Consider the following 69,825-nt stretch of genomic DNA (forward strand, 5'->3'; position numbering starts at 1 on the left):
AGTCTGGTAGTTTAATTGTAGATGATGGAGATCCTGTAGTGAAAGTTGGATAATATCACTATGGATTTCATTGATGGATTGCCTAAGTCGACTAGGAATAGTGATGCTATTTGAGTTGTGGTTGACAGATTGACCAAGTGTGCACATTTCTTGCCTATCAATATCAAGTGATCTTTGGAGAAGTTGACACAGTTGTATGTGAAGGGAATTGTATGGTTGCATGGGGTGCCTTCCAGTATTATTTTAGATAGGGATCCGAGGTTCACTTCTAGATTTTTGGCAGAGTCTACACCAAGCCTTAGGCACGAGGTTAAGGTTGAGTTCTGCTTATCATCCACAGACGGATGGTCAGTCAGAGAGGACAATTCAGTCCTTGGAGGTTTTGCTGAGAGCTTGTGTGCTAGACCACTTGGAGAGAGTTGGGAGGAAGTCCTACTACTGGTGGAGTTCATGTACAATAATAGCTTTCATGCAAGTATTGGGATTTGAAGCATTGCATGGTAGGAAGTGTAGGACTCCTCTGTGCTGGTATCAAAGATGGTGAGTCGGTAGTCGCAGGGCTAGAGTTACTTTATAAACTATTGAGGAGGTGAAGTTGATTCAAGAAAGGATGAGGTTGCTTAGAGTAGGCAGAAATCATAAGTTGATAGAAGGCACACTACAAGAAAATGATGATTTTGCGACGGTTATGTGGCCTACATTGCGACGGTTACAACTGCCGCAAAGACAACACTGCGACGGTTTGGGAACCGTCGCAGAGTTGTCCGTCACCAGCCAATTTTGCGACGGTTATTAAAATCGTTGCACAAACCGTCGCAAAATTTGAATTGCGACCCTTTCATCAACTGTCGCACGAAATGCCTCGAAATTAATATTACGACCCTTGATGTACTTGTCGCACGAACTGCCTCTAAATTAATATTACGACCCTTTTTCTACCTGTCGCACGAAATGCCTCTAAATTAATATTACGACCCTTGATATACTCGTCGCACGAACTGCCTCTACATTAACATTGCGACCCCTCACTTAACCATCGCACAAACTGCCTCTGTATTATCATTGCGACAGTTATTTAGATGACATGATATTTAATATTTATTTTTTAAAAATAAATTTTATATAATTTTTTAAAATTAATTTATTCTTTAACTATTGCAATTATTTTCTAAAAATTAATTTATACTTTTAAATAAATTTCATATCACTTTTTAAAAATACATCAGTCGTTATTTATTTTATTTTATAAATATTTTGTATCACAATTTAATAGAGGTTAATGCATACTTATATTAATATTATATATTTCAATACAAGTAAACATTAATTAAATTACAATTTAGGAATTATTATAATAATATATACAACAATCATTTTATATATTTTTTGTTATAATACTTGTCTAACTATTATTTTTATTTAAACTGTAATACTAAACAAAAATAAATAACATAAGCTAATAATAAAATAAAATAAAATTCATAAACATATAGAGTATTAAATTATGCTTCTCATACAACATTAAACAAATTCAAATAAAACACAGAAGTATGTATTTAAATTTCTTAATTAGAGTGCATAAATTAAAAACAAAAAAATAAACTAAACAGTGCTAGGTGAATCTAAGTCATGGCCTTCAGGAATATGACTCCCTTTAGAGGAAGACTTTCCATTTCCGGGTGATTCCAAGTCAGGTTCCTGGAACAAAATAAAAAATTAATAAAAATAAGTAAAAATCAAAAGCATACTAGTGTCAACATTTATCAAGTATATTCAATTTTTCCACCTCTCACTGTGAGTACAAAATAAGCAGCAACATACACTACAATTCATCAAGCATTATAACAATACCATCAACCATTATAATTCCAAAGCCTTCAATCACACCATAAACCTCCCCAGAATGCAATACCACTAATAACCCATTAAACATAAGAATACTCAAAATTCTTATAAATATAAGTTACCCATTTTAATGTAGACAAAATTACAATCATACACCACATCTCTACAATGCCACTTCTTGAAACAACATCGTTTACAAGGGCAAATAAGTTTGCCATTAGCAAAGTTATGCTCAAGGGCAAAATCAATGAATTCCCTAACCCCTTTCTCATATTCACTAGAGTTTTGTGGCTTCATAATCCATGACTTGTCCATTACTTTAGCATTTCAATTCTCTACACAATAATGAAGGGATATTTAACTAAGAAAAATTCTCATTACACAAAATAAAAGACAATGAATTTATCTACCTTACACACATCACTAATTTAATGAGATAATTGTTTGCATACCATTGTTAGATGAGAAATTATAACAACACAAATTGAAAAAGTCAAGTTAGAGATGAACAACAAAATGATATTTACATGATTCTTATATTGCCTCATGAATTTTTTTAATTTCTAAAATTCAAGTTAGAATCTTTTTGAGGCACTAAAAGATGAAAGTCAAAGAAAATTATGTTTAGAGGTTGAAATAGATGGAGTGAATGAATTCAAATCCAATACTATAATTAATGTTTCTCAAACTAATGGTAAACAAAATTGTTGTTAATATGTTCGGTGGGTACCTTCCATTACATCCCATTCATGCATGTAAAACAATATTGGGGAGAAATTCATATATAGTTTCATAGCATACATTAATTATAATGTCTAAACCTTAAAATAAAGATGTTGTACAGCTAACAAAAATTGGAATAAGATCTAGTATTCATAAATATAATAAACTAACATAGAATTGAATGTGTAAAATGTTGGTAGCCTGACCTCTTAATAACTGCAAGTTATGTTGGCGATAAAATGTGTTGAGAGTGAGTTCTTGTTGTTGATTAAGAGAGAGCAAATGAATGAATTGAGTTGCCTATCCTTTTCAGTCAATCTAACTTGCCTAATAGAAGGGGGAAAGAAAGAAATGTGTAAGTAAATTTCAAATTGATATTACAGACTAGGGATAAATGAAAGAATAGAGAATTTCCCGTCTATGCTTCCATTTAGTTATGCCTCTTAGATTTGTCTGTAGCAATAAAAATGACAAATATCTCAAACTGTTAATCACAAAGAGACAAGTCATCATTTAGTTGACTATTTTTGTTACTTGTCAAGTATAATTACACTATAGTATTACAATATAAAGCATGCACGATATTTCAGCAACAAAACAAATATTTATAAATTTATCAACACTTTGATCAATCCCTTAGGTGTATATGTCAAGGTAGGGATGGATGTATGTGTTCTATTAGGGAGCCATAAGCCCCCTGAATTTTTTTAATTTATAAAATTGTTAAAACTTGCACATTTCAACTAATAAAAACTATCAACAAACACAAATATAAAAAATTGTTGAAATTTTTAATATTTATTTAATCATAGATGACTTTCGTGATATAAAAGATAAACATTTTGTATTTTGATGAACTCTGTTAATGTACTTAGCATTTTGAAACAATTAAATATAAATATTTTTGTTTAAATTTAATGTGCATATATTTGATAAAAAAAATTCTTTTTAAAGTTGTTTTGAAATCTGGCTTCGTCCTAGTATCAAACTATTTTTAATCTAAAACCAATGTGAACACAAGAAAAAATATTCATTTGTTAATTAATGTAAGTAGCATTATATAATCATATTGCACAATAGCATCACGTAATCACACTATATCAAGATAAAGAAAAAAACATATATTACTATATCTAAACCTTAAAGTTAGAATTTGAATATTACCACCATTTACAGAAACTAAAAATTCAATTATGGAAAATATTGAAATTAGAAGGATGTGATGCACGTGACTCACAATGCATTCAAATGTTGAATCAATATCCAATGTTTCCAATACTATAGCACACGGGTGATTTGAGGGGATAGAAATATTTAGTAGATACATTAGGATAAAATACTCATCACAAATTACACTATGTATGAATCACAAAAAATATATGTTCAAGATATAATCAAGTGGTTACAAGTTGAATAACTTTTTCAATTCATCATGAAACCACCCAAAACAAGTCAAATCACTTAAGACACCTCAAAACAAAAAGAAAGAAGAAAAAAATCCACAATTCAACAATATCAACTATGACTTTATTAAGATTTTATCCATATTTATTACAATAATAAGGTAGTTTCATATTGAAGGTGTGAACTTGTAAAATATGAATTCAATATTTTATTTCAAAACTAGAAGCTAAGCATCTGTTAAAACCTCAATAAACAATGAAATAATAAATGGTAAAACACAAATGATGCAGTAAAAAAAGGAATAATAGTATAAATTTCATCAGAATATTGTGTTTGATTATTAATCCAAAATAAACTAGTATAACCACATATTTGTTAAAACTTGGATTAACTGAATGCCAAAATACGACAATATTTATTGGGTTAGCAAATCTTATCTCTTATGTTATTGGAAATTTAAGTATTTTAATTAGATTCTTCTCTGGCATCTACAAGTACAATGCCAGTTGCACCTTTTTCTTACCTAGAGTCCACCTATTACAAAGGTAATAATAATGCCAGATAGCATAACAGAGTGGCCACTGGGCAATACAACCAAGTGTGGCATTTTTAGCTGTCATAGTCATTTTCACCCACCCTCACTAAAGACAACCTACAAAGATACAAAATGTCTAACTGAACAGTCAGACAAAGACCAAAGAGAAAAATAGGCTTAATTAGCAAAATTAAATTTTGTTGCATTATTCACAGCCAAATTTTCCAGCACCAACCAGAATCTAACAATGTATAGCCAACCAGAATCTAAAAATGTATATACTTCAAACAAACTCATGCTTATCAAATCTTGAATTTTACTAGCATTTATTAATAAGTAAAAAAACTAAAATTTAAAGGAAAAAGAATAAAACCTTGTGAACGGTGATTTAGTTGGGGCGAATAAGGGTTAATGAACGGGACCAAGATCGAGTTCAAAGAGTGAACCGTACAATGAAGCCACTTGTTTGAGTTGACTCGAGGTTTTTTCTACGCTTGTCCAAGGAAAGACGTGCAAAGGATTGAACCTTAATCTTGAAATAAAGCGAAAATCAATCACAGATACAACCCAAAATCAAAATGTGCGCATGAGTGAATGCGGAGGGAAATAAAGCGAAGAAAGAGAGAAACAAAAGTGAAAACTCATGAATATTTGAAATGTTGATGAACCCTTGCAGCAATTCCTTCAAGGAGAATGAAATTTACGAGCCCTTGTAATGGGGTTGAGAGTTAGGTTAGAATGAAATTGGGGAAAAGAAAGAATAGCGGTAAAAAAGACTATCTAACCCGCGCAACCTCTTTTTCCATGGGTAAATTAATTTTAAAATTATATTTTTATTTTGTAAATTACGACGGTTTACCCTAAACTGTCGCAATATAGGAAAATTTTGCGACAGTTGGCAGAAACCGTCGCATGAAGGGTCGCAATATCAAAGCAACGACGGTTTTACGAAAACCGTCACAATCTGTCCGTCGCAATTCATCATCTTCCTTGTAGTGGCAAAGGCCTTTGGAGTTTTCTGAGAGGGGCATGTGTTTCATGTTTCTCAGTTAAGGAAGTATGTCCATGACCCAAGTCATGTAGTTGAGATGGGTGAGATTCAGGTCAAGGAGAACCTGACTTAGGAGAAGAGACCGGTAGTTGTGATTGAGTACAAGTTGAAGGAGTTAAGTGGCAAGTCCACTGGATTGGTGAAGATCTTGTGGGATGCAATTACTGGTGAGACTACTTGGGAGATTGAGCAACTGTGTAGAAAGTAATATTTTTTCTTTATTTCCAAGTAAGTTTATTTTCGGGGATGAAAATTCCTTTTTGTTGGGAGGTATTGTAACGTAGTAAATTATTTTAGAAGGCTCAGTATGGGTGATTCAGTAGTCCAGAACGGGCCGTTCCCAAACTGGAACGGGTCGTTCCAAACTACTGAATTGACCTATAAAACGTAGTTAAGAACGGACCGTTCTGGAGGGAGAACGGGCTGTTCCAAACCCCAAAACGAACCGTTCCGGAGGGAGTACGGGCCGTTCTGGATGGAGAACGGGCCGTTCTGGATGAGTCCCAGAACGGGCCATTCTGATTTCAAAACGGGCCGTTCTACATGTAAATTTTGTACTTGGTGAAAGAGTGCAGAACGGGCCGTTCCAGATTCAGAACAGGCCGTTCTGGCCACTCTGGAACTTCTATAAATAGGGGTTGGTGGTTGAGGAGAAAGGGAGGTTTTTAGAGAGAAGTTTTAGAGAGAAGTTTTAGCGAGAAGGACTTTGGACTAAGAAGCTTGCTTTGGGTGGATTGAAGTTCCGGGTTGAGCTTCGGAAAGGGAATTCCGCTTCTTGGCTATCCTGAGCCAATCTTCAGGTAAGGGAAGCTAGATTGTAAAGTTGTTGGTTGTATGTGAGTTGGGAACTCCTTTGGGTACTTAGGTTGATTAGTATGAGTTATTTTAGGTGATGAAAATATTGTGTGTTGCTAATATATGATTAAATATTTATTAATGATGTTGTTGGAGATGCATGTTGTAGTTAAGTTGTGAAGTTGTTTACAAGTTGTGTGTTGATCTATGATATTGTTGAAATTAGTTGAAATTAAGTTGAAAAGGTTGTTATATGTGTGAACATGTTTACGTTGTGAAGTATGATGAGATGTTATTATTAGACTGTGTTGTCAAGTTGTTAGAGGAGAGTTGTATGTTGCTAAAAAGTTGCTATGTTGTTTAAAGTTGTTAAAGTTGAGATTGATGACTATAGTTGTTTATTGCTGTAAAGTTGTTAAGTTTCTTATTGTTGTGAAGTTGTTAAGTTCCTATTGCTGTAAAGTTGTTAAGTTGTTTATTGTTGTAAAGTTGTTAAGGTGCCTATTGCTGTAAAGTTGTGCCTATTGCTGTAAAGTTGTTAAGTTGTTTATTGTTGTAAAGTTGTTAAGTTGCCTATTGCTGTAAAGTTGTTAAGATGCCTATTGCTGTAAAGCTGTGTTGTTGAGTTGTAAGTTGATTAAGCTATGATGATAAGTTGTTGATCACTAGGACTAGGGGAGATGTTTTCGAAGTTGCTCATCCCATTGTGTGGATTGAGATAGTTGTGGTGCTCTGAGAGCCCAATTTGTTGAAAAACCCTCCTTGGAGTAGTCGTTGTGTTGTTCTCCTCTAGGACTTAGTTGATCCCGTGTGTGGGCAAGGTCGAGGCACACGTGTAGAAAGTGACCACAGTATAGGGGCAAGGTCGAGCTATACCGATTATAAAGCGACCACGATATAGGGGCAAGGTCGAGCTATACTGATTACAAAGCGACTACGGTATAGGGGTCAGGTCGACCTATACTGATTACAAGTGGCCAATTTGAGTAAATTACGAAGTCGGGAACTTAGTTCCTAACCGAGTACTATACTTCCTTGTTTAAGTGGAAAAGTGTAAGAAACCATTATCGTGTTGTGGATTGATATCCAAATTTGTTGTGTTGTCAGTTCGGTAGGACCTAGCCACTTAGACTACTTACCATGTTGTAGGAGATCTCCGAGTCGAAATGCGTGACGACGCATAAGTTGTTGATGAGTTGATTTGTTGTTGATATGAGTTGTATATTTGTTGTTATGTTGTTAAGCTGTGATTGTGTTGTATGTTGACCTTATTGAGAATGAAGATAGTGTTGTTATGTTGTAAGTTGAAATGAATGTTAAGATGTATAGTATATACATATGTTGTTTGTCTCAAGTGTCGAATGCGAAGATGATTATATAGTTGTTATGTTGAATATTAAATTATTATGAGTTGTTTATTGTCTCTAGCTTACCCTTGCATGTCTCCATGTGGTTTGGACTGCTATGATCATACGTGGTATGGGAGCAGGGCAGGGATAGGCTGGGAGGTAGCTGCTAGAGGCCACAGGAGGTGCCTGAAGATGGATATTATTTTTTTGTAGGCTACCTTATAGTAGCAGATTTTCTTGTATATAACTAATTGTTTGTTGCTTGATTAGCAACTTGTGTTGTAAATATTTATTATACTATTTTAGTATATTTTCGAGCAGTATGTAGTGTTGTTCCGTAGTGTGACAACCACGGCGGGTCGTTACAGTTTTCGCTAATGTAGCTTTTTGTGTTTTTATGATTGTATATATATTGTTCATTCTCATTCAATAAAGCTTAGCAAATTGTTTTCTTTCTATCCGATTGCTATATTTCCTGATGGTATTAGAGCCTAGTTCCAATCCAAGGACATGTGGGTTATAGACCCACCACGTTTCTACTTCAATGAACTATTGCACCTATCTTCATTCTACTTCTGGAACACCTCTCAATGATACTTATGTATTTCGTCACTTGATTGGCCATCTCATATACCTCACTACAATGCATCTTGATATCATGCATGCGGTGTAACATTTGATTCAGTTTGTATCTCATCATACTTCAGCTCATTATCAAGTTGCTTTTAGGATTCTACATTATTTGAAAGGTACTCCACGTCAGGCATTTTCTTAGAAACTAATAGTACACTTCACTTCAAAGCTTTCAGTGATTTCGATTGGACAAGGTTCATTGGTTCTCAATGTTCTATAACCAATTTTTTGGTTTATTTGGGCTCGTCTTTAATATCATGATGTTCGAAGAAACAATCAACATTCTTTTGGAGTCCTTCTAAAGCTGAGTATCGTGATTTGGCTTCAACGATGTGCGATATTCAGTGGCTTACTTACTTGCTCAAAGATTTTTGTGTTCCCTTCATTCGTTTGGCTTTGCTTTATTGTGACAATCAATCAGCATTACAAATAACATCTAATCAAGTTTTCCATGAAAGAACGAAGCATATTCAAATTGACTATCATATTGTGCATGACAAAATTCATGTTGGTCTTATTAAACTCTTACCCATTTCTTCTTCTCTCCAACTCATAGATACAAAGCCCTATTCCTAACAGTTTTTTGTGGGTTTTGTTCCAAGCTGGGAATGCTTAATATGCATTCCCAACTTGAGGAGGGATCTGATAAGTGTCTAACTAATCTGATTAAATATGAATTTGAGACACTTATCTAGCACAAATTTTGTACATATTGATATAATTTTGGTTTATAAATACTTAGAATCAAATAGGGACTTTTGATTTATGTTAGTACATGAAGCGATGAATCTTTTGATCAAATTTTGTGTTATTTTGTAGGTTTTGAAATCTGGAGGCAAACGGCTGAGCGCCTTGAAACGGCTGAGCGCCTTCAAGCCAGAGAGCTCAACAAATGCAGCAAAAGAGAGGCGCTCAGCCACTATAAGGCGCTGAGCGGATTTGGCCCTGGAAGAAGGAGTGCTCTCTGCCTCCTAGGCGCTGAGCGGATATGAAGCGCCCAGCCCCTTGTGCTTGCTTAACAATGAAGAATCTCTCAGGCGCTCAGCGGATTTGAATGGCTCAGCCATTCAGATTACTTCATGGTGAAGAATTCTTCAAACCGCTCAGCCGTTTCAAGGCGCTGAGCGGATTCTTCTCTTTCCTGCCTACTCTGTTTTAATTCTAGCAATTATAAAAGGGCAGGGGAGAGAGAAAAGGGGGAACGGAGACGAAAACAAAGAGAAAAACAAGAGCGGGGAGCACAGGAGGAAGAAAGAACAGAGTGGGAACGAAGATTTGGAGGCTGGATCACTTGGGAACGAGGATCAACTCCTTTTTCTTCATCTCTTCCTTTGTAATTTCTTCTTCCACTCCTTTGATCTTGTAAATGGCCATGAGGGGCTAAATCTTTGAGGATTGGTCTAGATGTAACTACTAACTCTTCTTCTTCTTAAATATATATATGCATTTCATTTTCATTACTTGTGTTTGATTCTTCTCTTAATGCTTATATCGGCTTGATCACCCGTTGTATGATTTTTGGTTTTTGAATCCGGTTGGAAAACGTTTTTGAAAACCCGAACTGAATCTTGCACCTAAACATCTCTTGCTCTAGGAATAGACTTGATTTGTTTAGTCACCTTGTTCAAGTCATTGCTCTTAATGCAAAGTGTTAATCATAAAACATAGAGGAATCATGTTTTAGATTAATTACTTTAGGATTCAATTTTGAGGGATCTTGTTGAATTACTAAATGAACGTGGAAGTCATGAAGATGAAATCATATTTATTTTAAGGAAATTTAGGAGTTAGCAAGTGCTCTAGGGTCCAATCCTTGTTTCATATAATTGTTCTTATAACTTTTACATTATCGTTTTAATTTTGCCTCACATTAGCTCACTTCCAATCATATCAACATCTCTATATTAATCATTAGAGTAAGAATTACTAAATTCTCAAATCCCTGAGGACGATACTTAAATACTACATCGAAACTTGGTCCGCTTGCCAAGTGGAGAGATTGCGAAAATCTTCATCAGGATCTTAGTGATAGGTTGTTAGTTTATTTTCAGTTTGTTATTGTTGAGTTGTATCATAACAACTTTATGTTATTTTGTTTCCGATACTGCAACTTTACATGTTTTTATGATTGTATATATACTGTTCATTCTCATTCAATAAAGCTTAGCCAATTTCTTTCTTTCTATCTAATTGCTATATTTTGCGATGGTATCAAAGCCTAGTTCTGACTAATGGACTAGTGGGTTATGGGCCCTGTTGCAACCCGAAAATTTCTGATTTGCGACCTTTGGTTTAGACATCTTTTCGAAAATCTCATCAATTAAGGAATACCCCGACACCAGACTAATCCTTAATTAATGGTTTTGAAAAATGGTTCATGGAGTCGCCACCAATGTTTTACTCAAAACATTGGAAAAAGAAAAAGGTTTTAAAAGTCCAATAATGGCCTTGATAACCAGAATTGGGTTCGGGGGTCAGTAACGTGTAGGGAAGGTATTAAGCACCCCTACAATGCCTGTTATCGGTACCCTTATGATGAAGTTAGCATAGTAAAAATAATAATATAAATACTTAATCCCCTTTATGAATGGTTATTTACATGCCTAAATTTAAATTAAGCGATTGACCCTAAAATGTCTACATATTTGCTTTTATTATAAAAAAAATTTAAAATAAAAGAAGTGAAAGATGGAGCAAGAGATTGATGGGAAATACCTTGTAGCAAGATTTATTAGATCTTCAACTATGGAGACTTTTAAGCGCTTTTTGGCTATCTTTCACACTACAATATGTCTCACAAAACTCAAGAAATACAATAGGAGGGAGAAAGAGAAATTTTGAGCTCTAAGGAGTCATGGATGAAATTTTTGTGGCCTTGAGAACTGTGCCCGTGTCTGCTATTTATAGGCATCAAAAAGTGGCCAAAACGGCCCGTTCCAAAATTAGAACTGCTTATTCTAGATCTAACCGTTTTGTGTTAATTTTGTAACTGGAACGGCCCAGTCCTAAAACCAGAACGACCCGTTCCAGAGGTGAGTTTAACACATAACCGTCTATGCTGGAACGACCCGTTTCAATTTAGGAACGACCCATTCCAAACTTAGGTTTTAGCCTTTTGTAGGAGTTTGGAATGACCCGTTCCAGTTTGGGAATGACCCATTCCAAACTAGGGTTTTAGGCCCTTTTTGTTACTTGGAACGACCCGTTTCAGTTTGGGAACGGCTCGTTCTAGTTTTGGAACAACCCGTTCCGAGCTACTAAAACCAGCTTATTTGGGCTTTAAGCTTTTTGATGTCATGTCCTGTTGTTTCCATGCTTCGGGAGCTCCTTTCCTTGATAATAGACGTCCATTTCATTGCTTTTATTGGTCCGGACGAAATTGGGTGTCTACAGCTGCCCCTCTTTTCTTGTCCTTTGGAATAGCTATGTGTTATTTTTCCAAAGGCAAGTAAAGACGTAGACATTTCGTCTTGGTCTTCTCTCCGTCTCTTTGTGCTGGGGCTTCTGCGTTGCTTCCTTTGGATAGGTGTATTTGCTTGTATCCTCGCCCTTTATAACAGCTGAGTGTTGGGTTGTGTACTCTATTGGGTAACAAGGGTGAAAAACTATAAACTTGATCTTCAGTCTTCGAGTAGATGCTCCATGACATGGCTCTAATTGCTTTTCTTGTGATAGTGAGGTAGAGATCCGAGTCTTCGCTCTTGTTTTGACATTAGATGCCTCCACGTCGTTTCCTTCGGGTAGATGTTGTTTACTGGTATCCTTGCCCCTTAGAGCAACTGAGTGTTGGGTTATATGTCCCGTTGGGTGTTCAAGGATGGTGAACCAAAACATCTAGGCTTTCGGTCTTGATATAGATGCTTCCTATTGCTTCTGCTTGTCTCATGGTAGCATGTTCCTTTATTTGTAGCTTTTTGAAAAGGGAGTATTTTCGTAGCTCAGCTTCCCTCACGACTTTGTCCTATACCAGATTGGGAGGTGACTACAGTCTCTCTAGACTTTTTCCTCACGACTCTGTCGTATACCGATTTGGGAGGTGAGTACAGTCTCTCCAGACCTTTCCCTCACGGCTTTGTCGTATATCGGATTAGGATATAAGTATAGTCTCTCCAGACCTTTCTCTCACGACTTTGTCGTATACCAGATTGGGAGGTGAGTACAGTCTCTCTAGACCTTTCCCTCACGGCTCTATTGTATACCAGATTGGGAGGTGAGAACCGTCTCTCCAGACCTTTCCCTCACGATTTTGTCGTATACCAGATTGGGAGGTGAGTAGAGTCTCTCCAGACCTTTCTCTCATGGCTTTGTCGTATACTGGATTGGGAGGTGAGTACAGTCTCTCCAGACCTTTCCCTCACGGCTTTGTCGTATACCAGATTGGGAGGTGAGTACAGTCTCTCCAGACCTTTCCCTCACGGCTTTGTCGTATACCGGATTGGGAGGTGAGTACTGTCTCTCCAGACCTTTCCCTCACGGCTTTTTCGTATACCAGATTGGGATATGAGTACAGTCTCTCCAAACCTTTCCTTCACGGCTTTGTCGTATACCGGATTGGGATGTGAGTACCGTCTCTCTAGACCTTTCCCCCATGGCCTTGTCGTATACCGGATTAGGAGGTGAGTACTGTCTCTCCAGACCTTTCCCTCACGGCTTTTTCGTATACCAGATTGGGATATGAGTACAGTCTCTCCAAACCTTTCCTTCACGGCTTTGTCGTATACCGGATTGGGATGTGAGTACCGTCTCTCTAGACCTTTCCCCCATGGCTTTGTCGTATACCGGATTGGGATGTGAGTACAGTCTCTTCAGACCTTTCCCTCACGGCTTTGTCGTATACCGGATTGGGATGTGACTAAAGTCTCTCTAGACCTTTGTTGTATTTTGAGGAAACTGTCGGTGCCCTCATTGGTTTGCTTGATTTTTGGTAAATGCATCCCTAAGGATGTTGGGCAGGAAATGCTTGATGTGCCCTTGTGTTGATGGGTAGAGAAGTAGATGACTAACAAGGATTCTAATGTTATCCACTGCCATGTGAGTATTATGATGACTGTCTTTTATTGATGGTCGAGTGTGAACTCGTTCGGCCTTGCTGAAGTGTCTAAACAGATCTTTGTTGTGAGGGGGTCCTGCCCCCTTGTTTTGTGATGGGTCCCCAGATTGGGGATTTTCTAGCATTCTTTATTATTTTGTTAGCTAGGGCTCTTGCTTGGTTGTTGAGCTGGTTACAAGTGTTTTGACTTCTATGACTCCCTTTGATTCATAGCAAGTAGAATGCATGGATGCATGGATGCATGGATGCAATGAAAATGCAAGACAGGAATGATTTTATTATTTATCCTTTTTTTTGTGTAACGTTCTTCCATATGCCCCTACCTCTTATGCATGCGATGTAGTTTATGCTCATGCGTTTGTCCCTAAACATGCAATTCATTTTTTTATGTCGGGAAATTTACCTGTACGTGTTAAGGTTAATGTTGATGATTCATTTCTATCCATGCCATTTTTTATTATTGCCGAGATATGTTCCTTTGAACTCAATGTTTAAGTGGCTCCTTGATTATCTAGTCAATGTGTAGTCAAGCATCTCCAAACTCGGTTCTGGGACATCTCAGCCTTCCCTCTGTGAGTATTCACTGTGCATTTTCCATGTATCTTTTCAATACCATTTTAATGCCATAAGGGTCAAGAGAAAAGAAAGAAGGGATGTTTGTATTTTTTAAAAAAGGTTGTTTGAAGGAATTTTTTTTTTCAAAAGGGGTTTTTAGAAGAATGGCTAGCAAAGGCGGGCTTTGGTGTTTAGGGTTATTAAACAAAACATATTTGCTACAAAAAAGTTATCGTTGTATTTAAATCTTTTTTTTTTTTTGAAAGTGGAGTGATGACTTAGGGTTGTGCTTTGTTTAGATGATCCTCCTGAGTCGCCTTTCAGTTTTCAACTCAGGTCGCTGCTTTGACGTCCTAACTTTTGCCTAGATTACTTGAGATGTCTTCCCTAGCGGACAATTTTCTTTTGATCTTTTCTTTTGCCTAGGTTACCCATTTTTACTTGTGGGTTGCCAAGCAGATCTTGCCCTAACTTTTGTGCAACCCCTTTAGTGGGTTTCCTGCCGAGCCTTCATTTTTTGCAGCGCTCGTGAGGTATGGGATGTCTTTATTTTATCAAACCCTAGTCATGTTTGAATTCACGTTATTACTTCTCTCCTACCCTTTCCATGCTATTGTCCGAATAAAATTTCTATTGCAAATAAGCTTTGTTTATTTGGGGTTAGTGGATGAGGCCTAGAGTGAATATTGAAAGGGAGAAAAGAAATGAAGGAGTGTTATGGCCTTTAAAACAGTACTTCCAATTTACAAGTTCCCCTTTAGCAAAGCTTGGAGGCCCGGGCATGCCCCGAGTTTGTGATTCATACACAGAGAGATAGACAGAGGTTGCCCCATGGAGGGTCATGGTTGATGATTGGTCGGACTACTTTAGGAACACATTCCCACTTGCTTGAACGCCGATGTTTTGAATTTGGAGTGAAACCTTTATGAATCCTTGCTTTCTAAAGGGAATACTCGAGCTGCCTTTCGATTTTCAACTTAGACAAAAAAAAATTATTTTTATACATCCCTACCTTTTGCATAGGACATATCCTATCGGGATTTTGATTCTTTTTTCTTTGCCCTAGTTTTTACCTAGAATGCCCCATGCGGGTTTTCGTCCTAGCAGGTCCTCATCATGTAATGCCTGTATTCTTTAATTGGGTTTTGTCTTGTAATTCCCTAGAAGCAAGGATTCGCCCATTCTAGATCATTCCTCCTATCCCAACAATTTTTGTTTTCGCATGGGAAAGTCTCAGTGTTTGAATCGTCGATTTGGGCGTGTGATGCCCCCAATTACTAATAAGTGTTCCCCGATTTGATGTGTCGGGTTCGCATTTGATTACAATAATATCCATTAGCTGGCTAACACGCATAGATTAGATTTCCCTTTTTATTCTTATTTATTATTTACAAGGAAGGCGTGTTATCTATATGAAACATAAAATAGAATGCAAAGACACTTGAGAAATTCAACGAATATCATTCTCATTGATTCTTGTTTAGAGAACATCTTTGCATACTATTATATGTGCCTCCCATTTCTAATGAATGTATGCTAATGTACTATCCTACGAGATGCATGATGTTTGTTTTTTGCCTAAATTTTATCATTTTTTTTACTAAAGGTTATGATGCATGATTTTTGCTATATATATATATATTTTTTTTTTGAAACAAACTATCCTATATGATGCTTTAGAGCTAGGGTATACAGAAGAGTGTTAGCTTTTTTTTTTATTGATATCTGTTTGTTTGTCTATAATTACTTTCTATTTGAAATGAACATAAAGAGAACACAATAAATGCAACACGCATATGCTCAAACAAATGTACACCCGCGGACAGTCACATTCAAATGCTTGGTTTGTGGTCCTTGTAAGAAAAATGTGTTTTATAGGATAGTTCTAATCTCACTGGTCTTAAGGCCCCCAAGGTGCCCCCATTATAGGGACCCAGTATCTCTATCATCATCACCTGGCAAACTCTAAGGTTTGTCGTAGTATTTCGGGCTAGAGTAACCGGTTATCACCTTGAGTGTGATTTTTGACAAGGCTCGCAGGCTCCAAGGCCAAACTTGGGCCAGTCGTGCATCAACCACTCCCTATGTTTAATACCATCATGCCCCCGGGTGTAGGGGGAACTGCTGTGTGCAAAGGTTTGTGTACATTTGTTATCTCAACAGGTGCAAAATTTAAACAGACAAACAGATATTAAAGCCAAACAAATAAAAAAAAAAACAAAGTAAAGGGGAAAAATATTTAAATTATTATTCTTATTTTATTAACTTCATCATTTATATGGGCCTAACAATCTTTAAACTTCCCTAGTAGAGTCGCCATCTGTCGCAACCTGAAAATTTTTGATCTTGCGACCTTTGGTTTAGACATCCTTTCGAAAATCTCATCAATTAAGGAATGTCCGGACACCAGACTAATCCTTAATTAATGGTTTTGAAAAATGGTTCATGGAGTCGCCACCAATGTTTTACTCAAAATATTGGAAAAAGAAAAGGTTTTAAAAGTCCAATAATGACCTTGATAATCAGAATTGGATTCGGGGGTCGGTTACGTGTAGGGAAGGTATTAAGCACCCCTACAACGCCCTTTATTGGTACCCTTATGATGAAGTTATAATAGTAAAAATAATAATATAAATACTTAATCCCCTTTATGAATGGTTATTTACATGCCTAAATTTAAATTAAGAGATTCACCCTAAAATGTCTACATATTTGCTTTTATTATAATAATATTTAAAATAAAAGAAGTGAAAGATGGAGCAAGAGATTGATGAGAAATACCTCGTAGTAAGCTTTATTAGATCTTCAACTATGGAGACTTTTAAGCATTTTTTGGCTACCTTTCACATTACAATATGCCTCACAAAACTCAAGAAATACAATAGGAGGGAGAGAGAGAGAAATTTCGAGCTCTAAGGAGTCTTGGACGAAATTTTTGTGGTTCTGAGAACTGTGCCCGAGTCTGCTATTTATAGGCATCAAAAAGTGGCCAGAACGGCCCGCTCCAAAATCAGAACGGTCCGTTCTAGAGGTGAGTTTAATACATAACTGCCTATGCTGGAATGACCCGTTCCAAGCTAAGGTTTTAGGCCTTTTTTGTAACTTGGAACGGCCCGTTCCAAATTTAGGTTTTAGCCTTTTTTAGGAGCTTGGAACGGCCCGTTCCAGTTTGGGAACGACCCGTTCCAAACTAGGGTTTTAGGCCCTTTTTGTAACTTGGAACGGCGCGTTCCAATTTAGGAACGACCCGTTCCAGTTTGGGAACGGCTCGTTCCAGTTTTGGAACAGCCCGTTCTGAGCTACTAAAACCAGCTTATTTAGGCTTTAAGCTTTATGATGTCATGTCTTGTTGTTTCCATGCTTCAGGAGCTCCTTTCCTTGATAATAGACGTCCATTTCATTGCTTTTGTGGGTCCGGACGAAATTGGGTATCTACAGGCCCACCATGTTTCTACTCCAATGGATTATTGCACCATTCTTCATTCTAATCCTAGAATCTTAGTGATCCTTCTGTGTATCATTGCTTGATTGACCATCTCATATACCTCACTACAACGCGTCCTGATATCATGCATGCGGTGCAACATTTAAGTCAGTTTGTATCTAATCCTACTTCATCTCATCATCAAGTTCTTTTTAAGATTCTACGTTATTTGAAAGGTACTCCAGGTTTTGGAATTTTCTTAATAACACCTAATATTACACTTAACTTCAAAGCTATCAATGATTTCGATTGGGCAAGGTGCATTGATTCTCAATGTTTTATAACTGGTTTTTCAATTTTTTTAGGCTCGTCTTTAATATCATGGCGTTCAAAAAAACAATAATTAATCTCTTGGAGTTCTTCTCACTAGTGCAAAATATAGAATTTACATATGTTATTTGAGGCTTTTTACGTCATAAAATAGTTTGACATCAATGTGGGAGATGTAAATTTACGTCAGTTGAGTTAACCGACATAAATTTACGTCAGACATCGCCAAAGAGCGACGTAAAATTGTTTCCAGCAAGACAATCTCCACCTCCACCTCCACCTTCACCTCCACCTCCACCTCCTCCAAAACTCATTCACATATATACTAACCTCAAGTAGTCCAAAACCTAGAAAACGCCCAATCCAATCGATCAAAAAGATCTGGAATCACCCACGGATGTCAAGAAGCCCTTCACCAAAAATTGCCGTGACTGAAAACGCCCACACACGTACTCGAGGAACCCTTCACCGAAAATCATCGTGACTGAAACTCATACAATAGTTGTTGGTTAGCCCAGTAAGATTCATACACAATGGAAGGAAGCCAAAACTCATTCATATATATACTAACCTCAAATAGTCCAAAACCTAGAAAATGCCCTTCACCAGAATCCAATCGGTCAGAAAGATCCGGAATCACCCACGGATGACGAGAAGCCCTTCGCTAGAACTCGCCGTCACTCAAAATGCCCCCATGTACTCGAGCAACCCTTCGCTGTAAATCGCCTGAAAACGCCCAAATAGATGTAATTAACCTCGTGCAAGCGAAGAAGACAAAGGCGCCTAGGAAAATATAAAAAGCTTTTTTACTTCGGACTACATAGGGGTTCGACGTAAAATTTTAAATCTACATCGGAGTACATAGGGGTCCGACGTAAAAAAGTTGGACTTATTTTCAAAATTGCTATCACGCCTTTTTTACGTCGGATATTTTAATGTCCGATGAAAAAACCCTTACGTAAATTCTATATTTTGCACTAGTGTCTAAAGTTGAGTATCGCTCTTTGGCTTCAACAATGTACGAGATTCAATGGCTTACTTACTTGCTCGAAGATTTTCGTGTTCCCTTAATCTGCCTGACTTTGCTTTATTGTGACAATCAATCAACATTACAAATAGATTCTAATCAAGTTTTCCATGAAAGAATGAAGCATATATTGAGATTGACTGTCATATTGTGTGTGACAAACTTCATGTTGGTCTTATTAAACTCTTACCTACTTCTTCTTCTCTTCAACTCACAGATATCTACACCAAATCCCTATCTCTAGTAGTTTTTTTGTGGGTTTTGTTCCAAGCTAGGAATGCTTAATATTCATTCCCAGCTTGAGGGGGGCTCTTAGTGATAGGTTGTTAGTTTCTTTTTATTTTGTTATCGTTGAGTTGTATCAGAACAACTTTCTTTTATTCTATTTTTGCTATTGCAGTTTTACATGGTTTTATGATTGTATATATTCATTCTCATTCAATAAAGCTCAACCAATTATTTTCTTTCTATCGGATTGCTATATTTTGTGATAAGGATATAGAGAATTCTCATAGACAATGTTAAAATCATTTGTCTCATTACAACCCTTTGGAGTAGATGTAGAATCTTTGAACATCTTCAACTACGATGCTTCCCCACAAATCTCAACCAATTCCATGATGCAACCAAAACAAAATTAGTTATTACAACAGAAATATAACTAATCCAATAAATAAATAAATAAAAGTAATAACTTCACCACCTCTTTTTATAAACATATTTTTCGCAACATTCAATAAGGGATGCATACTCCTCAAAAATCATCAACTATAATACACCACTCTCAACATCCATTTGCTCATGCACTTCTACAACATACTGCACGTCCACCCTTGTAAGCTCCGAAGGACAGAAAGCCTTCCACACTTCAATCCAAAGCCATTCAAGAGCATGTGCACTGGAAACCACCGCACCTGTGTCTAACATCATCATCTTTCTCCTCTACTTTGTAGATTTTGTGCTTAGCCTTCACATTCATTAAGAATTTTCATAAGCAACTGTAAGTTTTTTAGATTGTTGCCCATGGATGCTTAGAATACAAACAAATTTGAACTTTTAAGACATGCAATGAACTATTCTAAAGGACTTATCCACCATAGACTTCCAAGAAAGTCCCCCAATACTAGACTGAGCATACAGAACTAACAAGTTCTTAACCCATAAAAGAGAATAAAGAAGCAAGCAATGTCTTTTTGACTCGTACTGAATCTCAATATTTGTAGGAAGGGGACATCGTTAGTTGTGAGTTTAATTAATTACGATAATTAAAACTCTAAAGTCAAATTATTATATCTCTTTAAAACTGATATTATTTAAGATTTAATACAAATAATTAATAAAATAATTATTTTAAATTTAAAATAATTTTACAAATTAATCAACCTTTTAAAATATCTCAAAAAATACAAAAATATCATATATTATTCATAATTTTATATAAAAAAAATTTAAAATTTTGTTGTAGCATTTTTTAAAAAATCTTATGCTTGAATAAAAAATATGAATATTTTTAGAATTTCAAGATATTAAATATATTTATTATTTTATTAAGTACTTGTTTATGAAATATTAATAAGATTAATAAAATGACATTAAAGGTATTAAATTAATGGGTGATATAAATTAATCTTATGAAGCCAAATCAGATTATGGATTAATCACGTGAAATAAAGACGAAAGACAGGTTTGACATTGTACTAAGCGTTGTATCGAACCGTTTACAACTTTGATTTTTTCTTTATTAGAATTAAAGTTGCATAATAAAGGCTGTGTTTAAGTTAAACAAATTTAAATCGACCAGGTACTTAAAAACGCAGCAGAAGAATGCACAAAGTATTCTGATGAGTATCTGCTTCATCATATCGTGGGAGATGAAAATGCATTGATTATAAAGTTGACATTTCACACTTTGCGACAAATATAGACTCGTGGAATGTTTGAAGAAGAAAAATATAGATTAACACGTGTGTCACGAGAAGATTTATTTGATTACAGTATTATAATCACTAAAGTATATATAATTTCTCCCGAAATGCTCCTTCAGTCTCAAATCTTTATTATAGGGAAGTGACTTATACAATTAAAGATGATTTTGTTCTTACATACAAGATCAGTGTAGGTAGAATAAAAAATTATTTCTAAATATAAATATAGGTAGCACTCATACTTGTATTTAGAGAATTCTAGTATATATTTTAGGTAAAACTTATAAAATCGTTGTTATATACAAATCACATAATATAATAGATAAGTAATTTGTTTGCGAATCTATCTATAAATTTTAATTTTCAGTAATAATTTTTTATTATTATTAAAAGTCAATTTTCTTGTAATGCTTTAGTTATTTAAGGTTAATTTACATGATTAAAAATATTTAATAGATATAAATGTTAAAGAAAAAGTCTTTATTAATTTAAGATTTTAATATTTCAACTCAATCGTGTCATTTTTGTAAAATATAAGTGAATAGTTGATCAAGAAACTGCTTATTAAGATTGAGTATAATTGAGAAAATTAAATATTAATTAAACTTTGAAATTGTAAACGAACATTTGTCTTGGAAAAAAAACTAAAAAGACTAAAATTTTTGGATGGAGGAAGTAATATTTTTCATATAAATAGTTACAAATTAATTAAATCACTTATCTTTTCTTATTTTTGCCAAGTTGTCTCTCCTCAAAGGGTGTCTATGAATTATTTCCTAAGCATATATATTTGACATCATTAAATAAAGACATTAATATTTTCAATATTTTAAATTTATGATAATTTAATTAACACAAAAAAATTTATTGAAAAAACTAGCTTATTAAAACCATGTTAAGTCATACTAAAAGTCAAACACTAATCTTATCCTAATCCTAACATGGCTTTTAATGTTTAATTTTTCTCTATCTATTTATTTAGTAATATATTAAAGAGGCTTTGGCTGGATGACATTCTATTTAATTTAGATGCATAGAGGACTTAAACAGTGAAAATATTCATTTATACCTTGCTGGAAAATCAGTGAGCAAAGAAAAAAATGGATCATTTGAAGAGACTGGTAATGGTTTTTGTTTTGGTTTTCTTTGCCATGAGGGTTCCCAAAACATCAGCTGTTAAAAATGGACGAGTTCCGGCCTTGTTTTCATTTGGAGACTCAATTCTTGATACAGGAAATAATAACCTCCTTCTCACATTAAGTAAGTGCAATTATCCTCCCTATGGAATGGATTTCTATGGAGGAATACCTACAGGAAGATTCTGTGATGGAAGAAACCCCTCAGATTTGATAGGTAACTATTTCTCAGAGTATATACATTTTCTACCCTTTACTCCTTTAACAAGATTTTTATAAATGCCTGTTTTTTGCATATGCTTTGACACAGTTGGGGGACCAAACATATAAATGTACCACAGCTTTTCTGAAACACGTTTCTTTCTGGCTTTAAAATGCATTCAAGAGAATACAGTGGCTTTCAAGTATATATGATTGCTTTTAGTAAAATGCATGTGGTTTCAGAAAAAAAAAAAAAAAAAATTAACCCATCTATATTTATATACAAATAAAAAATCTCATATCAAAATATAAATAAATTTTAATTAAGTCAACTTCATTTAATACTGTTAATTTTAAATTATTTTTAGACAATAAATAAAAACACTTATTATCGGTGTGATTATAGATTATTTAAAGAAGAAAATGTAGAGTATATTTTATGTAAAATTTGTAAAAATTAAATACGTTTAATTAACTATTTTAAGCCGTGTGAAATTAGTCTCTTTTTATACATAAGTTGAGAAAGGCCTCCATTGAAGCACCATTTTGGTCTTCAAAATTTTTGGTGGAATGTTTAAGTTTTTAACACCGATTCTGCATATTTTCCATTACCAACATAATCGAGAAATAATCCTTTATATGATATGATTGGAATGTGAATATACATATATTGTACGTAGCGGAGGCTTTGGGAATCAAAGCAACGTTACCAGCATACCTGAGCGGTACCTTGAGGACTCAAGACCTCCCCACCGGAGTATGCTTTGCTTCAGGTGGTTCAGGGATTGATGATGTCACCTCTGCCATACAGGTAATTAATCGATCTCAGGCCAATACCTAAATATTAGTGTTGTTCTATAATAAATATTGAAGTAAAAGGATCTCTTTTTATATATAAATAAATAAATTTGTGTTTAAATATATATTATCGAAATAAAATTTCATTTCTAATCGAAGACAATGTCAACTATATTTAAAGAGTTATGTTTAAACTTTGTTCTTAATATTATAGGTTTATGTAGTAAGTACAAAAAGATTATATTATCGATCAACAAAAAATTATTATAATAATTATAATGATAGTCAATATATTTATTACACATGATAATTTTTCAATCAATTCTAATTAATTATAATAATTTATGCTGCTAGGGTGTTTTATCACTATCAGCTCAACTGCGACTGTTCGAAGATTACATAGGAAGGTTGAGAGCACTTGTTGGACAACAACGTGCTTCTTACATCATATCCAATGCCTTGATCCTCATTTCCGCAGGCAACAATGACATTGCCATTACCTACTATGACACCTTAGTACACTTGCAACCTTTCCCTATGTACGCCGATCGTTTAGTTTTGGGAGCTTCTAATTTCGTCAAGGTTCGTCATGACACCCTTCCATTATTCTTTAATTAGTATTAAAGTTTTACTTCGATAATTTGTACACTAAAAAACCTATTAATGGTTAATAATTATTATCAGATAAAACTTTAATTTTCATTAAAGAATGATGTTATCTATATAATGACACATTATTAGTCTTAATTATGTATTTAATTACTACTTGAAGAGTCTATATGCACTTGGGGTACGACGAGTGTGGGTACTAAGTACTTTGCCACTTGGATGTTTGCCTGGAGGAAGAACCATAGCGGGAGGACCTTTAAGGATTTGTGCGCCCATAGTGAATTTACAAGCACAGTTATTCAATGGCAAGTTAGCATCAGCAGTGTATTCTACCAGAGCAAGCTTTCCCAATTATGATATTAGGTTCATCGATGTCTATACTCCTCTCTATAATCTCGTGCAGAACCCTCTAAGTGCAGGTCATTTTCTGTAATGAATAACTTTTGCATTGAAGTTTAAAACATCTTTTGAAAGTTTTTTATTATAAGAAAACTCTCTAATTTTAAAAGAAACTCTTTCATTTTTTTTAAACTTAATTATAAACACACAAGTTATTAATTAACATTGTTGAGTAAATTAATTTGTTACTTTATAATAATTTCAGGGTTTTCAGACTCCTCAGAGGGTTGTTGTGGGACTGCAATATTTGGAGTTTCAGGACTATGTAACCTTCTCAGTGTGTGTCCATTTCCTTCCACATACATTTTCTGGGATTTTGCACATCCAACAGAAAGAGCTTATCGGTTTATTGTCTCTTCTATACTACGGAGGCAGGGTATCAATAATGTTTCAACCTCTTTTTCTTTTTCTCATGTCAATTCTTCTCTCGTACATTAATGTATGCTTGGAGTATTCCTTGTAATCTTATGATCAATAAAATGTTGTTTGTTAAAAATACAAAAAAAAAAAAAAAAAAATTCTCTCGCATTAACAACGCCTAAGCCTGTCTTAAAATGAAGAGAGAAGCTTATAATATTAATTACCATTAAAGGTCCTCTAGTATCTCTAGATAGAAATTTTATTAAAATTATTTTAGGTAAATTAATTTTAAGGGACTTTGTTATTGTTTGAACACATCTTAAATTAGTTTGTTGTACGTTATAGTTATAGAAATTTTATATGCTCACGCAAGAATTGTTCTTAATTGGACAGATATATTTTTTAAAAATGAATTCGACCTTAATGTTAGAGCAACTAATAGCACCAATTAGAACTGCAAATACTACCAAAGAAAAGCTATCAAGATATAAAAGGAAATTCATCGAGACAATTAAAACTTTTCTCATTTACGTTCACTCTGAATAATGTGTAAAAGAGTTTCCTTATTTATTAATCCTTGGGGAGTTTGCAAGGAAAATGAACAAAAATCTTAAAGGATATATACCTTTTGCACCTCAATCGGTAAAATGAAACCTCGTTCCAGCTAGTTTCATCTTTTCCTTTATTTAAAAACTTAAAAACGACTTTTACGTACGTAAATGTAACTTTGAATCCTTCGGCAGTGACAAATTTAATAAATAAATAAACGGAAAAAACTGACCTTATTTTGTTACTAATACGGTGCCTCTATATATTTAATTTTTAAGAGTTTAGAGAAAAAATTATTGTAACAATTTTTTTTTATTAAGATTTAAAATTAAGTAACTGTAATGGGTGATTTTCTTTTATTTTTGGAGAGTGGCTAGTTTAAAAATTATAAATATATGTATTGTTTAGATGACCTTTTATAATAATTAAATTAAATTTATATAACCTTTTCTCATTATCATCTATGTGGTGACAAAAGTCTTCGATTTTAATCAATGATATTGTGAAATTAAATATTTAATCAAACAATAAATATGATAAATAAAATAAAAAAACAATATTTTACTAACGTTAAAATTGATTACATGAAAAATTAGATAGGTTGACGTGCATATGTATCTCCAACAATTTTCCGACTTGCAAGATTTGTAAATTAAAAATTTCCAATCTTTTTGGTTGTTCAACTCGGTGTCACGGTGGGACCACGAAAACAAAATAATGTTAAAAAAAAAAAGGACATTAATCGGTTTGAGTCGGTTAATAGATCGGAGGTGCTTTTAACTCGATAGGATTCGGTTTGACTTGATGGATTTGATCTAAAATTGGTGATTCGACAAGTTTGGATGACTTGGTTGGGTCAATGCAATTTTTTTTAGCAATAGGACGTTCATGACTCTCTTCTATTCATTTGTCACCTCTTTTCATTGCTCTTCCCTATCGCACAACTTTGATCATACTGCACAATACTTGTGCGTCTCTGCTCTCTCATAGTCGCGCACTCTAACAACATGATGTGACCCTGCCTGTGCGGTATGTTCACCATTTTCTTATCGTACAATGACACAATCTTCATCGTTTGTCATTTGTTTTCACCGTACAATTAGGCATGGTGACGGGATGGGATGGGGACGGGTTTTATGTTCTCCACTCCCGTTCCCGCAAATTTAAATTGCCCCGCCTCTATACCGTCGAGGGTAAAATCTAGGTCCTCATCTTCATCTTTGGCAGGGTTCGGGTTTTCCCGTCCCGGTTCCGGCCCCGCTCCTATTTTTTTTTTCTTTTAAATAAATATGAACAATTTTAAAAAAATAAAAGAAAAGAAAAATAATATAAATTTTTACATATAAATATTTCTAATTTTGGTTTATATATATATAAAAAAAAAATTTAATTATATTATTAAGCGGGACGGGGGCGGGGCGGGGTAGGTATTAACATCCTCATCACTGCTCCCTAGGGGTGTTCACAAAACTATTTTAAACTAAACTTTTTAAATAACTAAACTAAACTAAACTAAAATAAACTAAATTATTTTTTAATAGTTTAAACCAAACTATTACTTTTAGTATAGTTTGTAAAGCTAAACTATTAAAATTAATAGTTCAGTTCACTAAAGAAAACCAAATACAAACATTGAAGCACATTGGCGAAGACTACTAGTACCAAACTATCACGATAGGACTCGCGGAGACGGGATTTCATTTTACCCCTAATAGTCTGGCTAATAGTTTTGTTTTCATCATTAGTGGGCCTTTCATTTATTTTTCCAATAGAGATGGGATTTTGGGCTTAAACAATATAAATAGAGGTTTTGGATTTAACCCATGCATGCATAGCTTGTATATTATTAGGCTGTTTATGATAATTTAAAATTTGGCACTGTATATTTTAAATTTAATTTATAATTAATATTAATGATTTATTGGTAGCTCAATTTAAAAATATTGATTTTAAATTTATTTTTTAATGTAGTTCAATTTAGTTTATAAATAATAATAATTTAATTTAGTTGATATTATAGTTTAGTTCAAACTCCTAGAACTATAGTGCACTAATCTAGATAATAGTTTAGTTTAGTTTAGTCAATATTTATTTTAGTTCAATTTAGTTTAGTGAACTATTTATTATAGTTTAATTTAGTTTTCTTCTAGTTTAGTTTAGTTTAGCAATTTGAACACCCCTACTGCTCCCGCCCCCTATCAATCAGGGAAAACCCGAACCCGAACCCGATAAACACGGGTTTTCCCCGTCCAAATCAGGGCGAGTTCAAGCGGGTACCCAAGGGGGCAAGTTAGATTGTCATGCCTACGTACAATAGCACATTCATCATCTGCTTATCACATGAGAAATGCAACTTTGCTCTAGTGCACGAGTCATTAGCTAAGTTTTTTTTTTGTCTATTGTTTACTAGTTAAACTGGGTGGAGGTTGCTTCGTCCCCATGATACAATAAGATTTTTCCAATACTAGACTGAGGATGTAAAATTAGCAAGTTTATAATCTAAAAAAGAGAAAACAAAACTTAGTGCATCAGACTCCTACTAAATCTCAATTATAAGAGAGGGACATTGACGCATTGTAGCTATAATTAATCACAATAACTAGGACCAATTAATTTTACAATGTTTGATCATTAAAATTAATTAAAATCACAATGGTCAAATTATTGTATCTCATTAAAACTGATATTAATTATGCTTTAATATCAATAATTAATAATAAAATAATTATTTTGAATTTAAAATGAATTTAAATTTAAATTCAAAATAACTTAATGAATTAATTAATCTTTTAAAATAGGCTAAAAACCTATTTTGGTCCCTTATAATAATTGTTTGTTTCAATTTAGTCCCTCTTTTATTTTTTTGTCTCAATTTGGTCCCTAATTAATTAATTGGTTTCAATGTGGGACTTCCGTCGAAATTTCTTTAACGTCGTTTGGCCATTTTCCACGTGGAAAAAAATTTAAATGTCATAATTGTAATTAATGCTGACGTGGATTTCCAACGTGGAAGGAGTATTTTTTGTCTCAAAATCGTGAGAGAGAGAAGAGATAAGAGAGATGAGAGAAGTCTGATTCATTAGGTTGTTTCGAGATAAAGTTTTTGTTAGGGTTTTGAAGAAGAAGAAGAAGGCGCATGCATTGGTGATTGATTTGAAGAAGAAGAAGCGACGTTTGTGTGTTGTTCTAATCGGGTAAGTACATTGTTTAGGGTTTTTTTGATTAAAGGGGCTTGTTGGGGTCACTTTAGGGCTACGGGTAAGAGTGGGCCTGGGTTATGAGTTGCGTTTTGATGTTTATTGGATAGAGTTTGCTTTTGGTGTGGTCCCAAACACTGGGTTCGTTGGTTTTGGTGTGGTCCCAAAGAATGGGTTGGTGGCAATTTGTGGTTTATTTTGGTTACTGTATGAATAAATCTTCTTGGATTGGTTTCATGTTGTTGTGTGGCCCCGAAAAATGTTGTTGTGTGTTGTGCATATATTGGCCCCACTAAGTTGTACATTGTTGAGCCGTATAAATGCATATGTTGGGCCAATGACACATCAAACCCTAATTTATTTGCATATGTTGGCCCAATAATGTTCCTTTTTTGCATATGTTGGCCCAATAATGTTCCTTTTTTGACTATGTTGGGCCACAAAAGTGTTGGTTGTTATGTAGGCATATTTATGTTATGAATTTGTTTTGAATATTTCATTGTTTCTATTAATTAAATATGTTTGTCTTAATTTTTAAATAAATAAATTTATATAATTGGAAAAAATTTATTACTACAATAGGTTAATATTAAAATGTGTGTGTTCTGAATTTTTATAGGAGTTTCTTGATATGGATTCATATTTTGAAGTAGTCGACATGGTCCTGTGACCCTGATAAATGGTCTTACTTTGAAATATTGGGTATTTTAAAGGAAATGGGATATATTATAGTGGATAAGATATGATATTTTGTGGGTGGGGCAGATTTTGAGAATGGGCTTAAATTGTTGTCTGATGATAATGGGGCCATGGAAATGATAAGGATAGCAAGAAAGTTTGGAAATGTTAGATTATATGTTGAACAACCAACATCTCAACCTGAAATTATACAAAATTTACCATCAGTTGTTGTTGTAAGAAATGATGGGCCTGTGCCTACTAAAAGTGGGGTTGGAAATCATGGGCCTGTGGCTGTTGACAATGGGCTTGGGTCTTTTGTTGATGATGAGACTGAGGTAGGGGGTGGTGTTGCTGATGAGAGTGTGGTAGAGGGTGGTGTTGCTGATGAGAGTGTGCCAAATGGTGGTGTTGTTGATGAGTCTGGGGGTAGGGTTGAGAGTTTGCATGATACTGTTGTTTCTGACAAACAAACTGAAGAAAGTTATTGCAGTTATCCATCAGTACATTTGGGTGATACTGATGAAGAAGAAATTTTAGATATTGAATTATTTGAGGTACCTGTTAAAGGTAGACAGAATTGTTCAGTTGATAGGTTTGAAGGACCTTTAGAAGTAAGACAGGTTAGTAATAGTGGTGACTTAGATATATTGAATCAATTTGAAATACCTGTCCCTGAACCAGTACCTGAACAACCTAGTTGTAGCAGTAAGAAGAGAGGTAGGCCTAAGAAGACTGTTGAGGCTACTATAGACCCTACAGATGATGATACTGATGGGTTTGGTAATGATGATTCAGATGATGATTCAGATGATGACTTGTTCCAACTTGACAACTGTGGAGTAGATAAAAAACTCATTCCATGGGTAGGGGTATTTCAGAAGAAGAATATGAATCGGAAGAATTAGTAAGTGGCTCGGATGACAGTAGTGATGAAGAGTATACTATTGGTTCAAGTAAGTATCCATGTTTTAATATGCCTAGAAATATAGAAGATTATAAGTGGGAACTGGGCTTGTATTTTGTTAGTAGAGAACAGTTTAAAGAGGCAATTACAACATATGCTGTTCATTCGGGGAGAAATTTAAAATATACAAAAAATGATAAAAGAAGGATAAGGGTGATATGCAAACAAGGATGTCTATGGTTAGCATATTGTGCCAAGCTAGCTTATGAAGAAAGTTGGCAACTAAGAAAGATTGTTGATAGACATACATGTAGTAGGGAGCACAAGGTGACTTTGTTGAGTTCTAAGTGGTTAAGTGACAAACTTAAAACAACTATGAAGGAGAATCCAAAACTAAAATTGAATGATATCAGAGAAAGAGTGCAGAGAAAATGGAATGCTACCATCTCTAAGGCCATGGCATGTAGGGCTAGGAAGGTTACAAAGAGTTATGTTCAAGGGTCTTTCAAAGAACAATTCAAGAGGATTTATGACTACAGTCATGAGCTAATCAGATCTAATCCAGGTTCAACAGTGAAGGTGAAGGTTGATGGCAATGAAGATTGTGAGAATAATGTTGGGAATAATGTTGAAGGGCCTAGTAGAGTACTTCCAACCTTTCAAAGAATGTATATCTGTTTTCAAGGTTGCAAAGAAAGTTTCTTAAAGTGTAGACCCATAATAGGGTTAGATGGATGTTTTCTAAAGGGTTATTATGGTGGCCAAATATTGGTAGCAGTTGGAAGAGATCCAAATGAGCAAATGCTGCCAATATGTTTTGCAGTTGTTGAAGGCGAGACTAAAGAGTCGTGGGAGTGGTTTTTACGCCTCCTAATTTATGATCTTGGAGGATTTTCAGCTTGTGTCAATTACACATTCATTTTTGATCAACAAAAGGTAAAATTTAAAATTTTTAAAATTTATAGTTCAGAATGACTATATTGATTGATTGTGTGTGTAATATTGATTTTGCAGGGGTTGCTGCCAGCAATCAATGAATTGTTGCCCGGTGTAGATCAAAGGTTTTTTGTTAGACACCTTTACAATAATTTTAGGAAGAGTTTCCTGGGGAAAAATTAAAGGATTTGATGTGGAAGACAGCTACAGCCACATATCCTGTAGCATGGGAAAGAGAAATGCATGAGATTAAAAAAATGGATGTTGAAGCATTCAAACATTTAATTCAAATTCTCCCTAGGTATGGTTTGTTTCATAACTTGTAGTTTATGCCTTTATTCAAATAATTGTTTATATTTTATTGCTTTCAGGTATTGGAGCAAGTCAAGGTTCAAGCCAAATCCTAAATGTGATGTTTTGGTTAACAACATGAGTGAGGCATTTAACTTGGTCATTGTTGATGCTAGAGAAAAACCTTTTGTTACCATGTTAGAAGACATGCGATTGTACTTGATGAACAGATGGGCTAAAAATAGGAAAAACATCACATTACATCAAGGAGATATGCTTCCTAAAATATTTAAGAAGATTGAAAAGGAAAATAATTTGAGAAAATGGTGGATACCAAGGTATATTTCACATGGTTTGAATTGTTTAAATTAACCCATTATTGGTTTATAATGAGTTAACATATTATTTTCAGTTGGGCTGGAGAGCAAGTTTTTGAGGTCAAAAATGTCAACTTGATAGGAGATAATATACTATCAACTTGCAAGTGCAGGAATGCAGCTGTAGAAAATGGATGTTGACTAGGTTGCCCTGCTGCCATGCTATATCATGTATGAGGTATATGAATTTGGATCCAAAGGATTTTGTGCCATAATATTACAAGAGGGCAACATATGAAGCTGTATATCAATCAATGATATATCCAGTAAATGGTCAGCAACTCTGGACCAAGACATGGTGCCCTAATGTTCTTCCACCACCATGTAAGAAAATGCTAGGACGCCTTAAGAAAAGAAAGAATTTGGAGCCATGGGAATTGAAGAAGGATGACACTCAATTGAGAAGGAGGGGATATAGGAGAAAGTGCAGTAGGTGCAAGAGTTTTGGCCATAACAAATCAACCTGTAAGGAAAACCCAAATGAAACACATCACCCCACCCAACCATCTGAGCCCACCCAGGTATCTCAGCCACCCAACCATCTGAGCCCACCCAGGTACCTCAACCCACACAACCATCTGAGCCCACCCAGGTATCTTAGCCCACCCAACCATCTGAGCCCACCCAGGTATCTCAACCCACACAACCATCTGAGCCCACCCAGGTATCTCAACCCACACAAGCATCTGAGCCCGCTCAACCATTTGAACCGATCAGGGAGAAGTTGAAGCCTAGGAAAACACGACCACACTGGAAACCATGACAAAGTTGAAGATTGTTTTTTGTTTCTTTTAGTGTTTAGGGTTTAAAATTGTTTGTGTTTAGACTGTATTGGTGATTTATGATGTAGAAGAATTTTGAGATTATGTTTTGCATGACAATATTAACTGCTAATCATATGGCAATACTTAATGTAGGAGGCTATTATTATTGTGATTTACAACACATGGCTACTTATATTTCAACAAATGCAATACACTATTATTATGATCATTTTTTGATTTATATAGTTTTTACAAATGCAAGAATAAGAGAATCGCAAAGAATGTGACAAAGTGTGGTAAATGAGACTATTAACTAAGTCTGGTAAATGACACTATTAACTAAGTGTGGTAATTGACACTATTAACTAAGTCCAAGCCGTTATAAAGAAACATTTTAAGTCCAACCTGTCATAATCACAAACATATTAAGTCCAACCCATCAGAATCAGATTTACGTTAAGTCCTACCAGTGAGAATCACGGCTGTGATTTACAATCACGCCGGTTATTCCCTCTGTTATTAGTCAGAATCACAACCCACCCAAACCAAAACCCGTCAGAATCACATTTACGTAAAGTTCTACTAGTGAGAGTCACGACTGTGATTCACAATCACGCCCGCGATTGCCTCTGTTATAAGTCACAATAAAAACATGTTAAGTTCAACCCGCCAAACCCGTGAGAATCACGACCGTGATTCACAATCACGCCCGTGATTGCCTCTGTTATAAGTCACAATAAAAACATGTTAAGTTCAAACCGCCAAACCCGTGAGAATCACGGCCGTTATTCACAATCACGCCCGTGATTGCCTCTATTATAAGTCATAATAAAAACATGTTAAGTTCAACCCGCCAAACCCGTGAGAATCACGGCCGTGATTCACAATCACGCCTGTGATTGACACGGCGTCAGTGACCTAAATCCTATAAATACCCATGCCCATCACGCATCCCACCCACCCAAAACCCTACCTTCCTCCTATAAAAACCCACGATCGTGATTCGTCCCACCCACCCAAAACCCTACCTTCCTCCTATAAAAACCCACGACCATGATTCGTCTCACCCACCCAAAACCCTACCTTCCTCCTATAAAAACCCAGCCCGTGATTCGTCCCACCCATAAAAAACCCAGCCCGTGATTCATCCCACCCACCCAAAACCCACTGAAACCAAGACCCTTGCAATGGCCCCAAAACGAACTCGTGCATCTCATGGCTCATCTTCTAACAATCCCACACCTGAGTTGGAAGACATGGAAGTACCAGCTCTTCCGCCTCTACAATTTTGAGACAGTCAGCAACACGATAGGTATCAGACTCTCAGTACTCGTACAATCACTGCAACAAGGTATCTTGATTTTTAATTTTTGCGCCAATTAGGGTTACGTGCTGACATCAATTTTATGTTGTCAAACATTGGGTGGACTAATTTTGCGATGATCCATGTCGAAAAGGTTTATCCAAGGCTTGTTCTTGAGTTCTCTCCACACTGAAATATTGAGTGGCCCAAATTGTGGACCAGGATTGATTTCGTTTAGACTTTTTAATATAGAACATCATCTCAATTTGGAGCAATTCAATGCTATCTTTGGATTTCAATATAGGGGGGGAGAGAAACCCAATATCATTTAATCCATACATCTTTTGGGGGGCTCTAACAGGTCATAGACAATGGTTGGCTGGTAAATGCAATTCATCTACATTTCGCCACCCGGCCATTATAATTATGCATAAATTTATTGTATCTACTGTTCTAGGTCATGGCGATTCAGAGGGAAAGGTATGCCTAACGGATTTACTATTTATATGGGCAATGATGAAAAATAGGGATGAAAAGATCAACTCTGGTGCATATCTGGCTAGGCAATTGCAAAGCATTTCAAACACTGAATTTGGTAATATTGTCAATGGGGGCTTGATAACTACAATTGCAAAAAATTTGGGCTATAGGGAATTTCTGGACAATTTACAGGATATCGGACCTCCTAGAAGGATTAATTTTAATACTTGTTATGCAATGCACTGTATTACTAAGGACAATGATGGCAGGTTTTATTTCATTGTTAGCCAGACAGGAGTGAACCACTTACTACCAAACCGACAGTATACAGTGAAGGATGAAACCACATGGTGTTTCCCTTTGCAGTCATTGACTGATGTACCCCAACAACAACCTGTTCTTCAGGACGTAGCACTTGAAGAAGAGGAAGAGGAGACAGAGGACCAACATTTCACCACACAACTGCATGTACAAGTAGACAATGCTGATATTCTATCTGCCATTCAATCTATGGATCGTCGACTACAAGAGATGGATGAACGTCAACAACACTATAATTATATGGTTGATAGGATGTATAATTGGCACCTTCAGCGTTATCCAGATGATTTTTCTCCTCAGTAATTTCTCTCAATCATATTGCTTCACCACAAGCAATTTATGTTATGATTTTCTCTTGTTTAGTCTTTGAACTTCCTTAGCATATATATTTAACTCCTTCAAATTTCATACCATATGTATTCAAGTATTTAAAAACTTAGACCTTAATATATGTATGTTTATGAATTTTGGTATGCTTTGACGTTCATACTTGGTGCACTGATGGTTTTAATCTTAAAAACCAACCATTAAATTTAAACTTCAGGCAATGCTACAATACTATCATTACTAATTCTTGATAATTCCATTGCAATTAAACCAACATTACAAAAATAACCATCAACAATATCCCAAAAGGTGTCTTTAAATACAAAACACCATATTTCACTACTTCAAATAAAACACCCTTCCAAATTGAACCAAGTTGTTACAAATTACATACATTAAAACCAAATTCAACAACAACAAAAAAACAACAACAATTATCAACAACTTCATCCACCATTTTATTGACTTCAAAGAACTCTGGAGATTGTTCATCTTTCTCCTCTGCCTAGCTATCAACAAATCCCTTTCATCCACATATTCCTCTAAATACCACTTGAAAAAGTTACATCCTTGTTGTTCAGCATCACCAAACTACAAATTTTTTAAACCAAAGAAACAAAACCAAAAAATCAGAAATTAGGGATAAATTAATTTAATTAATTTACATTACATACCTTGTAATTTGGACAACCCTAGAATCTTTTACCAGCATTGGCAGATGTCATTATTGTTCGCAACACAGCAACCTCCTCGCAATAGCAATAGGGAACAAAATACCTACTACCATGACTTTCAAACCCACTTGAATTCGTGGAGTTCATTGGGCGTGAATTCGAAGACATCCGGGACGTTTGCATTCTTCAACAGTAAACCCTAACTTCAAATCCTGCAAATGACAAGATGGGGAGAAAAAAAACTAATTTATCAACAAGAAGAAGAAGAACCAGAACAACAACAAGAAGAAGAACAAGAACAAAAGAAGAAGAAGTGGGGGCGGACAACAGTAACCTTAAATGAGAATAATGAACAGATACCCATCCACAAAAACATAAACAAGAAGCAAAACAAAAAGGCATCCACGTGCCAATCCACGTTGGCATCCGCCTGCCCATGGTCAATCCACGTAAGCACCAAGTGGCGTCCACGTCCTCAAGAGTTAATATCGTTAAAGAAATTTGAACGGAAGTCCCACATTGAATCCAATTAATTAATTAGGGACCAAATTGAGACCAAAAATAAAAGAGGGACTAAATTAAAACAAACAATTATTATAAGGGACCAAAATAGGTTTTTAGCCTTTAAAATAACTCAAAATATACAACACTCTATTGCTACTTGTTTGTGCATGAGTTTTAATTTTTAATTTTATTAATTATGTTGTTCAATTGCTCTCATTCTGATTTGACGGGTGTTTATAATCTTGAAAATTTTAATGTCTTTATTCATGAAAATTTTATAATATTTTTTATTGAAACATGAATTTTACAAGTTGTCAATTTCTTTATAATTGTTTAACATAAATTGAGTCATGTGATTCAATTAGTGACTCAATATTTCAACATCTGACCACTACAAGAAAATGGGGAAATAGCCGCGAAAAATAAGCGTCAGCTAATAGTTGACGCAAATACTGTCGGAAAAGCCATTGCTATTCTTTAAGAATAGAGTCGGCTTTTTCGATAATAATTTAATTTAAAAATTTAAATTAAATTAGTGTCAAAAAAGCCGACGCTATTCTTAATGAATAGCGTTGGCTTTTCTGACACTAAACTTAATTTAAATTTAATGTCGAAAAAGTCGGCGCTACATCTTAAAATAGCGTCGATTTTTCCGAAAGTATACGTGCTTTGAGAGAGATAAAGATAATTTTTTCAATGTTATATACGCATAATGTGTTCTGGTGCACTTGGTTATCAAGTTCACTTAAGACCTTAAGGTTTATAGATCGAGTCCCGGGAATGTTAAAAATACGAACGAATAAATGATAAGTTGGAAAAAGAAGATAAAGAAAAAAATAAAATATATTGTGTCGACGTAGTGTCGGTTTAATCGACAATAAAAAATTAAAATAAATAAATTTGTTATCGACAGCTTAGCCAACACAAAAAAAAATGTGTCGACTTATTTAGCGTCAGCAAAAAATGGACAAAAAACCAATAATATTACATTAATTTATATCAGCTTTTATGATTTAAAGTCAACTTTTAGCTAACTCTAAATTTCTAAATTTTTGTAGTAGACCCCATTGACTCGATACCTTGACGAGTTGCCTACGGAGTCGAATTTGATAACGTTGGTCAACATCTATATTTGTATTAGAAAACATTGGAAAATTTATTTTACAATTAAAATAGTACATGAAAACTAAATTTAATGACCGCTAAAGTTAATCTAATGGTTAGGGGAAGGAGTTAGGATAGAAACGGGTGGACAAGGTTTGATCCTCATCACAGTACTTTAATCTTTTCCAAATATAAAAAAAAATTAAATATTAGCTTAAGAGTTGATTACATGCATAAAAATATTAACACTCTACGATATGTGTCTTTAAGACAGTAAAATATTTATCTCTTTATAAAATAAAATAAGTTAAAATAATGAGAATTTTGTTTATTCAACTATTTATATTTTCTATATTTTGACAATAAGTAAAATATAACTTTTATTTTTGAGGGAGTCGACATAGATACTCCAATGTTATCATTCAATATAATGGAGAATCAAATTTTATTATCATAGCATTTAGTTGAATTATAAATTAATATTAATGTTTTATTTATTATTTTTTTATCATTTATTGCAAAGTTTTATTATAAGAAATACTGTTATTGTTGCCATTTTATGATTAATTATTAATTATGATGCATGAAATTGATCAAGAAATTTTGAGTACATCATATAACCACAACTTATATCTTAAAAAAAATTAAAAATGAGAAAATATCACATCTAACCACTTACTTGTATAGATATTTATCACTATTTGCGAATTATTATAATTAAGGACACGTAAACAGCATTTTAAAATATTTTGATTCAATTCCATTTTTTTGAGAATAACGTATTATTTTTGGATTAAACTTAATTTTAGGCCAAATTTTTTTTAAAATGTGTAATTTGGATTTCCAAAATTCTTTTATTGCAAATTTCGTCTCCTAGTAAATCCGCAAAATATTATATATTAATATGTTATTCACTATTTTTATTTATATATTTTTTTAGATATTTTAAAAAGTTAATTTATTTACGAAATTATTTTAAATTTAAATTTAAAAGTTATTATTTTATTAATTACATGTTTTAAAGTCTAATTAGTATTGGTTTTAATGACTATTATAATTTTAATTAATTTTAAATCATCAAACATTTTAAAATTAATTAGTTTTAATTCTTATGATTAATTATAATCACAACAGTCAGTATCATTCTTATATAAATATCTGTTGGGGATAAATTTCTTATGCCAAATAAAAAATTTTCATTAATTAATATTGAGGACTGTTGTGTCAAATTATAGAGTTAAGGTTAATGACACATACCTGTATCCATTTACGTAGATAGAAGGTTGCAACAGAACAGTCTTTTGGTGCAATGATCTTCCTCAGCCAAATCACTAGATTCCTCAAATGAGACTTGATATTCTCTTCTGATAGGGAGAGTGAAACGTTTTTTTGATTTGACATATTAGGGACCATGACCATCTTTACAATTTTAAACCTGTTAGGGTTCTCATTAATCCCTAATGAACCAAATCTGGTTTCCACTTCTTTGGTTCCATATTAATCTTTCCTATTGACAGTCTAAAAGCTTACTAAAATTAAATCACTTTTATCACTAGTGCAAAAAGAGCCTTTTACGTCACCTAAATTACGTCGGAATAGGCCAATGCCGACGTTATAAAAATGCGGTGGCAGAATGGTAAATAAAGAGAAGCTAATTTACGTCGGCCTGGTGGAGGTCCGACATAAATTAGCAATTCTACGTCGGAGCAGTATACAAGCCGACATAGATTTGCTAATTTACGTCGGACCCCCACCAGGCCGACGTAAATTAGCCTCTATTACTACATGCCTTTCAATATTCTCATATTCTCGCACGCCTTCTACTCTCTAAGTTTGAGTCTATATTCATATTCTCATATTCTTGTACGTACTCTAAGTCTCGAAGCCCCTTGTTTGCACACATTACTCTCAGTCTAAGTCCTGTAAGAGTCTGCACTAAGGTAACTTTCGTCTTCCCATTATTTTGTTTATTTTGTGTTTTATCTTCATCTGAAACAGCCCGTTCTGTAAGGAGAACGGGCTGTTCTGCAAGGAGAACGGGCCGTTCTCCTTGCAGAACGGGCCATTCTGCAAGCAGTACGGGCCGTTCTGCTTAAATTTTTGGTGTTGTAAATTGTTGATCTGGAACGACCCGTTCTGGTTTAGTAAGGGTCGTTCGAGATGCATTAAAGAAGGACTTTTTTAAGCATTGACCTTTAGTTTACCATGTTATTAGTAGAAATATTTATGTAATACATGCTATTCAAAGTGATCATGATGAAGGAATATGGGAAAACATTCCAACCTAATAGGTTTCTGTTTGTGTATTATTTGTTTTTTTATTAGTTATTTTGTTGCTATATTGTTATTATCTTTTTTACTTTATTTGTCTATTCAGTTAATTCATTGTTTTAATAATGAGAGTTTAATTTTTTCAGGATTATGGAGGATTCTGGGTCTGGCAGTGGAAGGAAGGAAGGTAGATCTGTCACCCGATTGTCTGGGTTGACAGCTGGACGCATTGCCAAGGAGAGGACACCGGTTGAGGTGGATCCTCATTCTGGCAAGGCTTCAGGCCCAAATGCTGCCAAGTTTAAGAGCTATTTGGGAGTCCTAGCTCGACGACATGTTTCTATTATCATTCCATCATGGGATGACGTTCAGGAGGTTAACAAGAACCTCATGTGGCAGGATATTCAGGTATATACTTTCACATCCCTTCAATATTATATAACTTAACTACATTATTTATTATTTGTTGTTATTTTCATAGCAAAATTTTGACATTCCCAACACTGAGGTCATGAGGAGGAAGATGTTATCTGCCCATGCCACCAGGTGGAGAGACTTCAAGACTTTCTTAACACGGGAGTATGTATTTGGAGAGCGACAAAATGAGACTCTCTGTCTAAAGTACCAGATCACTGATGAGGAGTGGATGCAATTTCGTGCCACTCGATTGGACCCTTCGTGGCAGGTTAGTTATTGATAACTCTTACATTGACACAAATACTTAAGGTATATTTTAATTAATCTCATTTTCTTTTTTGTATTATTGCAGGCTAAAAGAATAGCTGCCCAAGAACGACAGGCCAAGAATGATGCACCCCATCTATTGTCAAGAGGGGGATATGAAAGAAAAAAAAAGGAAATGAAGAAGGCTAGGGCAGAGGCAGCAGGGGTTGAGTCTGCTAACCGTTTGGAGTCACCTCCCCGCCATGAGATGTGGATAGCAGCCCGGACAAAATCAGATGGGCAAATGACTTCTGAGTCTGTAAGGGTCGTTGCTGATAAAATAGTAAGTAAAAATATACAAACTAAGACTCTTCATTTCAACTCATTTAATTCATAAGTGTAGTTTAGGGTATACTTATTGTTAATATGTTGCAGGAGGGTTTAGTTGAGCAGAGCACCCAGGGCTCATTTGTTTCCCATGGTCGGGATGATATATATCCTCACAAAGGCCATAGGAAGGCCAGAGCACGGAGGTCGTGTGCGTGGTGTTGGTGGTTCTTGGAGCCACCGAGATTTCTTTGGTGCACGATCATCGAGGAGCACTGTTGACTCTTGTAGTCAAGAGGCTATGCAGAGATGGAGATGCAGTCTGAAGAGAAATTGAAGAACATTCGAGAAGAGTTTGAACAGAAGTTTGAACTTTTGGCTCGTTCTCAGCAACAGACTGAAGTTCCTCATGATGGTATTCGAGTCAGCACTAAAGGGAGTTGTGCTGCTCCAGATCCCTCACCGGAACACACTCACACTGATGTACCAAACCAGTCTGAGTTATATGTTGAGGATGACCCCCCACGGTTAATGGCTATTGGCCGAGTATTTGAGGGTGGCTCAACCATCCATGGTGTCCCTCTACAGCCAGACTGGACACGGGTTGTGATTGACCAAGTTCAAGATGTTGATGCTCTAGTGCCTTTGCCCAATACAGGGTTCAACTAGTGGGGCAGGCAACCAGCACATTCTTAGCTTGGCCAAAACGTTTGGTCATGCCACTTTCAGCACGGGCAAAGGTAATTATATTATTATTGCTCTTTTATATTCTTATAATTCTATTATTGTTTAACTAATTTTGATTATTTCTTTAGGATTTTATCAATCGTGGTAAGGAGGTCATGAGAGAACCTCATGTTGATGATGCTAATATCGCAAAAGCTGAGGATGATCCCATATCTAAGCTTCTAATCACATTACCACGATTAAAGAAGAAGCCAATTCAATTGCAGTGGGACATTAGAGTTTTTGGAGTTGATAGCTCTGATGTTCCACTATACATATCTCTGCCTGATGCATTAGAGATTGTTGGGGGAAACTCCATGTTAAATATTTCTATCATACAGCTGTGGGCCATGTAAGTCATATTTTCTTTTATGAGTCTAAATTTACAATAATTACATTTAACTTATAATAATTATTTGTGTTAGGTACATGGACAAATTGAGTGTAGATCAAGCACAAGCACAAGTATATGGATTTATTGAGCCTCAATCCATCCAAAAATCAAGAAACACTCAGGTCTAGATCCAGCAATATATGCAAACATGGATGAGTGAATCAGGAAGAGATATATACATGGCTCCATACATTGACGGGTTAGTTTTTTAATTGGTTTTTTAATCATGGTAATTTTATACCTAATTTGTTTGTCATACAATGTAGGTCCCATTGGCAGTTAATGGTAATCATTCCTAAGGAATACACCGTGGTGTGGTTTTGTTCACTACATCGAAAACCAAGCCACGAAATTAAATGTCAATTACAAGGGTAACTAAATTTTTTCATTATGTTTTAAAACTGTAATTATATATATTGGCTAACATCTGTTTTTATTTCAATTAATTAGAATCATGTCTGGAACTAATATTTTAAGTGGAAGAGGCAGATCATCAAAGTCATTGCATTTCATATACCCTAAGGTTAGCAAATTAATTAATACAAGCAATAATATTTAAATTTATTGATTTTGGAAATAATAGTTATTTGTTTCTCATTTTAGTGTAATAAGCAACAAGACTCGTTTGAATGTGGCTATTACATCATGTATTGGATGAGAGCCATAGTTTCTGCGGGTATTACTGATTCTTGGGCGCAGGTAATTCATATCAAAATTTATTTAAGTATATTTACCTTTACGATAATTAACATTGCATATTAATGACACTTAAATTAATGTTTCAGGTCTTTCAAGATCCATCTCCATTGCCCGAAGATGAGATCATCAAGATAAGAGAACAATGGGCAACTTTTTTTCTTCAAAGTATATAATAGTTACATTTCTAAGTTTAGTTAGTTAGATATTATGTTTATAGTTTGATAGTTAGTTAGTTTAGTTAGTTAGATAGCATTGACAAACATATGTTTTATAGCTTTTTTAGGATAATAGGATTTACATTGTCATAATTTATGCTTTTTAAGATTTATATATTATTTTCTTTTTGTCATTCAATTTTGAAATATAATTTGAATTTCTATTCTGGACTGCCTGGTTTAGGTTTGATATTCTGGACTATATATATATGCAGGTGTTGGGTATATCAAAAATTAATAAACGTTGAAAAAAAAAACCCAGAATTTACGTCGGACAAGACCATGTCCGACGTAAATTTACATCGGGCCTTGCAATGGCCGATGTAAATTTACGTCGGACATGGTCTTGTCCGACGTAAATTCTGGCGTGTTTTTGGGCCCCTTTTTACGTTGGTCTAGCTAAATCTCCGAAGTAAATTTACGTCGACTTTTACAGGCGACGTAAATTTACGTCTCCCGTATTAACATCGACTTTGATTCCGACATAAAAAGCTTCAAATACCCGACGTAAAAAGGGTCTTTTGTACTAGTGTATTGAGTCCAACTAATGTAAATAGCTAATATAAATGCTACAAATAATGTATATATATATATATATATATTATCCCATATTAATTATTAGAAATAAAATTTTCAACAATCTCCCACTTGGTCTTCATATTTATTTAGCGTTTATATCACAAAATTCTTTAGGCGTGCAACCATATGCTATTTACTTTTAGACTCTCTTTAAACAATTTGTTCCATCTCATACAACAATTGAGAACCACTGTAGCTTTCATCATTACCCAATGTGACTAAAGCACAATGATCACCATAATTGTATGTATTCAATGACATAGATTAAATATGGATAAGTGGCATAGAAATTACATGCAATGTGATCTCAATCATGTTTATTTCCAACTGGTCCAAACTTTGTTCTTTATAGAGATCAATTCAAAACGTAATATAATTATTGCACAAAAAATAGAGCAAAATGACAAACATTAACATATTCTTTAGAAATTAAGGAAAAAATAATCGGATCATATAGTATGATTGGGACTCCAACTTAAACTAAAGTACTATCAGGAATTACACCTATATGAGCAGTGTGCCCATGAAATACATTAGCACTACAAGAAAAATGCTGATTTTCGACGGAAATTTCCGACGAAATAGGTAAATTTTTGACGGATTTTGCTTTTTCTGACGGATTTCCGACGGATTTCAATCCGTCGAAAAAAGTGGTGTCGAAAAAAAAATCCATCGAAAATAATTTTTTCGACGGAATTTTCCGACAAAAAATTCCGTCAAAAATTTTTGACAGAAAAATCCGTCAGAAATTGCTGTCAAAATTTCTGACAGAAAAATCCGTCGAAAATTGCTGTCAAAATTTCTGACGAAAAAATCCGTCGAAAATTATAATTTTAATAAATTTATTAATGTAACAACTCTCATATTTGGCCTCTCAATGGTTCTTTTTTACAATATTTCACTGTTTAGCGTATTTTATCCTTACTTGTGCAATTTCTGGGATACTTCCCAGAAGGCCACCCATCCCAGTACTACTCCAGGTCAAGCACGCTTAACTGTGAAGTTCTGATGAGTAAGCTACCGAAATGTCTATGTATGTTGTTAGTATAACTTGTACAAATTAATCCATTTAAGCCATCCTCAAATATACAATCTCATATTTGTACTATAATAATAATATAATAATTTTATATTACGAATAATAATAATAATAATATTAATAATAATAATATATTTAATTATTCTTTATTTATATGTACTTACTTTTATAATTAACATCTACTTATTTTTATTTAAAATTATAATTTAAATTATTTAATTTTATAATTTATAATGATAATATAATTTATAAAATTATAAATATTTATTTATTACATACTTATAAATTAAATTTTAATATTTTAAATAAATTATTAATTAATTTAATATATTTATTTACCTTAAATCAAACATATAAAATTCAAAAAAATGTATTTATCCTTATTTTTTTTCTAATTATCAACTATTAATAAAATACTAACTTAAAATCTAATCTAATTATATATAATATTTTCATATCAAATTTAAAACCAGATATTATTTATACAAAAATATTAAGATCATATAGTAAATTATCAATAAGATTTTAGTTAAATAATTTAAAATAATTAATATTTCAATTATATTGTTAATTAGCAAATAATTTATTCCAAAACTAATTATTTTTATATATTAATTATTAGTAAAATTTAATAACTTTTAATTTAACAATTAATTGGATCGATGAAATTCAACACACCATGAGTTATTGAGCGGAATAACTTTACCAAGAGTTATTTTGTAAGTTATCTTAAATCAAACATATAAAATTCAAAAAATGTATTTATCCATGTTTTATTTTTTAATTATCAACCATTAATAAAATACTAACTTAAAATCTTATCTAATTATATCATAATATTTTCATATCAAATTTAAAACCAGTTCTTACATTTTCGACAAAATTCACATTTAATATAAAGTTATTGAGCGGTGTAACACTTAGTAAAATTTATACCATTATAATTATAACCCCCCTCATATATATATATTAAATGCGACTTTTACAATGTATTACACCGCTCCATAACTTTATATTAAATGTGAATTTGGTAAATCCAACTGTTAGATTGAAAGTTTATATCTCTAATAAATTATATATACAAAACTTTATATTAATCCAAGATGATTTGATACTTCATTTTTATAAAACAAAATTGATGTAATATATTCATTTCAAAATACACTAAAATATGAACACTTGGATTATCTTCCAGTTGTTGTTCAATTTTAACAAAATTTGATATACACGTATAAAGTGATATGAACTTTCAATTTAACGGTTGGATTTACAAAATCCACATTTAATATAAAGTTATAGAGCGGCATAATACTTAGTAAAAATTACACCGGTATAATTATAACCCCCTATATTATATATATATATATATATACACATACATATATATACAGTGACAGCTGCACGTTTGGAATAGTGAGGCACTTGCCCTCACTACTATTTGACATATACATAATTTTTTATCTAAAAAAATAATATATTTTAAAAAATAAAAATTATATTCTAATAAAATAAATATATAGATTCAGAAAAAATGTTTATTTATTTGATATCTGTCAAATTTTTGAAGGAAATTAATTCTCATGTGATAAAAAAAAATTCTTAATAATGAATTAATTTTTAAAAAAAGTTTTATTATAATATATATATATATGTATATATATATATATATGTCTTAATATTCACATATATAATGTAATATATTAAAACAAATAATTTTTTTGATAAAATAAAATTTGTAGCATGCATGTTTATCTTTTGTATTTTTTATTTATTGTATACGTTGATTGAAAAAATCAAAATAGTAAAATTGTATACATTGATTAAAAAAATCAAAATAAGAAAAATCATAAGATTTATATTCCATTTAGAATTGTTATTATAAGATATATTTTAAAATAAATTATCATCTAAAAATATATATTAGATATTAAAAACATATTTATATCATAAATAAATTAAAATTTATTTTTATAAATTTAACATATAGATTTTTATAATTTTAATAGTGTTAAATTATTATAAAATAAGTCTTTATGATTGTAGTTCTACCCAAACATTTAAAAATTGTCTATGATACATAAATAAGTCATACTTAAAAAATATATTTTTAAAGAAAGTTAGGTTCAAACCAAGTAAATTATAATAAAATATAGTATAACCTAATTTATTTTCATCTTTAATACTAATCGTAGATATAAAAAACTTGTAATAAATAATTATAATATATATTTATACCTTTAAAAGATATATAAAATTTTTAATACTACAAATATATATAAGAAATTAAAAATAAGAAATCAAAAATAAAAATTAAAAATAATAATTAAAAATAAGATTTCTGACAGAAAATTTCGTCAGAAATTTTCGACGGAATAAATTCGTCAGAAATTTCCATCGGAATATTCCGTCAAAAATTTTCTGGCAGAAATTTCTGACGGATTTATTTTTCAGTCGAAAATTTCTGACAGAATTTTCCATCGGAAAGTTTCTGTCAGAAATTTCTGATGGATTTATATTTTCGTCAGAAATTTTCGATGGAAAATTTCTGACAGAAAATTCTGTCGGAAATTTCTGACGAAAAAATAAATCCATCAGAAATTTCCGACGGATCCATATCCATCGGAAATTTACATTTTTCTTGTAGTGTAGGCACTAAACCCTTAATAAGTGGATCAACTTGCATAAAGTCAGTCCCTGTATGTTCTATGTAAATTTGCTTATTCTGAAAACCAAGAGGGATTCAAAAGGTAATATCGAGAGATATAAGGTTCATTTAGTTGCTAAAGGCTTCACTCAAAAGGAAGACATTGATTACAAAGAAATTTTTTCTCTGGTTTCTTCAAAGGATTCTTTTACATTAGACAAGTACACATTAGACTTCCCATGGCTAAGGCATAGGGAATATTTTACATTTCATCCCTTTCAAGGTCATTATTAGGGCACTATTTGAGACTAAATTTGTCTCCCTTGGCTATAGGAGTTTCTCCTGATTTACTATCTTTCATGTCGAATCTACCTAAAACTTTATCGATATAGCTCTCTTGTGATAACCTTATGATATCATGAGAATGATCTCTTAGTATCTTAATACCTAATATAAAAGAGGCTTCACCAAGACCTTTCATTTCAAAATTCTTTGTCAGAAATCTCTACTTGCCATCTTGGAATGAACAACAATATTTCATTACGTTCAGATGATTATTCAAGGTACGACTACCTATATTTAATTCATGATAAGTCTCAATCCTTAGACGTGTTCAAATCTTTCAAAGCTAAAGTTGAGCTTCAACTTGGAAAGAAAATTAAAGCTATCAAATCTGACTGTGAAGGTGAGTATTACGGTAGATATGACGGATCAGGTGGCCATAGGGAATGGTCTACAAATATCAATGTGAATTAATTCCAAAACGTCCTTAGCCCTTTTAGGCACCTAATTTCTAGAGATTGTTTGTTTACCTTTAATACATTCAACGCAGATCTTAAAGTCTGACAAGTCTAAAGGTCCAAGAATCTCATCTGACACAAGCCTCTGAATTCTCTATTTATAAGAGATATATATGGCCTAAACGCTTATGCCATAAGGTGGCTGAGTTCTCATTTAATTTACGCTTTGTTCCTCGTGAACTTAATTGTAGTATTTCATTATGGGAGCTAATAACATCAAGCATATATAGATTATCATTCAAAGAACCAGAACCAACAACATATTTGAATTTTTATAGAGACTAAATTTATTATTTCCAAATGAACAAAAAAAACTAAATTTGTCCAAATTAGAAATAGAAATTAAATTTCGCCTAAAAGACAGTACAACAAAATTCTCAAATAAATCTAAATGAAATCTAGTTTTTAACTCTAATCTAAATGTTCCAATAGCCTCCACTGTGACCGTATTGCCATTGCTCGCATAGATAAATATTTCATTATCACTTGTCGGTCGGCTCCAAAGGCAACCCTGCATGGATACATTAATGTGAGTAGTAGCACCAGAATCTACCCACCAAGTATCATGTGGTACAAAAGCTAAATTAACTTCAGAACAAACAAAAGAGAGAAAATTATCTTTCTTTAAACACCATGAGGCGTACTTGGAGTACTTTTTCTTCATGTGTCCAAGCTTCTTGCAAAAGAAGCAAGTAGGTGTTTTCTCATCCTTTTTTACTTTCTTTTGCAGAGAAGTCCTTTCTGCAACATCCTAATTATTCTTTCTTTTCCTATTTTGAGAGTTTGAGGCCAAATAAGCACTTTTGGTCTTCTCTCTTTATTGCCTTTCCCCTTCTTGCACACAGTGAGAAATGAGTTCATTCGTGTAACGACCCAGCTAGTCACTACACACGACACAACACACCAGAAACACCAGACAGATAGAACAAGTATATAATATAGAATCTAGAATATATGTATATCCAAGGTTCCAATCTGGCTAGAGTTAGAGTGTACAACAAAATACATCAAGCTACTACACCCAGTAGCTATAACAACAAAACATTTACACAGATCAGCTCCGTCTGTCAGCCACGGACCTACCGCCAGCCACCAACCTATCCCTGCTCTGCTCCCATACATGGTATGATCATTGCAGTCCAAACATCATGGAGACAACAAAGGGTAAGCTAGTGTAAAGAAATCGACATACATACATAAATATGTAAATAAAAGCATCTACAGCTATCAGCACACCCGTACAGCTTATACTACACCACAACAAATTCAACAATATCAGCACCGCTCAGCGGCTATAACAGCACCACAATAGTGGCTAACAGCACCGACATAGCGGCTATAACAGCACCACAATAATGGCTAACAGCACCGACATAGCGGCTATAACAGCACCACAATAGTGGCTAACCACAGCATACAGCTCAGCAATCAACAGCACAACAAAATAGCTCACAGCACAGCACAACAAAATCAGCATACAGCACAGCTAAGTAGTATTCAACACAGCTTACTATTCACAACTCAGCTCATCATTCTAGAGCACAACCATATTATAAATCAGCATTTAAAATCATTAATAACAGCCCAACTCAGCATAGCAATATACATCTATTACAGCTTAACATCATTTTTTTTAGCATTTACACCTAGTCAGCACAACATATTTATCAATTACATCTCAGCTCAGCAATTACAGCATAATTCAACAACTATCAGCATATCATTCAGCTCGACTCAAACAATAAGGTTCAGCATTAGCATCACACAGCACAACACAACTTTTCATCACACGACATTGGCAGCATTAATCAGCATAAAACCATATTATCAGCAAATTCAGCGTATAACTTCACATCCTCATACGCGCCCGGCGCACTCATGGTCGCGCCCGGCGTGGCACAACCAGAGGGCTCCAGGGCCAGCGCGCCCGACGCAAGCGTGCCTGCGCCCGGCGAGACTTAGTCAGAGAGTCCAAAGCTCTCTCGCGCCTGGCGCAATACCCAATTGCGTCCAGTGCAGGCCAGGCAGAGACTCCAAGGAGTCTCACACGCTCGGCGTGCCCCAACCCGCGCCCAGCGCAGGCAAGGCAGAGACCTCCCTTGGTCTCGCGCCCAGCGCAAACCAAATTGCGCCCAGTGCCCTCGAGGCAGAGACTCCCAAGGAGTCTCACGCCCAGCGCGACAAGGGCTGCGCTCAGCGCAGCACATCAATATCATCATTCAGCTCAATAACATTCATCAGTAACAGCTTAAAATAGCATGATCAACAACTTCACAATGTACAACATGTTCAAAACATAATACGACCCAACCATCTTGTTTACAACTCATCTATCTTGTCAAATTACTCACCCAAACAACCCCAATACACCTAAGCACCTAAAACAACTTTTAACTTAACCAAATCACTAAAAGTGAAATGGCAGCCTTCACAGAAAATAGCGCATCAGGAGTTATACTACTCCTACCATACTCATCCTTATCTCATATGAAAGATAAGAAGATTTCCTACAACTCTCGTGAAGACACCAAGTCCTAATTCCTTCATCTACCTTTTTAAAAATTCTAAAAACCGCAACAGCTATAAGTAATGCTAGCAGCTTGACCCCTCTTCACTAAAACAGCCATATATGGAGTTCTAAAACTCCTTTTTGGGTGATTCCAGCGCCATTGGAAAGCTAACATCCAAGGCTACAACTTTCATGCAGACTATAAAGTCCAATTCTGAAAATCAAATTCACGCCCGGCTCAATTCTCAACCAGAGACCTACAGAGGTCTATTGCGCCCGGCCTGGTTCTCCCCACGCCCGGCGCGATTCACTCAGAGATTTCCCATTTCAAATCACGCCCGGTACGAAGAACTGCGCCCGACGCAAATTCAAAAAGGAACCCTTACCTACTTCGAAAATTTCATCAAAACCTGCGAAAAATACTAGGAAACCAACATGCAAACCATCCAAAAGTTTACACTTCCATCAAACATCAAGAAAAACAGCTCATTTTCAACATGCATCCAAAATCAAGGGAAAACCCCAAAATTTCACCCAACCCCGAAAAACCCCAAAAACTAGTTTTTCTTAAATCTCAGCCAAAGATCAACCACCAACAAATAGCAAATGAGTTTCTAAGACTCATTCTCAACCAAAAACAGCAAAGTAACTAGTTTCCCTTACCTCGGTGAAGAATCCGAGCTTCGGGATTGCAGAGAATGGAGAAGAAGATCGGAAAAGATGGTGAACGGAGGAGGAAGAAGGAAATCCGTGCGTCCACAAGCTCTTCCACCTACTCAGCAACCAAGCTTACTACAGCCACCACAAAGAAGAAGGAATCAACCACCAGGAAAGGAGAGAAAAGGAAATGAGAGTGAGTGAGAAAAGAGAGTTGAGAGGGAGAAGGGAGGGGGGACAGCCACGGGTCTCACAATCTCCCCAACAACAAGAGTTTTCGTCCTCGAAAACAGACGTACTTGGGAATAAACACGGATACCGTTCCCTGCACTACTGCTCCACCTCCCAAGTAGCCTCATTAGTAGCTGCATCCCACAACACTTTCACCAGGGCAATGGACTTGCCCCTCAACTCCTTCAGCTTGTGATCCACCACTGCTACCGGCAACTTCTCGAACGTCAGATTCTCCTTCACCCGCACATCATCCAGCTCCACCACATGACTAGGGTCACGAACATACTTCCTCAGCTGGATACATGAAATACATCGTGTAGGTTTGAAAGAGACGGTGGCAAAGCCAACCGATAAGCAACCGGACCCACACGCTGTATAATCTGATAGGGACCAACAAACTTCGGTGTCAACTTCCTTGCCTTCAGTGCTCGGCCCACACCAGAAGTCGGGGTCACCTTCAGAAACACATGCTCTCCCTCGGCAAACTCCAAAGGCTTACGCCTTTTATCAGCGTATGATTTCTGCCTACTCTGAGCAGTCTTCATCTTCTCCTGAATCATTTTCACCTTCTCAGTAGTCTGTAGGATCAACTCCGGTCCCACAACCACTGTCTCACCATCCTGATACCAGCACAGAGGAGTCCTACTTCTCCTACCATACAAGGCTTCGAACGATGCCATCCCAATACTAGCATGAAAGCTATTATTGTACGTGAACTCAACCAGTGGTAGGACCTCCTCCCAACTCAAAACCAACAGCCTTTTCGGTTCCCAACAAACCAAGAAGTTTCACCAACTCCACATTTACATCAAATTCTATCCAACCTGCCTCAAGAACTCACTAGTTATGGTAATCATCCCATAATTAATGTGATCTTGAGTTAACTCCACACAGAGGTTCAGGTCTCTGAACTCCTCAACCAGCTCCAGCTCTTTCACCATCATACCAGACATGTGAATGGATTTCCTACTCAATGCATCCGCCACAACATTGGCCTTACCAGGATGATACATCAACTGGAAGTCATAATGCTTCAGAACTCCATCCACCGCCTCTACCTCATGTTCATCTCCTTCTGATCAAACAAGTACTTCAGACTCTTGTGATCGCTGAAGACACTGAACCGAGCACCATACAAATAATGCCTCCATATCTTCAAGGAAAACACAACTACTGCTAACTCCAAGTCATGAGTAGGATAATTCCTCTCATGGTTCTTCAGTTACCTTGAAGCATATGCCACTACTTTCTTGTTTTGCATCAGCACGCACCCCAGACCCTGGTAAGAAGCATCACAATGCACATCAAAGGGTTCACCAGAACCGGGCAACACCAGCACAAGAGAAGTAGTCAACCTCCTCTTCAGCTCATTAAAACTCCGCTCACAGGCATAAGTCCAAATGAACGTCTGCTCCTTCCTTGACAGCTGGGTTAAAGGCGCCACTATCTTGGAGAATCCCTCAATGAACCTCCTATAGTAACCCGCCAAACCCACAAAACTCCTAATATCAGTGATAATTCTTGGGCGCTCCAACTGCAACACCGACTCCACCTTAGCCGGATTAACAGCAATCCCCTCAGCTGAGATCACATGTCCCAAGAACTTCACTTCATCCAATCAGAACTCACATTTTGAAAGCTTAGCATACAGTTGCTTCGCCTTCAAAATTTCCAGCACTATCCTCAAATGCTCTCCATGCTCCTCTGGGGTTCTTGAATAAATTAGGATGTCATCAATAAATACCACCACAAATTTATCCAAGAACAGCCAGAAATTCCTGTTCATGTAGTCCATGAACAAAGCGGGGGCGTTAGTCACACCAAACGGTATCACAACATACTCGTAGTGACCATACCTAGTCCTGAAAGCAGTCTTCGGTATGTCACCCTCCTTCACCCTAATCTGGTGATAGCCTGACCTCAAGTCAATCTTTGAAAACACCGATGCTCCCCTCAGTTGATCCATTAAGTCATCTATCCGGGATAGTGCATATTTGTTCTTAATGGTCAACTTGCTCCACTGCTAGAAATCAACACACAATCGACTACCTCCATCTTTCTTCTTCACCAACAACACGGGAGCACTCCACAGCGGTACACTCGGTCACACCAACTGCTTCTTTAACAGATCCTCCAACTGACCTTTCAGTTTAACCAACTCAGCAGGGGCCATCCCATAGGGAGCCACCGACACTGGCCCCGCACCTGGAACCAAGTCAATGCTAAACTCCATCTCCCTAACAGGAGGCAACCCAAGCACCTCATCAGGGAACACCTCAACAAAATCCCTTACTACATCAATCTCAGCAATGACCCTCTCGGTCTCCACACTCATAGCATCAAGCAAAAGACAGCATTATGCCCCATCCCTCAACAATGATTCAGCTTGACCAGCTGAATCAACAACTCCTCCTCTAGTAGTAAGCATATGGTGAGTATCTCTCCACCAATGCTCAGCCTCCCCAATCAACATGTAGACAACATGTGCCAGCCTCCTCTCTTGAGAACATCCCAGCACAGTGAAGATCTTCTCCATCTCACAGATCTAGTGGTCAGCTACCTCTGGGTCTGCATCTCCCTTGAACTGAGGAGGACGGCATTTCCAGAACTCAGCTAGATCCCGGCTCTCCTACGACCCCAAGGGCCTTGCTTCACCAGTTGTAGCTCTATCAGCGTCCATCCTAGCAAAATAAGCATTTTGCTACTGCATAGCCATAGCCATCATCTCTATGGCACGGGCTATCAGCTCATTGGTTTTAGTCATTGTCTATAGAAGTAACAGCATCTTCAGTATACAATAACTAAACCAAACAACCATCAACAGCATAACAAAACAACACAGCACTCAGCACAACAAACAACACAGCAAGACAGCACAGCAAGACAGCACAACACAGAGCTCAGCACAACAAAAGCCTAAAGGAACCACCCCCAAAGAGTGTCCACTAGACTCGAACTGCTCTGATACCACTAAAGTGTAACGACCCAGCTAGTCACTACACACGACACAACACACCGGAAACACCAGACAGATAGAACAAGTATATAATATAGAATCTAGAATATATGTATATACAAGGTTCCAATCCGGCTAGAGTTAGAGTGTACAACAAAATACATTAAGCTACTACACCCAGTAGCTATAACAACAAAACATTTCCACAGATCAGCTCTGTCTGTCAGCCACGGACCTACCGCCAGCCACCAACCTATCCCTGCTCTGCTCCCATACATAGTATGATGATTGCAGTCCAAACATCATGGAGACAACAAAGGGTAAGCTAGTGTAAAGAAATTGACATACATACATAAATATGTAAATAAAAGCATCTACAACTATCAGCACACCTGTACAGCTTATACTACACCACAACAAATTCAGCAATATCAGCACCGCTCAGCGGCTATAACAGCACCACAATAGTGGCTAACAGCACCGACATAGCGGCTATAACACAATAGTGGCTAACAGCACCGACATAGCGACTATAACAGCACCACAATAGTGGCTAACAGCACCGACATAGCGGCTATAACAACACCACAATAGTGGCTAACCACAGCATACAGCTCAGCAATAAACAGCACAGCAAAACAGCTCACAGCACAGCACAGCAAAATCAGCATACAGCACAGCTAAGTAGTATTTAACACAGCTTACTATTCACAACTCAGCTCATCATTCTAGAGCACAGCCATATTATAAATCAACATTTAAAATCATCAATTACAGCCCAGCTCAGCATAGCAATATACATCTATTACAGCTTAACATAATTTTTTTAGCATTTACACCTAGTCAGCACAACATATTTACCAATTACATCTCAGCTCAGCAATTACAGCATAATTCAACAACTATCAGCATATCATTCAGCTCGACTCAAACAATAAGGTTCAGCATTAGCATCACACAGCACAACACAACTTTTCATCACACGACATTGGCAGCATTAATCAGCATAAAACCATATTATCAGCAAATTCAGCATATAACTTCACATCCTTATACGCGCCCGGCGCACTCATGGTCGCGCCAGGCGTGGCACAACCAGAGGGCTCCAGGGCCAGCGCGCCTGGCGCAAGCATGCCTGCGCCCGGAGAGACTTAGCCAGAGTCCAAAGCTCTCTCGCGCCTGGCACAATACCCAATTGCGCCCAGTGCAGGCCAGGCAGAGACTCCAAGGAGTCTCACACGCTCGGCGTGCCCCAACCCGCGCCCAGCGCAGGCAAGGCAGAGACCTCCCTTGGTCTCGCGCCCAGCGCAAACCAAATTGCGCCCAGCGCCCTCGAGGCAGAGACTCCCAAGGAGTCTCATGCCCAGCGCGACAAGGGTCGCGCTCAGCGCAGCACATCAATATCATCATTCAGCTCAATAACATTCATCATTAACAGCTTAAAACAGCATGATCAACAACTTCACAACATACAACATGTTCAAAACATAATACGACCCAACCATCTTGTCTACAACTCATCTATCTTGTCAAATTACTCACCCAAACAATACCAATACACCTAAGCACCTAAAACAACTTTTAACTTAACCAAATCACTAAAAGTGAAATGGCAGCCTTCACAGAAAATAGCGCATCAGGAGTTATACTACTCCTACCATACTCATCCTTATCTCATATGAACGATAAGAAGATTTCCTACAACTCTCGTGAAGACACCAAGTCCTAATTCCTTCATCTACCTTTTTAAAATTTCTAAAAACCGCAACAGCTATAAGTAATGCTAGCAGCTTGACCCCTCTTCACTAAAACAGCCATATCTGGAGTTCTAAAACTTCTTTTTGGGTGATTCCAGCGCCATTGGAAAGCTAACATCCAAGGCTACAACTTTCATGAAGACTATAAAGTCCAATTCTGAAAATCAAATTCACACCCGGCTCAATTCTCAACCAGAGACCTACAGAGGTCTATTGCGCCCGGCCTGGTTCTCCCCGCACCCGGCGCGATTCACTCAGAGATTTCCCATTTCAAATCACGCCCGACACGAAGAACTGCACCCGGCGCAAATTCAAACAGGAACCCTTACCTACTTCGAAAATTTCATCAAAACCTGCGAAAAATACTAGGAAACCAACATGCAAACCATCCAAAAGTTTACACTTCCATCAAACATCAAGAAAAACAGCTCATTTTCAACATGCATCCAAAATCAAGGGAAACCCCAAAATTTCACCCAACCCCGAAAAACCCCGAAAACTAGTTTTTCTTAAATCTCAGCCAAAGATCAACCACCAACAAATAGCAAATGAGTTTCTAAGACTCATTCTCAACCAAAAACAGCAAAGTAACTAGTTTCCCTTACCTCGGTGAAGAATCCCAGCTTCGGGATCGCGGAGAATGGAGAAGAAGATCGGAAAAGATGGTGAACGGAGGAGGAAGAAGGAAATTCGTGCGTCCACAAGCTCTTCCACCTACTCAGCAACCAAGCTTACCACAGCCACCACAAAGAAGAAGGAATCAACCACCAGGAAAGGAGAGAAAAGGAAATGAGAGTGAGTGAGAAAAGAGAGTTGAGAGGGAGAAGGGAGGGGGGACAGCCACGGGTCTCACAATTCGAGGCCTATTTATCCTTTTGATTATTATAACTCACCTTGAACTGTCCAAAGTGTACATGAAGGGAAATCAAAACTAAATACACGAGCAAACCATTAGAGAGCTCTAACTTTAGTGCTTTTAGTTTTGATGCAAGATTAGACATTTCCATAATGTACTCCCTTATGTTTCCCTTGCCTTTGTATCTTATATATAGAGATAAGCTTGGCAAGCAAATTGCTCGCATCAGCCTTCTCTTTACTGGTATAATATTTTCAACAGCATCAAGAAAACCTTTAACATTTTGGCTCTCAAAAATAGAGCCTCGAAAGACTTTTGTAACAGATTACTTCATAATCATTAAGAACATTCAGCTTGAGCGTTCCCACTTTTCAACCTTATCCTCCCCTGACTTCTCTGGAGTTGGAGTAGATTTCTCAGCTCAAAATGCTAATCAAGATCTATGCAACCAAGAATTATCTCGGCTGCTTCTTTCTAGACCTTAAAATTTGTCCTATTAAGCATAGGGATACAATTAATTTGAGCAGATAAATTAACAATATTAGCAACAACAATTGTAATAGAACATATATACAATTAATTACCTACACACAAAGTAAAATAATAATAATAATAATAATAAAATTATGCAAATTATTTACATAATAGACTCATTACAAGATACCGAACACAACATTAATTCTTTGTTTTTGGACATACAAATTAATTTGTAAGTGTTACTCTTAATACAATGATCAAATATTGACAGTTAATTTTGTCAAATAATAGTCTTTCTTTGGACTAACTATTATTCATATGATTATAATTTTATAATTGTCACATATTTATCATCACAGACATATTATTTGGCCAAATTATATCTTTCTTTGAGATGAACACAAATTGCATAAATAATCTCATACTAACATCTATTATAATTTTAATTAAATTAATTTCTATAACAGATATTACTTTGACAATATATTACATCAATAAATTTAATTAAAAAATTATTAGAAAAGTTAAATAATAAAGAGAGTTTATAATATGCAAAAAAAAATTCGCATTCAAATTTGATATGAAAATCGCATAAAATGCATAAAAAACTATCAAAATGAGGATTTGAACCCAAACCAGCATGGATACTGAAGCAACAATAACTACTACACAACATCAACAATATTGTAATAAATTGCGAATAAATGCTATTTAAATAAAATATATTAACGTTTCGAATTTCAAACCAGAAACACACAATATGCCATAACGTTCAAACTGTAACCCATAATCGCATATTAAAGAAAAAAAAAAGAAAAAAACGTTGCTGACAATCAGTAATTGAATTCTTACGTTATAATATTAATACCCAATCAATAACATGGTTGCCAATCATTCTCACAATTATAATAATAATAATACGCACAAACAGAACCGTTGAATCAATATCATGCTTTATAAATCCTTAATAAATCCCCATGAGTGTAAATCAATACAGTGAAAGGTTCCACAATTTCATTTAAAAATTAAATGAAAAGAAATCTAAATAAAATTTCACTCAAAAGACAAAAGCTGAGAAAGTTTAAATCATAAATATCCCAATCAAAAAAAATCTCTCGGTTTTACTTCCAGATTAACAACAAATTTTTAAATAATAATCGGGATATGTAGCCAGTGAATCCAAAAAAAAAAAAAATACAATGCAAAGATTGATTTCTGTAATACATACAACCAATAATTAAATCAAATTAGAGCTATCATATGATCAACATATCTAAATACACGTACAATCAATGAAACAAAATTAAAAAAAATAAAAACCTAAACCGAATATATGAATCAAATCATGTAAATAAAACATAAATGAAAGATTGATTCATTCAATTCCTATTACAAAAAAAAAATGTAATAATGGGCTGTAGAACTCTATAACTTAATGATAATGGTGGCTCTGATACCACTTGCTGTGATAAATTTCTAAAGGCAAATAGAAACTTTTCATTAATTAATATTGAGGATCATTGTGTCAGATTATAGAGTTAAGGTTAATGACACATACTTGTATCTATTTACGTTAACAGGAAGTTGTAGTGGAATAATCTTTTGGTGCAATGATTTTCCTTAGTGAAATCACTAGATTTCTCAAATGGGACTTGATATTCTCTTCTTATGGATAGGGAGGAACGTGGTTTTTTATTTGATATATTGGAGACCATGATCATCTTTATAATTTTAAACCTGTTAGAATTTCCATTAACTCCTAACAGGTCAAATCTAATTTTCACTTATTTTGACCCATATTAATTTTTCTTATTGGCAGTTTAATGATTCATTAAAATTATATCATTTTTATTGTGTTCAACTAAATATAAATAGCTAATATAAATGTTACAAATAATATATATATATATATATATATATATATATATTAAAAATGAAATTTTAACAATATCGAGAATCTAAGAGTTAGTGGTACTGGATACTTTTCTCTTCTCTCTTTTTTGGACTAAGAACTTTGTTAGTTTTGCATTCTCATTTTAGTATTGAAAATATCTTGAGGATTTGTATGGAAGTTTGTGGAGAAGTTCTTTAGAACCACAATTCATTGCACGCTTCAGAAGTCCTTTAAAACCGTAAGAGAGGTTAATCATTTAGTGCTAATGGCTAATCAATGGGTTACTTGGCTTGTAAGAGAGGTGTGCACTAAGGTGATCCTCTTTCTCCTTTGCTATTTTGCTTGGCTGAAGACATTCTAAGTCGTGGAATTTGGTCCTTGGTTAATCAGGGGCTATTACTGCCCATGGCTAGCCCTTGTTTATTTCCTACACCATCCCACGCTTTCTATGCTGGCGATATCTTAGTGTTTTGTAGGGGAAACACAACTGGTTTAATGGTCGTCATGTCTTTGCCTACGAAATATGGAGATGTATCTAGCCAACTTATTAATCTAGAAAAATGCAGGTTCTGCTCTAGCTCCATGCCTGCGACTAGAGTTGCCCAGATTCGGGCTATACTAGAATTTTCGGTTGATAGAGTTCCATTATCTTATTTGTGTGTTCCTTTATTTAAAGGGCAAGACATTTGCATGGTATGTTGGATATTAAGGCAAAACTTGCCTCTTGGAAGGGTGCATTACTTTCTCTGACGGGTCGCATTTAGCTCGTCAAAGAGGTCATCTCGGCATGCATATGTATAGCTTTCAAATTTACTCCTGGATGAAAACAATAGTAAAACAGGTGGTATAGCTTGTAAGGAACTTTATATATGGTCAGGTGATTCTGCTTCTTCCAAGATTGTCACTGCCGCTTGGAATAAAGTTTGTAAACCTTATAGTGAAGGTGGGCTAGGTGTCATCCTTTGTTTCAAATTACGGACCGCATCACGTATTGCGGTCGCAATATTGCAATTGCGACCTTGTTTGCAACGGCATCGGACCGCAATTACAGTGAGACCGGAAATCACGCATTTTTCTATAACGTAACGGTGTTGCGTTCGCAACACATCCGCAATGCACCGCAATACAACAAATTGATACTATAATTAATTTTAAAATAAATTAAATTGTTCATTAAAATAATAGAATATTTTTAAAAAAAGGAATTAAAATATATAAATCTTTAAAAATAAAATATATATCGATAATTATAAATTTTTTATATTTAGTGAAAATAATTAATAATTTCATACTGCAATGGCCGCAATCCACATTGCAATACCCGTAATCGCAGTAACCGTAACCGCGGCCGTAACCGCAATTTAAAACCATGACTGTCATCTTTATTGTTGCACTTAATGAAGCAACTACGTTACAACTAGCTTGGAATTTCTAGCACTGAGCAATGGGTAGCTTTAATGAGGGCGCGGTTCTTACATAATAAGGTTCCTTTGGTGAGTTACAAGTCATGATCTGCTTGGCCTTCTATTTCTCATCATTTAGATGAGGTTAAAGCCAATATGGGATGGTTGCTTATGGCAGAAACATCAATTTCTGGACTGAAGCCTGGTGCCTTAAGGACCCGATAGCTGATATTCTTGGTCTTTCATCTAAGATACTACATAAACTTAGTGCTCATTGTAAGTATTAAAATGAACTCAAGTAATGAAATAATGATTATGCAATCTGAAATGCATAGCAAACGGTAGTTCAGCGAATACGCTGCTACACAACAATAATAATGGAAACAGAAATGGCAACTAAGAATACAGAATCAATCCCAAATGGGCCTAAGGAAGAAGAAGACATTCACACACACACATATTCCCTTCCTCTCTCCTCTTATATAGTTAGTTAATTCCCCACATGTAATCCTTGAGGTGGGAGTTCGTTATCCGCTGCCTCACTTTTTTGGACTCTTCCTTGATTTTATCACCTCGTGCCAAGTGTCCTTTACTGATTTCAACCTCCTCACGTGTTTTGTCTTCTACCTTGTAACTTTGATGCTCCTTATTGTTCAGTGTCCCTTACGTGCATAACATTTCCTCTCCCAAAAAAATCATCCTTGTCCTAAAGGTTGAAGTTAGGATATGCTTCATAGAAGGAGGCAAAATCTTCCCAAGTCGCTATAAAAGCATCAATTCCTTGCCACTGAACCAATTATTGTGAAACAAATTGATTGCCACGAATAATAGTTATAGTTTGCAAAATTTTTGTAAGGTTGGAGTAGAGGACCAAATTCATCTATCAAAAATGAGGTAGGAACATATTGCATTCGATGGTCACCTTTGCACACTTCAAAGTGAAACATGAAACACAGGGTGGATTTTGGTAGTTAGAGGCAGTAGTAACTTATAAGAAACTGATCCCACACGTTGTATAATAGGAAAAGGGCCAAAATATACCTCAATCCTAGCTTCTGGTTTTTGTGCAATGCAATAGAATGTTGCCAATATGGTTAGAGCTTGACTAAGACCAAATCACCAAGTTTCAATTCCAATTTTAGCAAATGATTCTTTAGTTGGCTGAGAACTAAATTGTGTTGTTTTAGCAATTCTTGTAAAGAAGGAGGGTCTTGAGTGTCTAAGGTGTACTTGGATATAGTAGGTGGATCTCTACCATAGACTGCTTTGAATGAAGTCATGACAATACTTGATTGAAGAGAAGTATTGTACCAATATTCGGCCTACGACAGTAACCGACTCCATGTCTTAGGACTATCAACTGTGAAGCACCTAAGATACATCTCCAAGCACTTATTTAGTGCCTCAAATATACCATCAAATTGTGGATGATATGTAGTGCTCATGGACGATGTAGTGCCACTCAATTTGCATAGTTGTTGCAAAAAATTACTTGTGAATACGTTATCCCTATTAGAGAAAATTGATTTTGGGAAACCATGCAACTTAACAATGGTCTTCATAAACATTTCTACAACCTGTTTGCTTGAGAAATCAACCTTAAGAGCAGCAAAATGTCCATATTTAGATAATCGATCAACAACTACCATTATCACACTGAAACCATGAGATAGAGGTAAGCCAATAATGAAATCCATTGCTACGTCCTCCCAAATTTGGTTAGGAACAACCAAGGGTTGAAGTAACCTAGCAGGTAAAGTAGTGGCTGTCTTAGCTTGCTGACACGATAAACATTGTTGGAAACAAGTTTTAACATCGATTTCTACATACATTGCCAATGAAATTGAGCAAAAATTCATGCCATAGTCTTTGCTATTCCTAAATGGCCACCAATAGGAGAACTATGATATTCATGTAGGAGTTGTTGTATAATAGGATGATTGGAAGGAAGTACCAGCCTATCTTTCCAATATAATAATTGATCCTTGGCATAATAATGTGGTAGAGGAGGATTGCCTTGGTTACAAAATCATAATATTTTCATCAATTTGGGGTATGAGGCAACAACATCATGCACCATATGAATGATGTCCTAGGTTGGATAAGAAATGGCCATAAAAAATGATCTAGACAAGGCATCTATAGTGATATTTTCACAACCAGGCTTATACTCAACTATAAAGTCATAGCCCAGGAGTTTAGGTAGCCAAGCTTGTTGCTCATGTGTTTGAACTGCATGCTTAGTTAAGCTTCAGAGGCTATTTTGATCATTTTTGATAATGAACTTATGGCCCAACAAGTAATGTCTAAACTTAGTTATTGCTTCTATGATGGCATAAAAGTCCTTGACATAAGATGATTGCTTCTGCATCCTAGCGAAAGGTTTCTTGGAAAATAATGGAATGGGATGTTTATCTGGACTGAGGACAACTCCAATGCTAGAGCCAGAGGCATCAATTTCCAAAATGAAGGGTTTTGAGAAGTCTGAAAGTGCTAAGATTGAAGCTTCTATGATAGCTTTTTTTCAGATTGTGAAAAACATCGGTAGTAGTAGGATTCCACTTGAAGTTGTCTTTCTTGAAAAGGTTGGTTAGGGGAGTAGCTAACACGACATAATCCTTCACAAGCCTTCTATAATATCCTATTAAACCTAGGAAGCCTTTGAGTTGGCTTATAGAAGTTGGTAATGGCCAATTTAACAATGCATGAACTTTATTTTCTACCATAGCCACACCACTGCCCAATACTATATGGCCTAGGCATTCAACTTTGGTTAATCCAAATTGACACTTGGATAACTTAGCATAAAGTTGATGGTGTTACAAAATATTCAAAAGAACTTCCAAAAGGTACAAATAAGCATACAAGTAGGTCTATAAACCAATATGTCATCAAAAACCACCAAGATTGATTTTTGCAACATCCCTTGAAACATGGAATTCATCAAGATTTGAAAAGTGGCAGGAGCATTTGTTAATCTAAATGGCATGACAAGCCACTCATAATGCCCTTGATGGGTTTTTAAAGCAGTTTTAAACCTATCCTTAGGAGAAACTAAGATTTAATGATATCCTGATCTAAGGTCAAGCTTTGAAAAATATTTAGCTCCAATTAATTCATCAAGTAGCTCATCTACAGTTGGTATTGGGTAGTATACTTGACTGTTATGGTGTTTAAAGCCCTATAGTCAGTGCAAAATCTCTATGTGTCATATTTTTTTTACTAAAAGTATTGGAGATGAGGATGGACTTGTACTAGGAGCTATGATACCTTTCTACAACATGTCTTCAATCATATTTGCAATTCGCTCATTCTAGTTGTGTGGATATCTATAAGGTCTCACCTTGACAGGTTGACTTCAAAGAAGTAAGGGAATAGAGTGATTGTGTGTTCTAGTAGGAGGTAAACCATAGGGTTTATCAAACACCTTTCTATAAGTATGTAAGAGAGTAGCAAAATCTGGATACATGTCTGAAGGGGAATTAAGTCACTAATCTTAAGGAACATCTTGAAGTTTAAACTACAAGGTATAATAGTTAACAATTGTATGTGTCTTATACATCATCCTGATGTGATGGTATTGAGCTTGAGCTAGTAAAGTTGTTTTTGTACCATGTAAGGTAATGAAGTCCCCATCTAAGTAAAACTTCATGGTCAAGGAACTATAATCTGACATATGAGGCCCCAATGTGGCCAACTAGGAAGCACCTAGGACTAGATCAGCATCAGGCACAAGCAGTAAATAGACTAAAAGCTAAAGAGTATGTCCTTGGACTGAATTTCATGTCGCGAACCAATCCTTCCACAATTAATTCATTTCCATTCCCAACCATAACTTGGAAGCTAGAGATAGGTTCAATAGGTAGTTTAAGGTAATTAGCGATTCAAGGTTGTAAGAAATTGTCAGAACTACCGCTATCTAACAAGATTTGGATACTAACACCATTGCTAGAACCTTGAAATCTCATAGTTCCCAAACTGGTTGTTCCTGTCAAAGAATTGAAGGAAAGGTGATGTTCTAATGTTAATTGATTGAAATTAGGTGGAGGTGGGTTAGGAGGTTCTAGATAATGAGGTGGCTCATCCAATTCCTTTACAGACAATAACAAATACTGCCTATTTGGACACCTATGAGTAGGAGCGAACTTATCATCACAAGTGCAACAAAGACATTTCTCCCTTCGAAGTTGCATTTCTTCTGTTGTAATTTTTTTAACATTAGGTGTTTGTAACGGCTAGGAAAATGGCTTTTGACTCAATGTGGGTAATATGGCAGGAAGTGTATTGATTCGTTGGCTTGTGTTTAGGTTTGTGTTTAAGCTTGTGTTTAGTTTCTTAAAAGTATCAGTGTTATAATATGCCTCAGGAATAGTGGAATATTTCTCCTCATACAGTTTAGCTAACGAAACAGCCTTTGGGATTGAATTTGGACTTTGAGCAATGACATCACGTCTAAGGTTAGTTTGCATGCCATTAAGAAAACAATCCAACAAAGCATCAACACTAACACCGGTAACTCTGTTAGCTAATGTAGTAAACTCGGTATAATACTCATTAAATGATCCAAGCTGAATAGCTTGAACAATGAAGAACGCGAGCATTCGTATGAGCAAGGACCATATTCCAACTCAAGAGCTCTAGTAAATGCCATCCACAATTTGAATGGATTGTTCCTTTGCATCATTTGAAACTAGGGAACCACATCCTTGTCCATATGTACTGCAACAATTATCAACTATTGAGCATCCAGAGTGGAATAGTACTCAAAAAACTATTCAACCTTAAAGATCCAATGTAGCACGTTTGTTTCATTGAATCATGAAAAACCAAGTTTAATATTTCGTACTTGAAATGGTGGATTGACCCCTGCCATTGAGTTCGGACCACCAACAAAGTTAGTAGCTAAAATAGTGGCGACAACATTTTCTATTTTTGCAAATCTTTCACCATATTCGCGATCACGTTTTTCCATCAACTCCAAAATCTTCTTAACATCAACACAGAGCTCCTTTAATCTCGTGTTTTCAGCCATGGTGGTCAATGAAAGCACCAAATGTAAGTATTAAAATGAACTCCAGAAATGAAACAGTGATGCAATCCAAAATGTATTGCAAATGGTAGTTTAGCGAATACACTACTACACAACAATAACAATTGAAACAGAAATGGCAGCTAAGAACAGAGAATCAATCCCAAATAGGCTTGAGAAAGAAGAAGACATTCACACACCCTCATATTCCCTTCCTCTCTTCTTTTATATTGTTAAGTAATTCCCCACACGTAATCCTTGAGGTGCGAGTTCGTTATGCATTGCCTCACTTTTTTGGACTCTTCCTTGATTTCATCACCTCCTACCAAGTGTCCTTTACTGATTTTAACCTCCTCATGTGCTTTGCCTTCTCCCTTGTAACTTTCATGCTCCTTATTGTTCAGTGCATCCCTTTGTAGACACATAATTTTGTTCAGACCTGCAAACAAAGAAATGGACTTCTATTATGAAGGAAAGGAACTCCTGAAGCATAAAAATGACATGATATGACATTAGAAGGCCTAAAGCCCAATAGGTTTGATTTAGTAGCCTGGAATGGGCCGTTCCAAAACTGAAACGGGTCGTTCCAAAGCTGGAACGGGTCGTTCCAAAGCTGGAACGGGCTATTCCAAACTACTAAAAAGCCTAAAAACCCTAGCTGAGAACGGGCCAGAACAGGCCGTTCCAACATAGGTTGTTCTAAGTCAAGTTTAAATCTAGAATGGGCTATTCTGACATTAGAATGAGCCATTTCGAATTCAAATTTCACTCATAACAAGTTCATTCATACAAAATAAAATGTCATACATAACAAATAAAGTTTAGGAGTTGAAATTCAAAAATAACATATAGTACGATCAGTAAAATTATAACATAATGTCTAATAATCAGAATATTCATGTTGTTGCTATCTAATAATCAAAGATTGAGGGGTTTCAATACATTCTTAGAATGTAAACTCATAAAAAATTTTAAAAAAATTAATTTAATTATAAAATGAATAATCCAAATTATATTTATAAAATAAAAAGTAAGATAAAATTAGAGAGATTAAAATTATAAAATTGTAATAATGTTATAAAACATTAAAAAAGAAAAGAATTAATAAATAATAGAAATAAAAAATTATTAAAATTACAATATAGAAATTCAAAAATTTAAGACAAAAAGACAAAAATATACTTAAAAAATAATTCAAATTAAAATATGGAAATTCAAATATTTTAAGTGAAAAGACAAAAATATACTTAAAAAATTATTAAAATTAAACTATTTAAATATATAATCATATTATTACAAATAAAATTAGAATATATAAAATAAAAATCAGTTAAGGGTATGATTATCTATTATTTTTTAGACAAATTCAGTTACAAAATGACGTATAACTTTATATTAAATGTGAATTTTGTAAATTCAACCGTTAAATTAAAAATCTTTTACTCTTAAATCATATGTACAAAATGTTATATTAATCGAAGATGATTTCTTATAAAACAAAATTAAATCTGTTGGAAAATTTATATTTTCGATGAGAAAATTTTTGTAGGAAAAGTTATATTATTGATGAAATATTTCAGACAAATTTATATTTGTCGAAAATGTAAGAACTAATTTTAAATTTGATATGAGAATTTTATGATATTATTAGATAAGATTTTAAGTTAGTATTTTATTAATGGTTGATAATTGAAAAATAAAACAAGGATAAATATATTTTTTGAATTTTATATGTTTGATTTAAGATAACTTATAAAATAACTCTTGGTAAAGTTATTCCGCTCAGTAACTCATGGCGTGTGTTGAATTTTATCGATCTAATTAATTGTTGAATTAAAAGTTATTAAATTTTACTAATAATTAATATAAAAAATTTACTACATGATCTTAATATTTTTGTAAAACTAATATTTGGTTTTAAATTTGATATGAGAATATTATATATAATTAGATAAGATTTTAAGTTAGTATTTTATTAATAGTTGATAATTAGAAGGAAAAAAACAAGGATAAATACATTTTTTGAATTTTATATGTTTGATTTAAGGTAAATAAATATATTAAATTAATTAATAATTTATTTAAAATATTAAAATTTAATTTAAAAGTATGTATTAAATAAATATTTATAATTTTTTAAATTATATTATCATTATAAATTATAAAATTAAATAATTTAAATTATAATTTTAAATAAAAATAAGTAGATGTTAATTATAAAAGTAAGTACATATAAATAAATAATAATTAAATATATTATTATTATTAATTATTATTATTTGTAATATAAAATTATTAGATATTATTATTATAGTACAAATATGAGATTGTATATTTGAGGATGACTTAAATTAATTAATTTGTACAAGTTATATTGACAACATACATATACATTTCGGTAGCTTACTCATCAGAACTTCACAGTTAAGCGTGCTTGACCTGGAGTAGTACAGGGATGGGTGACCTTCTGGGAAGTTTCCCAGAAATTTCACAAGTAAGGATAAAACACGCTAAACAATGAAATGTCGTGAAATAGAACCCTTGAGAGGTCAAATATGAGGGTTGTTACATTAATAAATTTATTAAAATTAAAAAAAATTATAATTTTGATGAAAAATTCCTTCAGGGTAATTTCCCACGGATTCCCACGGATATATCCGTGGGAAAATCCGTCGGAAAGTTACCCACGGATAAAAATTCGTCGGTAAATATTTCAGACGAGCAATTTACCGACGGATTAGTGTCCGTCGGTAATCCGTGAGAAATGTACTATTACCCACGGATTTTTGGCATTTCTCACGAATTTTGGCCGTCTGTAATAGCGAATTTTCTTGTAGTGTAGGAAAGAAAAGGAACTTGACCCTAACCGCAACTTACCGGTAGAACCAATGTTATCAAATAAAGAAGCGTGACCCTGACCATGATCCTGCCGGTAGAACCAACACTATCTAGTTCTTATCCAAGAACAAAGGAAAAAGCTGTAACACCCCAATTTTCAAAAAGGTTATTATTATTATTATTATTATTATTATTATTATTATTATTAGATGGTATTTGGTCATAATTATTTTAATAATTATAGAGGAATATTATTTTGTACGTTTTAAATAATTATTATTTTGGACAATTATTTTGTACGTATTAAATAAGTATTTTTATTAGCATTTTTAAATAAATATTTATATGTTTTAAGAGAAGGTTGATTTTATATGATATTTTGTTATTGAAATTATATTATTATATTTAGGGTCAGAAATATATTATTATTATAGAGAAAAAATATTTTATAATATACATGTATTTATTTTATTTAATTATTTTGAGGAAAATTAGAAGTGGGTTAGAAGAGAAGGAAAATGGGTTGGGTTGACCTAGTCCAATGGATTAATTTTAAGAAAGGAGTCAGGTGGTGTTAACCCTATCTGCCTCATTTGCGTTCTGAAGGGTTAGGGAAAAAAAAAGAGGAGAAACAAAGAGCTCTAAGGAAGAGTACTCAGGAACGATCTTAGATCACACTAAGACCATTCATCTTCTGCTCATCCAGGTACGGGGGAGATGAGTTTCTTCATATGTGAATATAGGGGTGTTCGGGTAGTGAGGGCAATCCCTAAGTCCCTCTAGGAACTCTATTTAAAATTCTGAACGATTATCTGTGCAATCGATGTTCTAAATTCTTAATTCATTTGGAAGAACTTATTTCTTAAATTGTCTTTGAATTACATTGGGGCTTTCTTGTTAATTCTTTATCCTTAAATTTGATGACTTGAATTTTATGTGTTAAGAAGAGTTTAGATTTTTTTTGTAAAACCAATGGAAACCAATTTTTGAGGCTTGAGATGTGTATGGATTGATTTGGAACGTATGAAGAATATAAATGGAGTTAAACTGAACCAACGGGGTGTAGAAGTAGTGAAAATTGGTAAAAACCTTGTTGAAACTCGTAAAACGCAGGTTTAATTTCACAGAGGGGAGTCTGGGCAGAGATTTGGGCGCTCAGCGCCAATTTTGGGCGTCGGGCGTCGAGACCCCGACATACGTTTGTAATTTTGCGATATCTTTCTGTGTAGTTATCCAAATCGAGTGCCGTTTGTTTTGTTAGAAACTAGACATCTGGGTCTACCATTTAGACACAAGAATCGTGTAAAAATATTAATATTTGATCAAGTTATGTGAGTTGAAATTTGAGCCTTCCAATCTGTGTGCGAACCACAACATCAATTTTTGTGAGCCCTGAATGGTAACCTAAACGACTTTATTAGGATTTGTATTCTTCATGAAAGTTGTAGATATTGATGTTAGGATTCTAATGGAGTTGGGATCACTTAGAAAGGATATGTATATCTCGAGTTATGGTTAAATTATTAACTGAATGTCATAAATATTGTGATGTGTGTGAAGAATTATGTGAAATTTGTGGTCTATGATGTTGATAACTTAATGATAGGTACCTAGCATGTGAGGATGATATTGCATGGATTGTTATTGACATGTGATGATGTTATATAATGGAGATGCATTAATTATGAGTTACGTGGGATGCATGAGTTGCATGAGACTTATGAGTTGCATGTCGTGCTTGAGAAGCCAGACGTGGCTATATTGTATTGGACCCTGGGCCCAGAGAGGGGTTGAGACAGGGGGGACCATGACGGGAGGCATTCCATGCGTGGGCCGTTGGGTGTTTAACTGCGTAGCTCACTGGCCACAGAGGGTTTAACGGTGGGTGGATTGCCTTTGCACGGGCCGCTGGGTGTTTAACCGTGCAACATACCGGCCCTGGGAGGCTGTGAGAACGGTATGCCCGCATTGGCAACAACTAAGGGAATTGACGAGGTACGCCCATTGTGCGGAGTGCCAAGTTGAGACTCTTAGGAGAGGAGATGTGTATGAGCATATAGTGAGCATGTGTATGAAAGCTTGTATGATTGAAAAAAAATGATGTTTGGTAATTATATGAGATGTATTTGTTGTTTATAGTTAATGATGATATTTTGGTGCACGGTGTGGGGTGGGAATTGGGTAGCTCTATGTTCATATATGATGTTATCTATCTCTCACCGTCCTGTTTTTATGTGGTTTTCTTTTAGGTGAAGATGAAGGCACTCATAGTGTTGAGTTCTAAAGGGAAAGGGTTC

The 69,825-nt window shown here is 34.9% G+C and overlaps 2 protein-coding genes and 1 long non-coding RNA gene across 3 annotated transcripts; 2 read left to right on the forward strand and 1 right to left on the reverse strand.

Moving 5' to 3' along the window:
- Positions 1–1,490: 1,490 nt before the first annotated feature.
- LOC109792542 (uncharacterized) lies at positions 1,491–5,435 on the reverse strand. The gene is made up of 3 exons (XR_002239175.3): positions 4,881–5,435; positions 2,775–2,895; positions 1,491–1,698 (listed from the first exon to the last, which is right to left on the reverse strand). It is a non-coding gene; the product is annotated as an uncharacterized LOC109792542 (long non-coding RNA).
- A 16,226-nt stretch (positions 5,436–21,661) lies between these two features.
- LOC109792543 (GDSL esterase/lipase EXL3) lies at positions 21,662–24,307 on the forward strand. Its single transcript, XM_020351965.3, has 5 exons — positions 21,662–21,999; positions 22,664–22,794; positions 23,136–23,363; positions 23,554–23,809; positions 23,995–24,307. Exons 1-5 carry the CDS (start codon positions 21,747–21,749, stop codon positions 24,225–24,227), a joined length of 1,101 nt encoding a protein of 366 aa, XP_020207554.1. The 5' UTR covers positions 21,662–21,746; the 3' UTR covers positions 24,228–24,307.
- A 14,529-nt stretch (positions 24,308–38,836) lies between these two features.
- On the forward strand, positions 38,837–40,019 carry LOC145951637 (uncharacterized). The gene is made up of 2 exons (XM_083063172.1): positions 38,837–39,517; positions 39,602–40,019. Exons 1-2 carry the CDS (start codon positions 39,344–39,346, stop codon positions 39,890–39,892), a joined length of 465 nt encoding a protein of 154 aa, XP_082919298.1. The 5' UTR covers positions 38,837–39,343; the 3' UTR covers positions 39,893–40,019.
- The last annotated feature ends 29,806 nt before the right edge of the window (positions 40,020–69,825 follow it).

Source organism: Cajanus cajan, chromosome 9, assembly GCF_000230855.2.
Source record: "Cajanus cajan strain Asha chromosome 9, NIPB_CcT2T_4, whole genome shotgun sequence".
NCBI lineage: Eukaryota > Viridiplantae > Streptophyta > Magnoliopsida > Fabales > Fabaceae > Cajanus > Cajanus cajan.

What these genes read in the sequence shown, in the direction of transcription:
- LOC145951637 (XM_083063172.1), top strand. Translation starts at nt 39,344, where the DNA reads ATGAGGAGGAAGATGTTATCTGCCCATGCCACCAGGTGGAGAGACTTC. An exon ending in GATTGGACCCTTCGTGGCAG is followed by an intron (nt 39,518 to 39,601) that starts GTTAGTTATTGA and finishes GTATTATTGCAG; the next exon opens with GCTAAAAGAATAGCTGCCCA.
- LOC109792543 (XM_020351965.3), top strand. Translation starts at nt 21,747, where the DNA reads ATGGATCATTTGAAGAGACTGGTAATGGTTTTTGTTTTGGTTTTCTTT. An exon ending in ATGTCACCTCTGCCATACAG is followed by an intron (nt 22,795 to 23,135) that starts GTAATTAATCGA and finishes TTATGCTGCTAG; the next exon opens with GGTGTTTTATCACTATCAGC. An exon ending in GAGCTTCTAATTTCGTCAAG is followed by an intron (nt 23,364 to 23,553) that starts GTTCGTCATGAC and finishes TACTACTTGAAG; the next exon opens with AGTCTATATGCACTTGGGGT.